General features: G+C 45.4%; 1 protein-coding gene across 1 annotated transcript; it reads left to right on the top strand.

Annotated features, from left to right (window-relative positions):
• The first annotated feature begins 4,676 nt into the window (after nt 1–4,676).
• On the top strand, nt 4,677–47,718 carry LOC144132672 (Na(+)/dicarboxylate cotransporter 3-like). Its single transcript, XM_077665261.1, has 13 exons — nt 4,677–4,879; nt 18,836–18,985; nt 20,391–20,506; nt 24,868–25,034; nt 28,617–28,689; nt 30,927–31,115; nt 33,540–33,662; nt 35,650–35,727; nt 36,196–36,300; nt 40,951–41,131; nt 42,681–42,842; nt 44,029–44,166; nt 45,656–47,718. The coding sequence occupies exons 1-13, from the start codon at nt 4,769–4,771 to the stop codon at nt 45,815–45,817; spliced, it is 1,755 nt and encodes a 584-aa protein (XP_077521387.1). The 5' UTR covers nt 4,677–4,768; the 3' UTR covers nt 45,818–47,718.
• Nucleotides 47,719–57,548: the final 9,830 nt, after the last annotated feature.

Below are 57,548 nucleotides of genomic sequence, written 5' to 3'. Positions count from 1 at the left end.
ACTGTCAACCATCGCCGTGACCTCATGCCCCTTCCTCCTCTCCACCTTTAGGGTAGTAGAGGGACACGCCGCGCGAAGAGTTACTCGGCAAAAAGAAAAATGACTAAGAATAAATTACTTAGACAACAAAAGCCCTACGTGCAAAACATACAGCCTGTGCCAAACTGAAGCTAACAGGAGCTACTCGTTCTGCCACTGCTCGGGAGAGCAACCTGCGTCACACAAGCCCTATCGGTGGCTGTGTTTGAAACAGTCACCTGTCAATGCCGTGATGCACCGCTTAACCGCTGCACCACTGCTCTGTTAGTGGTATTAGGGCTAGCCGCGATTTATGAATGTGCCACATTTTGCCTAGCTGCGCAGTCGAAGTTCGAGTTGAATCAGAATTTGAATATATCGGTTAGTGAAATACAATCAACTTGGAATTAGAATAGAATCACAACTCCATTTGACTGCATAGTGAAAGAAGCATGCTATCGCATTTCCTCCGATCAATCAAATTTATCGACCCTAATATTTGTGTGTGTGTTAGCATGCTTGTATTTGGCTTTCAGGTGTCATCAGACGTTCTAATTACTGTCTTTTTTTTCGTTTGCCTATTCCTTTATTGTAATACTTTTACTTTACGTTGGCTGCATTTAATGTACCCGATGGAAATGCGGAAGTCTCTGTGGCAGGCATTCAGTTTTCTATTGCCGCGTCAATAAATAAACCCAAGAATAGAAGCGACTAGGGCCAGCGTACCGTGCTCGCACATGCTATGGCAGGCTCTAAAGAACTGAAGATTTATACGAAGGCATGAATAAAGATACAAGGCGATGGTGCGGTTAACATTGGAGATGCCAGTCAGACACTGCATTAGTATTCAAGGTGTCACTCCCGGATTCGCGAGCCGATGGGAAAAGAAAGCGCATAATTAGAAAACAGCTAAATGGCGCAAGCTCACTATTTTATACCTCTGATATTGAGCGTCTTTTTTCGAGTTTAAGCAGATTTTTTCGAAGGGGACATTTGACGCAATCCGTAGACCTACAGCGCCATTCCGTCTTTTAGTTCCAAAGAATTGGGCTTTCGGCTTCCCCATAACAATGGCATCACTGTCATATTTATGCCTCACACAAGGATTGCACGGAAGAATGAGGAAATAGTGGAGAGGAATTAGGGTCAAGGGCACAAAGAGCGAGGAGGAGCTGGAAACAGCCCGCAAGTACAACGTCCAAATTGCGTGTACATCACCTGGAACGGAGTCAAATGGCGCGCCTCTCAACTGAGAAATGTATCTCGCGCGGTATCGGTGCGAGCAGTGAAAGGGAAGACTGCATAATTTGAACATATTCATGGTGCCAGGAATGGCGGGTAATTTACCGAGCATCTGCATTTGCTCTTGTTGATCTGTAGAAATGTCGTTCATTCCAAAACAGCGCGAACAGGACACGTACGAAGAAGAAAACGTACAACACGAGCGCTGGCTTACAACTGTGGGTTTATTTCGATACGGCATCTTATAAGCTGCGCAGTAGAGTAAATGGAAAAACGAGAAAACGTAAACATGTGCACAAAACGAGAAGGAGGAAGCCAAAGAACACTTGTCGCCACGAACGTATCTTCTTGCACAAAGGAACGCCATTTCTTTGTCTGATAAAAGCCCGCAAGGTGCACTGACACAGGTGTATTTATTTGGTTTTATGTTAAAGGATTAAATCACTTGCCTGGTTAGTTCATTTGCGTGGCCTCCTATCACTTTGCATTGTTCGCATTCTGCTTGACTTGAGCGACAGTCTTTCATGTGGGCTGCTATATGTCCTTTATCACCCCTTTGCACATCTTTATTAATGTAGATGCAAGCGGTCATTATTGCGCCTGGCCGTCTGCCCCGATGTAATTGTCACCGCATGGTAAAGAAAAAAATATCACGTAGTCACGGCAGTGGATTAGCCATGCCTTGGTACAGTCCAAACCAAGAAGTGCAATTCCAGTGGATAGATAAGTACCAAAACGACAGAAAAGGTGGCTGAAGAGTCTGAGAAAGTTCGTATTATTATTAAAAGACGGTTGAAACTACAGTCAACCAAAACTTTAAAATAACGCAGTTTTATAAGAAATTTTCAATACACATAGAGGAGACTGCCCGTTGTAGTATTTTAAACACGCAGGTACTCACTCGCTGGTTTCACAGCGCGTCCGTTGATGTTTGCACCTAAGCGCACATTTTCCGCGTTCTGCGGTTCGAGCATGCCTTCACACTAAGTTCTTGTTGTGCAAGCTATGTCGAATGGTACTAGAGAATGGGTTTATTGACGAAAATTGACAACTTAAAAACTAACCACGTGAACGGTACAAAAAACGAATGAAAAAAATTCAAAAGGAACATGTTCTTCGCCTAATGCCGCATTCACACTAGAAAATTCAGCATCAAGAGCGGGCTCAATCCAACGTCGAAGATCACGGTCGTCAGAAAAGCCAGCGTGAGTCAAGATGGGACGCAGAGAACGAAAAGACCTTATAGACACGAGCTCCACTTCTGGAATTGAATTAGGAAGCTCCTCTTTCTTTGGGCCTGCGCTTTGTTTTTAATTCGTCGCGCTAGTTCTCGTCATGACTTTCCATTATCATTGCGCAGTCTGGTCGTACGCCGTGTTTCAGGATGACTTGCCAACCATCTACCCCTGAGAACCCTTGAAACTGCCGGCACCACATGCCGTGCCACACGTTTGTCCTTCTTTGTCCTCGCATATTTCGCGCAGCTTTTAAACTCGGATCCATATATGAGGCCCTTCCAGCACGAAAGAACTGTGTACTCACTCTTTGCTCTTAGGCTGCTACTTGCATGCGTTTGCTGCCGGTAAGCCAACTACTCCTGTGCCAAAGTGGCGAGAAGCCAGGACGACATTCGCGGATTGGAGGCCCTGAAGAGCACCACTATAATGGTCACCATCGCTTTCTAGGTGTAGACAGAATTTCACGAAGACGGCGGCAGGCGCAAGCATTTGGGGTGTTGGCTCAGGTCGAGCCTAAAGCCTTATTTGGCTTAGTGTAGAGTAGTTCTTGCGACAGCACTCAGCTCTCTGACAGCTGAGATCTTAACCAGAAGGAGAGCCCCTTGGCAATCGCAACTTTATGCACTATTCTCTAGGAGACGCATATAAGGATGGGGACTATTAATGTGAACAAAAAAAGACGACAAACCTCTACGCGATACGTAGTATGATCTGAAGCGATTCCTGTAGAACTCCTCTGAAGATCTCTGCAGATGGGACTCGTCGTTCATGAATGGTGCCAGCCGCACTCTGAATCAATTCCGGCCAGGCTTTCGTGGAGGCCTTAACCTGTTTTTCCTTCTTCTGTCTTAAGGCTTATCTGCCTCCTTCTCGCCATCGCCACTGCTCGTATAGTGATACTGTTGGCGAGCAGCAAAGCGAATCATTGTTCCAGTGTACAACTCGCGTGGTATTGTGAGTTATTAAGATGCACGCTGGCTCTCAGATTTTCCAGCCGCACTGACCTGCGGCAGCACAACTTTCCCCACGCCCGTACGAACGCAGCTAATGTGCACAATGGTCGGTCATACGCACCTTCGGCAGCGTCGCGCAAATGGCCAAATGTTCTAATGCACCAATTAAATAAGTTCCTGACTCCGCGCCCAGATGTAGGTCGGAATTCCACTCGCAACACACCGAACAATTTTCCCTTTACGTAAAAACCCTCTTTCTCTCTTAATCTTCCTTGAAAGCATAAGTCTGATTCTGTAAGGATTGCCGGTTGTATCGCGTTATTGATACATTGAGACAGCGTGGTTGCGCAATCCTTCCACTTCGAGCGCTAGCAGTTCATTCTCCCGCTGGTTCTCGCCGCGACACCAATGAGGCGCTTCGGTTTCGCCGACAGACAGCTGACGCGTACGTGTGGCCAAGTGTGCACTTCATACATCTGTCTGTTAGCACCGAATTCTTTCTCCAGAATAAAGTATTCATACTCAATTCGGTTCATAAATCTTTTTTAACAACAATCTAGTACATACAACTTGAACTCAAATGCTTTGCTCGAAACTCGCAAATGTATTCCTGAAAATGGCCTGACGTTGTGAAAACAAAACGTTCCATGGGAGCCTGAAGCCCTTGGAAAACAAAAAAAAGCCGATAAAAACTGATCACCACAAGTTATTGTTGTGTTTTAGCATCTCCTTAGAAAAGAAGAGACATCAGCCTGCAATCGCTTTACTGCGTGTTTTGTGCGTGGGTACCATCCGGACGCCTTGCAACTTCCGGTTTTACTAGGACCCCTCGATGCTCATTTTTACACTTTTATGCCGCTGATTGCTACGAAGTTTTCAGTCAAAGACGCAGTCTTGTTGTGCCGAAACAATATTCTTAAATGCAGTCTGCATAAACGAATAGTCACCGTCCTTTTCCCAATAGTCAAATCTCATTTCGCGGAACGGACTGTAAGAAGCGCCAACAGCGTTCACGAGTCGCACCATTCCTCGCACACTGAAGCAGACCGATAAAAGCTACATTAAAAAACAAGCGCGAACACTCGATTCCAGCTCTGCGAAAAGGTGGTGGCTGCTGGCACGCCGCCCACAACTCGTGCATAGCATAATACAGGCTTCCGTCTTCGAGGGGCGTCACCAGCACGCAAACGCAGCCGTGCACCGCCGGCCGGCATTGGGAGTCCGCTCTACCTACGGAGCGGCTCACAAGGCCAGTCAGTCGGGTTCGGTGCATCCGCACGTGCCCGCTGAATATCCCTCCGGACTGGTGGTGCAACCATGGTTACTGGAAAGAAGGTGGTGCTTCATATGCTTGGATACTGGCGGAAAATTCTCATGGTCACGATTCCGTTCATGCTACTGCCGTTGCTGTTCTTCGAAGATGTTCAGGTGAGTGAAGCTAGCATGCAGCTTCAGGTGAGAGGAATGAGTTATCTAGTGTCATGGGTGTGCACAAATTGTACTCGAACACACGCACACGAAACGATTTAACGGATATTGGGTCAATTTTTGTTGCGCCTTACCCAAATGTTCCATAAGAGCCGCGCGTGTGTAGTAGAGTGAATACGAAGCCAATATTGAAGACTAGGCGAAAATCCGTACGCTTCGCATATATTCTTCTCCAGACTTTTTCCATGTACTCACCATATAAGTAGTGAGCGGGTTTATTTAAAATAATAATGAAAAGGAAGGAAGGAAATGGAAAAGGTTTTTGCTAGCCCGGCATATGCCATCGATACTGAAGCACGTGAGCTGGGGCAGCGGAAATAAAAGATTGCAGGCAGAATCGATAAATGAAAAGAAAGACCGTATAATTTTTATTTATTTTTGCATGGTGGCATATGCAGTCTTCAATTGGGGTTTTCGTACATGCTGCCAGTTTATTTCGTATGGACATCTGTTGATATTTAGAGATATGTATGTTCGTGTAGGTTTCTTGTGTATGTGCCTCACGCGAAAGACAAAGTATAATGAAAAATGGAAAATGTGGTACGCAATATTTTAATGCGGGGAACAATATGAGGCGCTTCATGGGGAGCTCAAGGTTTTGTTTGTTTTTTTTGGCTAGAGGCATTGATATAGATGCTGAAAGCCTAACCTTTTTGAATTTCAGCTACGGCTAAGACAAACCATGCCAGCTGAAATGGAACTGGATAAACGCCTATTTATGCACTAGTTTCACTCGTTCTTAATGCACGCTGCATTTTCCTATCAGCTCTAGCAATCAAAACAAGGTTTAGTCTTTCACACCTAAACATTAAGAATGAGGAGAAATATCTCAATGGGATTATGATAAACGGTTAACGATACCAGAGCAGAAAGTCGAAACTTGCGCTTGTTTCACACAAGTGAATTGCTCGGCAGCAATTGTTTGAAGAAAAAACTGAAGCAGCGCTAATCTACGAAAACGTTCCTCGAGCTCGGCGTTTTGAGAAGTGTTTCCCCCAGCACGAACAAGCCACGGGGCGCCGTTCATGTATTTCCTTGTTTATAGTGCCAGTCATTCCAGCGGAGGCATGCTGCCTAAACTGCAAACTGAGATGGAAAGAAAAATAAGGAGTGGCATATTTCTGACTCCTTGGCATAACTGTAGCTCTAGCGCATAAATATTACTCCTTGTTAATATTGACCGTGCACCGCTGCTACAGCCTCTATAGAGGGCTCCCGGTATGTGTGGAAATGGTGGCTCTTCTGTTCATATGCTGCTCTCATCGTAGAGCTTTGCACTACCTGAATGCTCTGTACAAGAATGGGACGCTCTCTGCGCGCAGGAGGGTAGTTGGGACTCCACCCTTATACTGACCACTGTAAATTGCCTTTCCTGATCTTAGGGCAATAGGGTCAGGCAATGGAATGCGGCTCCTGCGCAAACAATTACTTGAGGCAGTTTCGCTTTAGGCTGAAATAAAATTCGCGCTAACAATGTATCGCAGTGAACTTCCCAAATAGTGTAGTAAAATACGTGCTAGTAAACGGCTTAAGTGTAGTGAAGCAGCGGTTCCGAAACCTACTCGAAGCTCGGTTGCCCCCAAATGCTTTTATTTCGTACGTGATCAGGAAACGTATCAACCTAACATCCCGCAGATATTTTTTTTCCCAATTTGAAAGCTATTTATTGAATAGCTATGCCACGTTCTGGAAAATCAGCTGCCCCATCCGCGGCACTTGGTCTACTATACCTAGATTCGTTAGTACCCTTCTGGAAGATGCTTGGGTTTGTTCCGCATTGTAGATAAAATGTGTTACAACGAACACGAGCGAAACCTCCAGACAAGATTCAGACACGACGGATTGGGGCGTCGAAATGCTTGTAATACAGGTGCTTTAAAAAGAGAGGGAAAGGATTGGTCGCATGAAACCATAAGCTGATGAGAAAAAAGAAATATCCAACAAACACAGGACTGGTAGTATAAAGCAGCAAAGCATGTCCCTTCCGAAGCTAAAAAAGTACTAAACAACAATTAAAAGCGCTATCAACTGGCTGAATAAAAAATTCTAAAATGAGCAGAAGCCAAAAAAGTACATCTGTAGCCGACGCAGAAAGAAAGTCTTGATGCTGTTTGCTACGATGTTAAAGCACTACACAAAAGAAACGATAGTTATACCGCAGTAGCACCTCAAAGTACAAAAACACCACACGGCTAAAGCATAACTTGACCACGGGTGAAGCGTACAAAGAGAAAAGAAGGCAAATGCTTCGGTAATATGCCAGAAGAGAACACAGCAGAAAACGGGCTAACGAATGGGAAGAATTTCAAAGGAGTGTACACGAACAAATTTAAAAAAAAGCCGTGTTGACAAGTTATGGGGAAAGATTGTAATACACGAAGCTCAGAAGAGAACGAAAAGCAGCCAGCCAAAAGATTCTTAGCCTATAAGAAGTTATACCAAAGTACTACGGACTAATTCACTGTGCACTTAAGAGAAGAAAAAAACGTTCTTAGACTGAGAAACAAATAGGAAGCTCTCTAGTAGACGTATCACTATAAGACTGCTGGAATATCTTCACTCTCGCCATAACGTCGCGTATGGCACTTAGTTTATTCGCGTGTGTGATTTCAGTGCCCTCCCATTTTAATTACCATCAGTGGATATGAATGCGGTCGACTCAATGCTAGGATTACGTTTGTTATTATTGAGACTTTATTTTTTTGTATTTTTCCACTTCGGGCCGAAATGCGAAACGATCAAATAACAAACCTGTCACCAACGAATCAATTAGCCCCGCTCCTATTGGCCGAAATTCCTGCCAGTCCATGCCGACTTAGAGGAGCGGTGCTTTTAAGACCGTTGTGTGACTGCTTTGAGAATGTGATTTTTGTGTAATTCTGACCCAGGACATCAGCTGGTTTGGAAAGTTTGGGTGACCTATTCAGGCACGCATTCCAGTGGAGTGAAATAAGCAACGACCTGAAAGAATTCTGCGAAATGCCGATGGTGTAGGATGACGCAAGGATTGTCTTTTTCTGTTGGCTAGAATATTCGCAAGCTATCGCCACATCTTTGGTCCTAATGAAGGAGGACCACTTTTCGTGTCTTCTACGTTTCATACTCATTCAAGTTTATGCACATACTGCACAGAAGCCACTCTTTAATATGATTTTTTGCCGTGTAGTCATATCGATTCTTCTTTGACTTTTTTTTTACTTTTGAATTCGTCTTCACGGTTTCCGCCACCGAGACCAGAGGCTTTGGCGAGTGGCCAGCTTCATTCAGCCTAATCGACTCGCTAAAGTAACTGCGGTCCTTCTGGTATGCAAATGAATTTGAACCGAGTTTTATTACGTTAAGTGAACTATATATTCTACTCTAACCTGCACGGAATCAAACGGCAGAATCGGCTTACTGCCGTCAAGTGCAAATGTCGAGCATATATTACAGGACTTGAAGCAAAGCCCAAGTTCTAAAGACCACAAAAAAATGGTTACTCGCCTGGTAACCGAGTAGAACAAGAAGAAGACACTCTCAGAATACAGATGATTTCTGCGAAACTTCTGACAAAACAACGTTTTCTGAGAATTAAAGACATCAAATTTGTTTTCATATCTTTCTGCGCTTTAATGCCAAGAGGAATTGCATCAGGCGCGATATTGTGGAGAAAAAATTAATGTGGATTAGCTCCGCTAATCGAGGATATATAAAGCGAAAGATGTCGGCGTTCACCGTGTTCATTGGCGTTGGCGTTGGCAATGTTCTAGACGGCGATGGCTTTAAAGAAAGGAAGGGTGAAATGGCTCCTTGGATCTACAGACGCCTCATTCGTGCTTTGATACATGTGGCGGTGGTGAGAGAGAGATGTGGCCTGAATGCATTAGCGCTGACAGCGTCGTGGCTGACATGCGGCACTGCAGCAATAGATAGGCAGCAGCGTTCATTTGACGATCAATCGCTCGCGACCAACCATTAACTGCATGCCACCTCCCAGGATGGCAGAGATGGCGCGCTGCCTATCCAGTGCGCGGAATGCAATCAAAGCAGGCTTTTGAAGTTGGACACCAACGCCACGTGCACGAAAGCGAGACTGAGGTCTCCACTGACCCACGGAGCCGGTTGTGCGCCTTTCCTTTCGTGAACATGAACGGCCTTTGCAAAGTTGTCAACGCCAATGAACTCTATGAACGCAATCGGCTCACTTGTTTTGTTTGGTTTTTGAGGAAAGGAAATGTCACAGTAACTGTCTCACATATCTCGGTGGACATCCGAACCGCGCAACAAAGGAAGGGATAAAGGAGGGAGGGAAAGAAGAAAGAGAAAACTGAAACTTGAAAGCTGGATTTTGAGGAAATGCGCGGCGCTGCGCAGCAGCGGAACACCTGTGGCTCGGTGCTACTAATGGCGCATGCGCAATAGTGACTAGGGAGCGAGAGAGAGAAAAATGTCCGCAGCTAGGGGCGCGTTGTGACGTCATGCGCCTCTTCGGAGTACCGCCGCGGCAAAATCGCAAGTTCGCGGCCAGTAAAGCTTTCGCTTGAAAAATCGAAAATTAAAAATCGGTTCTTGAGGAAAGGAAATGGCGCAGTAATTGTCTCACATAACCCAGTGGACACACGAACCACCCCATAAATAAGGGAGGAAGGTGGGAGTGAAAGACAGAGAGAAAGAGGTGCAGTAGTGGAGGGCTCCGGAATAATTTCGACCACCTGGGGATCTTTAACGCACACTGATACCGAGCAGCACACGGCGAACTTTTCCGTTTCGCCTCCTTCGAAACCCAGCCGCCGCGGCCAGGTTCGAACTCGAGTACTCCGTCTCAGTAGCCGAGCGCCCTAACCACTAAGCCACCGCGGTGGGTATCTGATCCCTTTCACAATGACTGTGGAGCTCTTGCTTGCTGCACAGGAGTGTGGGTAATTATCTCCTTATTTATTTATTTGTACATACTGAAGCCTCGTCAGGGGCTATTGCAAGAGTGGGGATATATAACACATATAAAGCGCGCGCGTACTTACATTTATTCGTACACATATAAATTCATATATACAAAAGTGTCCAGAAAAAATGATACTAAATACACATGCAAAAACATCTCTATCCTTCGATGGCATCTAGAGACTGTTGAAATCAAAGTGAACGGATTTCATTAGGCAAAGAGTTTGAACTTATGATGACTCGTGGGAAAAATTTGTATTTATATGCGCTCATGCGTGCGTAAATACAAGAAATATTTAGTTTACGGAGACGCCTTGTTGATAAAGGCTTAGAAAAACTGACATACACGCTCAATGTTTTTGGGTGTAAGCAATTCTGCTTTGGGGGCCAGTTGGTTTTTCATCTTTAAGATTTAGGCGAACTTTACTTAAGAATCTCTAAGCACATTTAGCTCTGGAGGACTAATGAGAGTGAATATGTACTTGAGGCACTCGGTGTATTGGCTTGTCGAAAGAGGTGTTAGCGGCAAAGTGGGAAGGTTATATGTGGGCGAGAAATATTTGCCGAAAGGTCGGCAGATAAAACGAATTGATTTCTTCTGGACAGATTCGATTTTCATGGTATTGGAAGGTTCCTAGAGATTGTATACTATGGAGTCGTACTCAATACGCGGTCGGATTAGTGTTTCGTAAGCAATATGATTTGTATGCTGTGGAGCAACGCGCAATACACGCTGAACTCTTCGAACTGCTTTGTTACATGTTGGGCTGGTGTTTTTCGACCAAGACGTATTATATGTGAGCGCAGTCCGCAGTACTTATATTTCGATACTCTATTTAAAGACGAACCATCAAAACGATTATGTAAATAGGGAAGGAGAGGTCAATTTACCAAAAGACACGAAGAGCGTTTTATTGAAGTTAATTTTCATTAGCCACGTGTCGCACCGCTTGCATAAGCTGTTAAAAGAGTCATTTACAAGATTACTGTCCTGAGTAGAAGTGATGGTATGGCAGAGCGCGCAATCGTCAGCATAGAAGCGAATTTTTGTAGATATGTAAGAAAGCAGGTCATTCATTAAGCCCTTTTGTCTGGGCGAGTTGGTTCATAACAGCAATTAAAGGACTGAACTTGTCAAGGGATGATTTATTACACACGCTCACAGAGTCCCTCGTGCCGGAGTCCCCAATAGTCGTCCGCAGTTCGCGCACCGTATGCAACGCGCACCGAGCTCACACTTGAGCCCACTTCGACCACGCCACTCGGATCACTCCCGCGCTGCCCGCGCACTCCTCACGCACATGCCCTCCATAGCCAACCACGCATCCCCTCTCCCTCCAGTGTTGTCAGCCGTCCCTGTGTGTCCCCTGATGGCGCCACCCGCACTGGCCCTTACAAACTTGCACAAAGGGATATGAAGAAGAAAGAGACGTAAGGACAGGACAGAGCGCTCTGTCCTGTCCTCACGTCTCTTTTTTCTTCAAATTCCTTTGCCCAAGTTTAATCCTTCAATTGAGGTCATTCATATAGAGCAAGAGAAGAAGGGGTCCTAAAACAGACTCTCGTGGAGCACCTGATGACACACCAAGTGCCGAATAAAGGATCTAGTTGAAGCACACGTGCTATGATCAGAGAGAAAGAAAACAAGAAATTGACTTAACAACGGACAGAGGAGGAGGAGGAAAGGCAGGGAGGTTAACCAGACGAATAGCCGGTTTTCTACCCTGCACGGATGGAAAGGGGTGAGGGGATATAAAGATAAAGGACAAAAGAGAGTAGCACGAAATTGTAGCCAGAAATGAGTCAGCAAGCGTTGGGCAAAATCACAGCCTATCATGCAGGCCAGAAATTCTCAATAAGCGGCGCAGTGCCTTGGAGGCCTTCACTGCCCACGATCGCCCCGACCATTTGTGGTCGAGAATCTTCATTTCTGTCAGTGGGCTTAGATCTAGACGCTCCAGCGCACTGCAGAGAGACAGTCTTTTGGCGCTGTAGGCAGGGCATTCACAAAGAATGTGGGCTATAGTCTCATCACACCAGCAGATGGCACATGCAGGGCTATCAGCCATACCGATTAAGGGTACAATATTGAAAAATGTGTACAGGTTTGAATAGGCCGACAAATATGATTATGGCACATTTCGTTTAACATTATAGGATGAAGCTTCCAAAGCGATTCAGACTTTTTAGAGACTCCTTAGTGGAGGGCTCCGTATAACTTTGATTAGCCGTGGTTAATTACCGTGCACTTACATCACACACTGGATGCAAGTTGTGGGTTCGAACTCGCCCGCTACGGTAGCACTTCGATGGAGGAAAAATATGAAAGGTCCGTGTACTGTGCGTTGTTAGTGCTTGCTAAGAACGCCACGTGGTCGAAATTATCCGGAGCCCTCCACTACGGCCTCCCTCATAGACTGAGCCGCTTTGGGACGTCCATCCTATAAAGCCAAACCAGATGTGCCATAATCCTGTTTGCTGACCCATAAAAAACCTATATACAATTTCCAGTAGGGTATTTTTTGGTGAAAGCTGCATCCAACCACAGGCAACACAGCAAAGTTCCTTCACGTCGTGGTAGGCCGGATGGAAGCCGGAGCTTCAGATCTGGGTCCAAGGATTTTAAACGTGAATTGGAAAATTGGCCTGAATTCCATGCGGCAAGCGTGATGTCCCGCGCGAGTGGTCTAAGCATACCCTCTGCGTCGGCTCTCGAGATGGGGTGGACACACAATCGCCCTCATGGTGAGCAGTTCACGCGGCCTCGTCCGCGCAGTGGTTGCCTGCGATACCATTGTGTCCTGGCAACCATTGATACACAATACCGCGCCCTATATTGATGGCGGTGTGGTGGAGCTCTCGGATATCTGCGACCAGAAGTTCATGAGACCTTTGACGAAAAGCAGATCGCAAGGCTTCGAGAGCTGCCTTTGAATCAACATGGAGTAAAGCTTTTGTAAGAGTGTTGTATGAGGAACTGTATCAAATGCTCTTGATGAGTCTGCGGATATAGCGTCAATCTGGCTACCGAGATCGAGAGAATGGGTAACATCTTAATGAATTCGACAAACTTCGAAATGGTGCTGAAGTCACGATGAAACGCGCGCTGAAATTCCCTCAGGATGTTGTTTGTTTCAAGGAAATCAAGATATTATTGTAGATTATGTGTTCAAGAATTTGACAACAATGGTGAATTAGAGAAAGAGTGTGCAAAAACGCCGATGTTTTGGACAGTTGGTATCGAACCGTCTTGAAACACGTTCGCATCAAGAATGAAGCGGGGACAGGAAGAAAACACACACGACAGGACAAATACTGCCCTGTGCTGTCGTGCAATGGAGCATTCGTCCTGTCGTGTGTGTTTTCTTCCTGTCTCCGTTTCATTCTTGATGCGAACGTGTTTCAAGATAGAGAGATATGTCTATGATTTGTTATTTATTGTACGTTAGCATATTTGAGAAAAGAAACAACTTTCGAGAGCTTTCATGACTTTGGAACGGTGGCGCTTGATAAATATCTACCACAAAACTGCTTGCTGCAGCTTCAGTCCGCCATGATTTGGCAGTCGAACCGTCGATAAGCCCATACATCGGCGTCTACAGCGGCCGTTTGTGGAGTCCATGCCCTTTGTTGTGGGAACAGGCACGCACTGCTCTTAAAGACGCGTCCTATGTAGCTTCAGTTTTCCTCCTTGATGCAGTGAGACAAGCACGTTGCAACGCGTTTTCGCAGGGTGCAGTAAACAAGGGAGAGGGCGCCGCAACGCGCCGCTGCACATTGCAACGCGCCGCTGTACATCAGTGAGGAGTGCTGGTTGAGTGCGATAGTATAGAGGCCCTGTGCGACAAAGTGGCAATGCTTCGCATTTTAGCGTAAGTGTCGCCCACATTTTCTGCCTCAATATATCGCAAAATCAAGCTGGTTTAAAATTTCGCATTAGAGAGTCTCGTAATTTTCGGTAATTTTTTTTCGCATATCGATACCTGCATTTTTAATGCTCAGAGAATGTTTCACGCATTTAGAATTTATTTTTCTCCTAACTTTCAATCCATGGAAACCTGCATACATGGCAACCAAACGCATGTCGCATGTATTTATTCGTTAGTTCTTGTAGCTGCATCTCAAAGCAGTAACTGTGTAAATAATGCAACGCAGTACTAAGCTGTAGCCTGCTAAAGAATAGAGTGACATGATATGATGAAAACTGATTCAATGGCCTGCGGGTCTAGCGCGAAGGGTCCGTCCTACACTAATGCCGGCTATGTCATCATCTGGTTCATAACATTACACGGGGCCACCAGGTGGTCGTCCCGATCAGTAGCTTAAGATCTGAGCGAGGTGATGGTGGATATGGTCAGAAATAGAGATTAGAGGACAACATGCTTGCAACCGCAATTAATGAGCTGACCTGATGAATTCTGTTTCCCGGAGACGGATGACGAGGAGTAGCCATCAGATGAAGGCCAAGGTCAATAGATGTTCCTGTTGGAATTGACGGGCATGTCGTCTTCTTTGGTGTCATCATGGTGTCATGGCGGCGATGCTTTGTCTTGAGGTCATCGGGTCTTGTCGTTGGGGTTGAGTCTCGGCCTCGTCTTCGCATCAAGCGGTTGGGGCTGTGGGACCAAGGAGGGAGAGCGGCTGCTCTGATCCGATCAAAATGATTTGGCGTGGAACCATTCGGCTGGATCGAGGAAACCTCAGCAGGCGACGAAGGCAGACGGAAGGCGTCAAGCCGCAAAGCTGGGTGGGGATAAACTACGTCAGCGCCTCCAAAAAAATGTAAGAATATATTGTATCAATCAGTGGCTCATGCGATGTTTTACTGCGCGTTGAGAAGTATGGTACAGAGCGAACTGTTGAAGCAAAACACGGTGATATTGTGCATGGGGGGGTGATGTGCCCGGCCACCGAATTCGATGCTGCTTACTCCATTGACACAAATCAATTGCAACTGTAACAGCCTCCCGAAACGTAGCACGCGCTCCCACGGAGCTCAACCGTGGCGTAGGCGCAGCGCTTTCACCAGCAACAGCTGGCTATTTGTCCTACTCTCACTGAATTCCTCCCGCAGATTTGCAGGGCAAAAACATATACTCCTTTTTTAACTAAACCTAAACACATTACCTAGTCCTTCAGGACTTCAACAGTGCAACTCTCATTTATCGCGGTCCTTCCTAACGTGAACAAGTAGCGCTCAACATACTATGACGGCTGAGGGTAGAAAGCAATTTGTCGTTCGCGTTCTTTTTTCTCGGCATTTAGCGCTAGTTTTTCACGTCCGGAAAAGCGCATCAATTCGCCCATTGTTGTTTTTTTCCTTTAATACCGGGTTTCCGCCTAGTACGAAATTTCACGAAAACAACAAACAACACGCAGCAACAAGGAAAAACCAAAAGAGCACGCAGAACACAATTTCGTCCAATCCTCACGCAAATAGCTCGTCATTCTGCTCCCACTGTCTTGAGCCACATGCTGGCAATAAACACTGCCGATTCACATGCTCGGCTGTCCTGTTCAAGGTGAAGACATTCACTCTTATCAGTGGAGACGCCATTTGTCGAAATCCTTTAACGGCGGAGGCGGTTTTTGGAGTCAAGAAACACTGATACCTCAGACTTGAATGATCTCTAGACCTGGAAATGGAAGGGCGCCTCGAGGAAGTGTTGAGTGCCCCAAGTACTGCCCTGGGAATTAAGTCCTTCCTTTCAAAGCCTTTCCTTTCAATGTTTTTATACCTCACGCACAAGTATCGCTGCATTATCGTTCATTCGCGGCTATCTGATACTCCGTCAGAAGCTCCCAGCTCCCAGTGTTCATATTTCACATAATTTATCATGGCATATGCACGTCGAGCACGTCACTAATAACGATAACCGGGTTCTTGGGTACTTACGTCGAAATTTCTTTGCGGCGTCTCTGCCGATAAAACTAACACTCTACAAAATATTAGTGCGGCCAAAGCTAGAATATGCATGCGCAGTAGCGCAGTATGGGATCGCAGTGAAATCACACTAATAAACACAGTTGAATTCATTCAAAATCGCGCAGCACGTTTCGTCTCATCTGACTATTCCCGTCACGCCGGCATTACTTCCATGAAATGCACCCTTGCCCTGCCGGACCTTTCTTCGCGCCGTAAATGTTTTCGACTTTGTCTTTTCCATAGAATGTATCATCACAACCCTGTATTAATGGATCATCTTTTTGCTCACCCATCATACATATCCTCCCGTTCTGACCACATGTTTAAAGCTGCTGTTCCATTCTTCAGAACAAAAGTGTGTCATAATTCATTTATTCTCAAAACTAGCGCAGACTGGAACGACCCTCCTCCCTGCATCGCTGCCATTTCTGAAATTAACAATTTCAAAGCCACTGTATTTTATGCCGCTTTGTAAAATAATATTGTATAATAGGCACTGGTTATGTTAGGTACCATTACCACTACTTTCTGTAATGCCTTCGGGCCTGGAAAGAGTTTGAAATAAATAAATAAATTTTGCTTTCAGAAAAGGAAATGGCGCAGTAGTTGTCTCACATATCTCGGAGGACACCCGAACCGCGCCGTAAGGGAAGGCAGGAAGGTGGGAGCGAAAGAAGACAGAAAAAGAGGTGCCGTAGTGAAGGGCGCCGGAATAATCTCGACCACCTCCTCGGATCTTTAACGTGCACTAACATCACACAGCTGACGGGCAGCTTAGCGTTTCGCCTCTATCGAAACTCGGCCGCCGCGGTCGGTCTCGAGCCCGGGTACTCCGGATCAGTAGCCGAGCGCCCTAACCACTGAGCCACCGCGCCTGTGTGTTGCTCACCCGCAGCACACAGGCGCCTTCTGCGTTTCGCGTCCGTCGAAACGCGGCATGTGTGTCGCAAAACACGCAAAAAACGCAAAACGGCAAAACGGCTGCGAGACGCAAAAGGCGCGTGTGTGCGGCAGGTGAGCGGCACACAGGCGCGGTGGCTCAGTGGTTAGGCCGCTCGGCTACTGATCCGGAGTTCCCGGGTTCGAGCCAGACGGCGGCGGCTGCGTCTTTATGGAGGAAAAACGCTAAGGCGCCCGTGTGTTGTGCGATATCAGTGCACGTTAAAGATCCCCACGTGGTCGAAATTATTCCGGAACCCTCCACTACGGCACCTCTTTCTTCCTCTCTTCTTTCACGCCCTCCTTTATCCCTTCCCTAACGGCACGTTTCAGGTGTCCGCCGATACGTGAGACAGATACAAAGTGAAAGTCATTTTATTCAGGCAGCAGTAATAGGTGCCTAGGAGGCAGACATAAAGGCAAATTAATGCCTGACTCAGTGTCGGCCCCCTTCCCCCCTTCCCAAACACATCACTCAACAGCAGGCACAGTCACATCGTTGAACAAAGTTTCGATCAGCATAAAAGGAACACATTAATACAGCATAGCATGCAGGGCTAAGTCATACTGCGAGGAAACAAACAGCCAATATAAATCGCATGCAGTAATAGGCAGAGAAAATAAACAAGCGGGAACAATAAAACATTCACAACAAAAACCATCTGGTGTCTACTTGGAACCCAGAAAAAAAAAGAAAAAGGAAATAGTCAAAATTGTGTGCTTAAAAAAAATGTGTTATGTTTCTGTTAAAGGCTAGAGCTGAAGAACTGTCAGTAATAATATTCATAACCATGGCGTGCTTATTCAAGAAGTCAGGAATCTGATATGTTAACTTTTGTGTTCCGTAGTTTGTACGAATCCTGTCTCTGTTATAAATGGTATGCCGGAGATTGTACATGTGTTCTTTATGAAGATATTTCTCTGTGAACGATGATGCATTCTGTTTGATTTGAGTGTATATAGCTACTGCTAGTTTTTTACATAGGATGTTTGTGATAGTCAGGATTCGGTGTTTTTGGAATAACGGTGCTGTATGAGTTCAGCGTGGGACATTTTCTATTTGGCGCAGAAAATGTTTTTGTAGTACATGTAGGTTTTCTAAATTTTTTTTTGTGGTCGTACCCCATACAAGAAGACAGTAGTGCAGACGGGAGTGTATTAGAGCATAATACAATTGCTTTTTTAACCATGGTGGTAGCAAATCCTTTAGTTTATAGGTGAGCCCAATCGTTCTTGAGATATCTGTACGAACTTTTGCGACATGTGCAGACCAGTTTAGGTGTTCCTGAAAGATTACACCTAGAAATTTATGTGATGCAACGCGTTCGATCTGTTCATTGCCGAAGCGCAGAAGAATGCCTGACATACATTTATTTTTTGGTCGAAATACAATATATTTTGTTTTGTTCGTGTTTAGGGCTAGTTTATTTACGTCGAGCCATACCGATAGGTTACACAGCCAGACATTCGCCTGCCTCTCAATATCTACAATATTCGCACCAGAAAAAAGGCGTTAGTGTCATCAGCATACAGGATAATTTGCGGGGTTAGTGGAATATTTACAATATCATTGATATATAGCAGAAACAATAATGGACCAAGTATAGACCCTTGTGGTATCCCATATGCGATAACACCAATATCTGACTGCGCTTTGCCTACCGCTGTGTACTGAAATCTGTTTGACAGGTAACTCTTAATTAAGTTCCTTTCCCCAAAAAACAATTTTCATTTTCCTGTGTGCTGTGCAATGTCAGTGCACGTTAAAGGTGATCAGGTGGTCAAAAATATTCTGGAGACCTCCACAATGGCACCTCTTTCCTCTTTCACTCTCTCCTTTATTCCATCTTTTACGGCGCGCTTCAGGTGTCCACCGAGAGATGAGACAATTACTGTGCCGTTTTGTTTCTTCAAAAACCAACTTTTTCTTATTTTAAGCAAATATTTGCGACAACAAAAAATTCCACTAGATAGGGTATTTTAACCTTCTGCGAAATGAAGACGCTTTACCTCGCATCACCTATTCTCTTCTCTCGTTTCAACTGAGTGGCCGCATTTATATATGCCGTAAAAATTGCTTACTCTCCTGTCTTTTGTCGTTTTCTTTGCAGAAAGGTCGTTGTGCCTACGTCGTCAGCATGGTGTGCCTCTACTGGATCGTGGAACCAATACCACTGGGAGCCACGTGTCTCATTCCCATTGTCCTCTTTCCCATTCTTGGTGTCCTCACTACCGAGAAAACATGCCAGCTCTACATGAACGTACGTGTCCAGCTCCACAGTAACAATTACTCTGAATGGCATCTACAATTCTTTGGCCTGCAAAATGTTTAGGTTACACCTATAGTAAGTGCAGCAAGGAATAAGTTTTGGAGTCGGAAAAACAACTTTTAGTGCACCCATCCGCCATAACTAAATAATTTTTTTTTAATTTAGGGTTGAGGGTTAATTCTGCTTGATTAGTAAAAGAACATCATTCTCACCCTGCTGCATCCGTTTCCAGTCTTTATATGAGGCTAAAGGCTGGTCATGTGATGAAGGTGAGAAAGACAGTGTAGCCTGCGAGAAAGCGAATCGCAGCCAGCCGAGAACATACGCATGTAATTTCTATAAGAAAAGCAGAGCGCTTGTAAACCACACCGGATTTCAACCGTGTCATCATCGCTAGCTTTTGCTTTTAGCCATATTATGAATAACCAGAACTTCAAGTGAAATTAGCGCGTTTCTTATCACAGTACACTAATTTCTCAACCTAGCTTCACGATGCTTCATTTTACTCCGTATTAGAAGTTTTACACCTCCGTTCTGCGCAGTTTAATTGATAAACACATTGCATTAGGGAAGTGTGTTCAGTTATCCCTTTGAATCAGCGCCTATTACGACCACCAAAAGACTGACGTCGAGCTACATGTTATGCCGTTATCATTGTTGCCCGCTCCGCACCCTTCGTTGTTAATGACTTAATACCACACGAAGAGATTGTGCTGGAGAATGGATGTGGTTAAAATATGCAGTGCGATATTCACTGGCGAAAATATTTTTTTCTTTCCTGAAAGGCCCTCTCAAGAGCGTAAAGGTAGCTGTAAACATGCACATTATGCACTGTGCGCCAATGAATTTGAAAGACCAGCTGTAAACGAGCTACGAAGGGAATGCAGTGAGCAATTCGCGGCGAAATACCTGGACCTGAGTCCAACTTTGAAACGGAGCCAGATGACTTTCCAATATACATATATAAGAACTCTTTTGTAAAGACAGCGTTTAAGAATATCAAGCACTCTGCGAGAAAAAAAAATCACGAAAATTCGTCTACTAAAAGGATTAAAAGGAAAACGCACCAAAAGTTCCAACAATATAAACCGCGTTATAAACGACACGAAAAGGAGATGAGGGAAAGCGGGCTCTATTTTCGTCTTTCAAGAACTGCATGGGTACCCAACTGACTCTATATTTGCCTAGTTAAGACCAACCGAAGTCATCAAAGCCACTTTCTATTTTACTTTGATTACGTAATGTTTTGAAAACGTTTTCGTGCTCGCAGATCTCAGTCAACTTCAGCGCTTATTTATTTATATCGCATGGCTCACATTGCATGCCTCCTCAGAAAAAAAAAAAACTACTCACGCTATGGTTTGTTGAAATAACTGTTCACTTCTTCCGATTTCAGGACACAAACATGATGTTTGTGGGCACATTAATAATGGCTATCGCCATTGAACACTCGCATCTGCACCAAAGGATTGCCCTCAAGGTACTATGTCTTTTAGGAACCAGCATCAAAAGGTCAGTCACACTTTTAAAAGTGAAAACTTTTACTGCTTTCATCGGAGCGATTTCGCCGTCGCCACACGTTTGACCTTGAATGTCCTTGCTGCACCGCTGCAATTGCAACGCATCACGTGACTTCACCGTGCCGCCGAGTCGAATCTTCGCTTTCGCTCTGCCCGCTCAGCCCGCTCCGCCGCCTCACCAGCCGCGGCTATCGGGACTCCAATTAATGTGGATCGCCTTCCACAACCATCCGTCCGGCCTCTCCGTTACATCGCCACATAGGTCACATGACCCTGTCACGTGATCACAACCTGCCAACTGGACTGTGAGCAAACTGCCCACTGGCTTTCGCCTTTCCGCAGTTAAGAAATATCTAAGTGCATTCATTTTTTTTAGTAGTCAAACCATTGTAGTGTGTTTTCGCTTGCCTCACGGTGAAAAGATACACTTCTTGGAGGATGCAAAATAGTATACACACTCAAAGGTGCGACGAGCGAAATGAAACAAGGTGAAGCACGAACAAAAATTTTATTTCAATGATGATCGCAGGGAGGTATACAAGAGGCGAAAAGTAAGGAGAGTAAATACAACATCCAAGAGAGAGAGACCATCTGGGGATATTTAAAGTGCGCTGACATCGCACAGCACACGGGCGCCTCAGCGTTTTTTTATGGAGTAAAAATGCTAAGGCACCCGTGTGCTGTGCGATGTCAGTGCACGTTAAAGATAATAATAATAACAATAATAATAATAATAATAATAATAACAATAATAATAATAATAATAATAATAATAATAATAATAATAATAATAATAATTGGTTTTGGGGGAAAGGAAATGGCGCAGTATCGGTCTCATATATATTTGGACACCTGAACCGCGCCGTAATGGAAGGGATAAAGGAGGGAGTGAAAGAAGAAAGGAAGATCCCCAGGTGGTCGAAATTATTCCGGAGCCCTCCACTACGGCAACTCTTTTGTCCTTTCTTCTTTCACTCCCTCCTTTATCCCTTCCCTTGCGGCGCAGTTCAGGTGTCCAACGATATACGAGACAGATACTGCGCCATTTCCTTCCCCAAAAACCAATTATAAGAGAGAGAGAGAGAGAAACAGAAGGACGAAAATGCCGGGAGGTTAACCAGGAGATGGCCAGTAGGCTGCCCTACACGTGGGGAGGGGAGCAAAAGAGAAAAAAAGGAAACAGAGAGCGGCAACATCCAAAAAGCATGAACATCAAAGCATGTGGATGAATTGCATGCGCTTGCAAGTCGAAACGCAGAAAATAAGTATTCTGCTTCAAGCATTCAGTCTCTTTCAAACTGTGTGATGGTGCACTGGAACATGTGTTTTCCTGAACCATGGCGAACGATTTCATTATCTCACATTCCCCTTTGTCCTCAATGCGTGCTATCACGTGCGTGACGCTAAACACAGGTGTGCAACCTGAGTAACAAGTGACTCAGTGGCCTAGATGGTGAGCTTACCTGCTGGCAAGCATGTCTGTGCTCCCTAATTGTTCATTTAGTCGTGTCCGTCCCTTATGTTCTTGAAGCAGCGTGCTTTTTAATTATGTATCAGCACCAAATAGGCTAACTACCTGCGTTGTTACCGTTAGTGCTGTTCTCCACCGCTAACAGCAATGCAAGAAGTGCTCTTTGAAACCCAACCAATTTCTTTCGGCGCACGCCGATGTGTGACCAGCACGCGCCACACATCGGCTCGCCTGTAATGTGCTCTCTAACGAACTGATAGTCGAGTTGGTCAGGAATATTTCTTAGTGAACCAGCGCAACGGTACGAGGCCAAACCTTTATGAAAACGGACTACAGACTTTCTGTACTCTCAATTGCTTTCCAACAGATATCTCCTGTTTTCTATTCGAATGCTATAGACTGTCTATAGAAAAAAATTGCCTGGCTTAGCTAAGGTTAAGCCTAGGATGCGAAGCATAATAGATTTGTGAAAGGGATTCGGTATCGCCTGCCCGTAAGTCAGGCTAGTCTCTTCGTTGTTTAGCAATCTCCTGGAGGAGCGGGAGTTAGCCTTGGTGGTCGCGGTCGCGCGGCGACCGCGCGAGTTGAGCCCCGTTTCTCCACAGCTGGCGTGACGTCAGACCACGTGCTCGGCTGCAGCGCCCCTAGCGGGAGGAGCGGGAGTTAGCCTTGGTGGTCGCGGCCGCGCCAGGCTGGGCTATGGTTGAGCTAAGTAGTGTCCCTATTATGCTTCGCATAAAAGTCTGCTAAAACTGCATGACCATAACTATACAGATCAGGGCGCTGGCTCGTTCCGTCTCTCGGGCCGACCGAAGGAATTTAAAGCGTGTAGAAAGGGGATGTGGGGGGCGCTGAAAGGACAACTTAAACGTGGGGGGCGCTGAAAGGACAACACAAACCGCGCAGAAAAGTTACAGGATCCTGAAAGAGCCTCAAGCCATGAACAAAACAGTCCCCGAGAGCCCCGTGGTCCTATTGCTGTAAACCAGACCCCGCTTCCGACGCGCGGATATCTGACATGTACAGATATCTGCACCCTGCTCGCGCCTGCGCGCGCGTCGCGCTTTGCACATGCGCAGACAGGATCCAACGTACGCCCGTGCGCGTAGGCGCTCTGCCGATACGCTTATGATGGATCCATTGAGTTGGGGCTTTAGTCGTAGGCGTGCCCAGTGCTCTTCCCGGCCAGCGCGATGTCTCTCTCGCGCGTGTGTGGCCCCATTCCTTGCGCTGCAGCGGCGACGGGATTCGGATTTTAGAAATGATAAAAAATGAAATGGATATTCCTTACAGTGACTTACAAGCCTCTGAATAAATAAGGAACCTAACAATAAGAGTTTAAGAAGTTTACTATTGACAGCGGTTCAAGCGTTTCCCTCTCACAATGATATACCGAAACAAAAACCGCTCTTTTAATTCGAAAAGTCTATTTTGAAATATTGATGACAGACTTGGATGAAACACCCTGTATAGCTAGGGTTCTTCGTTTTATGGTTTTATTTTTTCCCGGAAATTTAGGGGCAGTAATTGGGCGGAATTTTAGAACTCAAATTCGAGTTCAAACCGAGTTATTTGGAAAAAAATCCCCGCAGTTCGGGTATTTCCTGGTCATTGTTTTTTTTTAGCACAGAACATTGTAATAGAAAAGTTCATTTTTATGCAAGATATAAATTGCCGTATTTTTGCTCATTATTTATTAGGCAGCAGGAAATCACGGGTTCACTCAAAGATTATTTAAAACGATTTTTTTTCTTTATCTAATACCAATATTTCGTCGCGAACTTTGCCAGTTTACTATAGAGAACTCCCGCATCTGAGCAAGACCGGCTTGCCTTTATTTGTGCACAGCGAAGACAATCAATACCACAGTGATCATTTTAATTGCGCAAGGTCCTTGTATCAGGCTGTCGTTACCGTGGCTAGCACTTAACACAGTGACTTCTAAAAGACGGCTGCTCGGTAGCCATGTTTTAATGCGTGGCACTTCTAACCGCAATCACGGGCTTAGACGATGTTTATCCGAGGGCCCTCTCTCTCCCTCCCTGAAATTGAAGGGCGAAAGAGAAGGCGGCGACGCACGCATTACGGGGTGCAATGAGGGGATGGTGCTGTCGCTCGGCTGCATGCAACAAGGGAGAGACGCGGATCGCAGTTTCGGGGAGCGTTGTACAAGCGCGCCCTCAACTTCGGCCTCTCGCCCCTCCGGTCATTCACCCCTCAACCTTTACGGACAGCGGAGGTGTACGCGAGGTGCTCCCTAGACATCGGCAGCACGCTGCTTACCGCATCGGGTGCATAAGAACTTTTAATATCAAAGCATAACAAAGTGTAAAAATGCACAGAAAAGTACGTATAGCAGGGGTAAGCAGTGCTAAGGCACCTACTTCGCATTTGATTAACTATGAAAATCGGCTGTAATTTTTTTGCTTCTCCGTCCTCAAAGGCCCTTTTCAGATTTATCCTCAAATTCATTCGTGTCATGAACACGACGCTTAAATGGACGTTTCGGATGCCCATTCCATGGAAGACAGCCCTCTACAATAGGCACTAATTGCCCCACAAATAACCTGCGGTGTCATAAGCGTTGTGAATTGGAAAACGAAAATCGTCTAAAAGATCCATTTTTGTAGATTTCGGGAAGAAATAGTGAATAATTGAGTCTCTAAAGAACATGTTCGCAGTGCAAGAATCGGGCAAAATCGAGTTTTACAATAAAAAGAAGAGCCTAGTGAACATAGCGTGTGTCTTTCAGTTAAAACATTCTTTGCCAATAGCGTGTTGTGCCGTGTGTCCCACTTGTGCTCGCCTTGTGGTGCGCTTATGTAAAAATTATAGACAAAGTACCCTGGCAATCCTTTTTTCTTTGGTTTCATATGACGCAGAGTGGTGTTCGGTTTGATGTTCATCTCCATGTTCCTGTCCATCTGGATCAACAATGTGGCCATCACCGCCATGATGATGCCCGTCGTCGATTCGCTCGCGAATGAGCTACTGCAGGAGAGGCGTAGGACCCTCTCTGGGGGCAACATCGACGTCGAAGGAATAATCGGTATCACTGGGTCCATTCCTACTTCTACTTTCACGTCACCCTTAATATTGCAGACTGCAGTGATGCTTTTTGCAACGCATTCGATTTCTAAATTCTTACTCATAGTACCGATGCCAGTTTGAGCCATCATAATAATTGTGGATATAAGGGGCCATTAAATCTTATCTGATCTTGCCCAGTCATCAAACCAAGCAGCTATCACATTGAGTTATCCTGAGTGACGGGTTTTCATACACCTAGCCTTCCGTATAGCCTGCTACAGGCTTTCTAATCATCGATCGATAGGCAAAGTTAAAACGTGTAGATACTTTATCGAAAGCGCTCACCTTAACACGCAGCCAAACGCAATCTTCCAAAATGTCATTGTTTTGCCTTCCTCAATGCAAGCTGGCTGCTCCGAGAAAAAGGAGGGCGCCTTTTCAGTCATCGACTATGGGACCTCCTTCTGCATATCAATCTGCGCTCATAAACTGAATGACAGATAAAAAATTCTGATTGTGATTGCGAACTCAAAAGTTCATTTGATGCTATTAAACAGTGCTTTCGAGACGCAACTTCAAAGAAAACTTGAGAGTTTAAGATACCGGCAAAGAAAATGTGCAATAAAACAACGAGAATCAGTTTCAGTCGTGAATAAAGGCAATGCAGGCATGCACGGAATAGTTGATGGCTGCATCGACGGTGGCGTCATCTTCCGCCTCCAGAAGAATGTACAGCTGCGGGAAGAATAAAAAATTGTAGGCGACACTTAAGCTCCGCCTTAAAGGTATGACGCGCTACCGTAGTGGGTTAGTTTTCATATATGAAGAATGTCATCCTCTACTTACCATGCATAGATCAGCGAGAGTCCTCATACCCCTCCTGGCGCGGTGGTGCAGCGGTTAAGCGATGCGTCACTGCCCTTCGATGGCAGGTGCTCCCAGCGGTAGACCTTGTGCGACCCATGTTGCTCTTCCCGAGCGACCAACCCTTAATATAAATGCCACGGTGGGCAGTTTTCTCACTATCCGTTATCCGGTGGGCAGGACGTGATGAAGCCGTAAGGCTACCTGACCTAGGTTGCCCGCCTGCCACTTAGGTTGCTGTGTGGGCACCCCATGCCTGAGCTATGCTCGTGAGTTTTCGCTCACAACGCCGACATCGGATTTTCTGGTGAACGGCGCCTTTAACTCTGTCGCGCTAAAAAATTAAAGCCGATTCTTCCAACGCGGCTTTTGATTTCGTCGACAATGCGCTGTCACGAGCGTGCATGCTCCGTGACCAACAGCCACATAAATTGGAGTGGGCACTTTAAAATTATTGCCCAGTCTGCACCGCTACGGGCGGAATGCCAGTGAGAAAGAACTGGCCACCTCCTAATGTCACCCGCCGATAACGGACTCTGTAGCCGCGGCCATCCCTGCGGTGATCGAGCATTCTCGTTACGTTTGCGGGCGGCAATACGTTTGTTAAAGCCGCCATTGCAAGTGCTTGCTCCATGGTGTTGAATAAAAAAAAAGACTAAAAAGTTAAAAATTACGTATTTGTTACCTCTGCGTACTCATCACGCTGCAAGTGACGCTTGAGGTAGGATGTTGTGTATTCCCGATGAAAGCACTAGATCAGCATTCAAAATTGACGGATATGACTAAGAATGCTATATATTCCTGGAGCGAGCACTAGAACAGCAGTCTCAATTAACAGATATGATGTAGGAGGTTACGAATTCTTGGTGTGAGCACTTCATTAGCATTCAGAATTAACGGATATGATGATATGATGTGAGATGTTTTGGGTTCCTAGTGCAGGCACCAGATTAGCATTGACTATTAATGGATATGATGCAGGATGTGATGGATTCCTGGTGCGAGCACTAGATTAGGATTCACAATTAACGGATGGGATGTAGGAGGTTATGACTTTCTTTAATGAGCACTAGATAAGCATTCAGATTTAATAGATATGATGTAGGATGTTATGAATTCTTGGTCGAGCACTAGACAAGCACTCACAATTAACGGGTATGACCTAGGCGGTCATGAATTCCTGGTGTGAGCACTAGATCAGCATTCAAAATTAACTGATGTAAGATTTCATGGATTCCTGGTGCGAGCACTAGATTAGTATTCACAATTAACGGATATTACGTAGGATACTATGAATTTCTGGTGCGGGCACTAGATCAGCATTCATAAAAAACGAATATAATGTAGGGTTTTATGGATTCCTGGTGCGAGCACCAGATTAGCATTAACAATTAACGGATATGTTGTAGGATATAATGAATTCCTGATGCGAACACTAGATTAGTATTTACAATTAACGGATATGATGTAAGATACTACGAATTTCTGGTGCGAGCACTAGATCAGCATTCATAATTAACAGATATGAAGTAAAAGGTTGTGAATTCTTGGTGCGAGCACTAGGTCAGCATTGATAATTAACGAATATAATCTATGATGTTATGGATTCCTGGTGCGAGCACTAGATCAGCATTCACAATTAACGGATATGATGCAGGAGATTACGAATTCCTGGTGTGCGCACTTGATCAGCATTCAGAATTAACGGATATGATGTAAGATGTTATGGATTCCTGGTGCGAGCACTATATTAGCATTCACAATTAATGGATATGAAGCACGAAGTGATGGATTCCTGGTGTGAGCACTAGATTAGGATTCACAATTAACGGATGGGACGTAGGAGGTTATGACTTTCTTTAATGAGCACTAGATAAGCATTCAGATTTAATAGATATGATGTAGGATGTTATGAATTCTTGGTGCGAGCTTTAGACTAGCACTCACAATTAACGGGTATGACCTCAGCGGTCATGAATTCCTGGTGTGAGCACTAGATCAGCATTCAAAATTAACTGATGTAAGATTTCATGGATTCCTGGTGCGAGCACTAGATTAGTATTCACAATTAACGGATATTACGTAGGATACTATGAATTTCTGGTGCGGGCACTAGATCAGCATTCATAAAAAACGAATATAATGTAGGGTTTTATGGATTCCTGGTGCGAGCACCAGATTAGCATTAACTATTAACGGATATGTTGTAGGATATAATGAATTCCTGATGCGAACACTAGATTAGTATTTACAATTAACGGATATGATGTAAGATACTACGAATTTCTGGTGCGAGCACTAGATCAGCATTCATAATTAACAGATATGAAGTAAAAGGTTGTGAATTCTTGGTGCGAGCACTAGGTCAGCATTGATAACTAACGAATATAATCTAGAATGTTATGGATTCCTGGTGCGAGCACTAGATCAGCATTCACAATTAACGGATATGATGCAGGAGATTACGAATTCCTGGTGTGCGCACTTGATCAGCATTCAGAATTAACGGATATGATGTAAGATGTTATGGATTCCTGGTGCGAGCACTATATTAGCATTCACAATTAATGGATAAGAAGCACGAAGTGATGGATTCCTGGTGTGAGCACTAGATTAGGATTCACAATTAACGGATGGGACGTAGGAGGTTATGACTTTCTTTAATGAGCACTTTCTGTACAGCCACTGCCAAAGCATGAGTTTACTAGTACCTTTTTTCTCCTTTCCTTGACTGAAGCTTTGAGAGAACGCGCCCAGAAGATTGCTTCTGCTGCCAATGGACACACAAAGGACGCCACGCATAACGAAGGGTGCGTAATAGTGTTTAATTACTTTAATTATTTTGTTATTGTTCTCATATAGCAGCAGTGCAGAGAGCGAACTACGTTACGCTCATTGGCTCAAGAAAAGATTTATGAGAACAATGAATAACTGCGCAAAAAGGGTGGGACAAAAGAGCAGAACCACACAAGACACTTGTCCAGTCTTTCTTGCGCAGTTATTCATTATGCCCATAATGTCGTACCAACTAGCCCCTCACCGCATTCTTCTAGATTTCACGAAAGAGCTTCCGCTTTCTTTTAGTGCACTGAGTTTTGTCTCCAAACAACAACCACGACAGTCATTTCTACATCCATCGGCGAATACAACAAAACACATTACGTTTTATTAAGCACATAATTACGCAGTTCTCGGAAGCGTTAATGCAAATAGTTTGATTGAAGTGATTTTAGTGATTGAATGAAGTGATTTGATTGTTACTCAATAATTCTGGTTTCATCACAAAAAGAAAAACTGGAGGAGCTTATTCAAGGAAGCTTTTTTGCGTGCTTGCGGACTTGCGGACCATTTGCTCATGAGCAATGACAGGTTGTATTGCATTTTTATGATCCGATTGTCTCACAACAGGTATATATTCAACGCTGGACACGGAAAGATAACACAGGCTGAACGAATAACTGATTTGAGACATAAGAGAATATCAACAGCCTTGGTGGTGGCACATGGGTCTGGTGTAGCGCTTTCTTCGTTAGGGCTTGGCTGACGGGCTATAGCATCGGCTCACTGAAAGGCTAGTCCTGTTCCATGGTCACCTCAGTAACCGGGAACATGGAAGCGAGTGGTATTACGATGTTGTTAAAGCTGTCTTGCTTCATAGCAGGAAGCTTGCATGTGCAGTGCGTTTACAATGTGGTTAAATATAACACTGAAAAATTGAAATCGATTAAGTCACAATGGAAATTGACTCGCCGAATTTTGATGGAAATGACCTACAAAAAAGACATCTTCCTGTGCTAATTCATGCACATTAAAAAATTCACGCGGTCGGAATTGATTCGGGGGCATTCAATACGGCGTCTCTCATGTCCCATGTGCAACTTGGAAACGTTTTAACTCTGCATATCATAGCATACGATATTGAACAGCCACATACGGAAGTGAATCACATCACAGCACTATATTTTCCTTAAATACCCCTAACGTAGGTGTTACATAAAGTGTGGGAATTACATGATGCAGGCGTTGACAGCAGTCATAAACGATGATGGGCAAGATATGACAGAGACATGGGGGGGGGGGGGGGGGGAAGGCTGTTCCAGTCAGTTGCTACTCGACAAACATGAGTTGGTAAATACTTTAGTATGGGCACAAGGACGCAGAACTTGAAGGAGGTGATCGTTGCGATGGAATCTGCGTGGTGGTGGTGCGCAGATGTAAGATTCTTGTTTTGGCGGTGAATAAAAACCTTGTGAAACTAGACAAGGCTGGCAGAGCGACAGCTAACAGAAAGATTACACAAACTTGATTGCAATTTTAGTGATGACATGTTAACGTCAGATGAGTACGAAGAGTGAATGAACCTGGTGGCTCTTTTTTGTACATATGCGAGGGCATTTGTTAAATATGCTTGATGAGGGTTCCAGATGGCCGATGCGTATTCCTGTTTAGCTCGGATGAGCTAAATATATGCTTGTAGTCTCATACGTTGAGGGTCATTCCGCAGGTTTCGTTTTAAGAAGCCAAGTTTTTTGTTAGCCGTGATATCCGGTTATCAGGATGATATCACATAAAAAATGCAGCTTTCTCGAATGCAAGCTCTGAGCTAGCTCAGTAGAACTGTAATGGCGGGAATAAAATTGAACAAATTCGCATGTAAGAGCAATACAACTCCTTACCTACAGCTAAATCATATACGTTATCAAGTTTGTGTGTGTTTGCGTGCTGTGCGAATGTGACCCGCGGGACATCGCCGCTCTTCTTAATAGCGCAGACACCTATGCAATGATCCGATGATTATTGATACCAGCATTGATGACTACTACTAGAACCAGCTTAGTACCGATAACAGCCTTGATGACTAGTAGATTTACTAGTACAGTAGCCCTGCTGGATCCATTCCGAGGACCACGATTACCAAGCTAGAAAGTAACCGTACATAGTCGTTAGCTAGTGCGGCCGCACTACGTCAGTCTACCGAGTATATGCCGCCATAGGCCGAACTGAGAACAGCGTGGCTGTTATTCACTTCGAACCGTCCTTTTCACAGGGACAAGGAAGAGCCTGACGTAGTGGCTCCAACGAAAGTGATCGACGAGCAACCTGTCCTCGACAAGGTAACCGAGCACCGCATTCGGGCCATCCTCTACCTCAGCGTCCTCTACGGCACCAATATAGGGACAATCACGACTATCACCAGCGGGGCTTCTAATGTTGTTTTTCAATTCGTTGTCGAAGAGTAAGTGAACTTTGTTACTATAAGAAATATAAATCGTCCTTATTGAGACAGTTACACTGATGTTGTACAGTAGAAACTCGTTATAACGAAGCGGGTTAGAACGAAGTAATGGATATAACGAAGGATTGAAGGTTCCCGTTGGAAGCACGGTCAACAGGGGCTATAACGGCTCTACTAAGCCTATAACCGAGTAATCGTCGGGCCCCTTCAACTTCGTTATAAGGAGATTCATCTGCATTACGTTTTAAACACAGTAAAGCTCAAAGAGTAAAACAAAGCTGGCAGATCATGCAGTTGGAAATCCAATGTAATTACGAATAATGCAGGGTTGAAAAGTATGTGTGCATTCGTCAACAAACGCTACAGCGGCAAGAAGGCGTGCGTGTCCTGTTTTCTTACTATCCGTGTCGTCTGCCATCGGCGCTATAACTTTTTACTATGGTATTTCATGTCGAACGCTAAAGACATGCACCAGAAGGAACTAAGAAACGACAGCACTTGCTCTAGGGCCCTCTCGTGTGTCTGTGCCAATGCCCTCATTGCTTTCGCGCTTTTAAACTCCTTATGATTACATGACTAGCGCACAGAGATATTTCAATCGGTAGCTTTCCATCTTTCTTAAAAAGAATAACTTTCGCAACCAGGTATGCATGGTATGCAAGCTCTTCTGTCTGCATGCAAAAACCTCAGGATCAGAAGAGTTAATCTTTCTTGTTTATACCGCCGTTTAGAAGCGGCTGGACTGTCCTTTTCTCCATGCATGGCAAACGTTGTGATAGAGACGTCCACTACATCTCCGCCTTTTATACTCAATCCTGCGCATGCGACGCGGGGTTCGGGTGAGAGAGCGGCGTGCGGCGAGGCAGCGACGAAGAACGCGGCGCAGCTGTGGGGTCTCTCTGGTTGCCATGGTATCGGCGCGTGCGCACAACTTCTCATTCGCGTGGCGTCAAGCTCAGCTTTGACGGTGTAGAAACTGGAAGGATATGCAGCGCAAGTAACTGGAATATTCAGAAGAATAGCGCTCAAAGGGAGAGGACTCAAAGAAAGGAGCCTAATAAAATTGGTGCAAGCATACATAATCAGTCGACTCAGCTACGCTACACTATACCTTAACATCCGGGCCCCAGAAAGAGATAAGTTGGACTCAATAATAAGAGGCATGCAGCAAAAGCAAGACATCCCGAAGGAGGTCAGGTAACATCTCAGAATAGACCCACTTCCGAGAAACATGCACCCCACCTTTACCAGTGAGAGGAGGGAAAAGAGAGCCGAAGCCCTCATGAGACGCTTCAACGAAATGAATAAGGAGACGGTAGCATACACGGATGCGGCGAGCGGTAGACTGGAAGCAGCTGTAGCCTCAGTGGTGGATGGCAAGGCTACAGCAATATCAGCAGCTACGATACGCAGCCGCAATTCGGAAGTAGCAGAAGAGGTAGCAATAGCGCTTGCTTGCGTGGAAACAGAGGCAAACTATATAATAAGCGACAGTGAAACAGCCATCTACAATTATGGAAGAGGTAGAGTCGCATCAGAAGCGGTGCGGATTCTAACGGGGAAAAATATTCATAGAAAAATTAGCCTAATATGGGCACCAGCTCATACGTCAGTACCAGGCAATGAAGCGGCGCACCTTCTAGCTCGAGATCTTTACCTCCGAGCAGAAGCGGAACCGCCAGATTGCAAGGAACTTGACGAGAGACTACAAACATACACAGAAATCATAGAGAATTACAGACTGCAGAGAAGAACTGTCCCTCCTCCGGACAAGGAGCTCGGGAACAGAGAGGCAGTAACCTGGAGAAGGCTACAGGCCGGAAATTTCAAAAACCCGGTATGGGCGTCACACGTCCTACAAGACGAGGACATAGAAGATAAATGTAAAAATGTGGAGAGAGGGGGACCCTCGACCATATAAATTAGCAGTTTGTACACTCCCCAGGGGCGAGGGAAGGAATAGATAGTAGAGAAGCCTGGGAAACCCTTCTGCAAAGCGCGGACCCCGCGACCCAGAAGAAAGTCATTCATCTGGCGGCAGAGGCCGCGAAGAGCCAACAACTCTTTGCCTGCATCTAGTCGCGGAGGCCCTGGCCTCTGCCCCTAGGCCTGCGCGCCAGGGGTAGGGAGTAGAGGGCCTCCATTTCTGATGTAAATAAAAGTTTTTGGAACTGGAACTGGACGGTGGAGCGGGCGCGCGGCCGCTGTGACGGCGAAGCGCACGCCACACTTCGCTCCTCTTGGGTTGCCATAGTAACGGCGCATGCGCACAACTTTACTCTCCCATGTGCCGCGAAATGCTCGACTGGTAGCCCAGTGTTTCTCCCGCTACAAAAGGATTAATTACAGTCGAGAGCATCTGCGCACTAGCTCTGTGCCTATAGGCGATCAGCCGCTCACTACTCTGCCTGGTTCTTTCTGCAGCCTGTACGGAGGGCGAGCCCCCGTGGACTACGCGCTGTGGCTCTTTTTCGCCCTCCCGATTGCGCTTCTCGGAACGGGCCTTACGTTTGTCGCCGTGGTGCCGTTCTTCTTTCGATGCAAGAGGTATGCTTTCGCCTCCGACAAAAGTTGCACTACTGCGATGCTTACCTAGTTACACTTCCAGTGCTTAGGTTCCTGAGCACCTGTGCATTGTGAGAGACCCTGTTGGTATGCAAGGAGGATTTGACTTGGACTACTAGCAAAGTTAACTGCTGCTGAAAAAGTAGAGCACAACATTTCTGCATTATCTTTAAACGGGAGAGCTAATATTTTGGTTCGGATGCATAGTTATTGAAAAAGCCCCCCCAGGTTGCGCTAGCTTTCGGGCGCTCTTCTATTAAGGGTTTTCTTCTTTTTTTGCACAGACGGTTGATTCTTGTTCTTTTTGCGTGAGTACCTCATCTTTATGCGCCCAAAAGAAAAAAACGTGTTCATTGTGGTTAGAGTTCAATCCGTGGATGCAAAAGTCCCACTAAGTTTTTATGCGTCAGTTCCTCCCTTAAATGAGCATATGTCGATTACTCCGCTTGATGAATTGTCTAATACTGATTACTGTGATAAGAAAGAGATAAATATGACATATGACAAGTCGTTATTGGTGAGCGTTGAAAGTAAGCGAGAAACGCACGCCTAGATTGCTTGGGAGAATTTTGTTATGCTAAACATACTGACAATAATCGTAAGAGAGGTAGCCACGTAGCGGCGAATGTGTAAGAACGATTATTTTTTTTTGTTGCATAGGGGAGTTAATAATTTTAAACAAAAATAATGTTTGATTCGCATAGTTAGGCCAAATATGAATTGGGTGCGCTTTAAGTTCGATTTTTCCTTCAGTTTTGGTGTTCAGATTTAGTGCTCCCGGATGGCAGTTGTTCGGACAGTGATAATGGGTTAATATCCCCGTATACGGAATTGCTGACTCTGTCCATTCCTGGATCCTTGGGACTCTTCCTACCACTCCTGGCGCAGTGGAGCAGCAGTCAAGCGATGCGCCCCGTTGCCCTTCTATGGCAGTGCTGCCATCGGTGGGACTTTGGTTGCTTGGGTTGGGTTGCGACCCAAGTTGCTCTTCCTGAGCAGCTTCTCAAAATTAGATGAGCTGCCACCTGACACGGTGGGCAGGTTGCCCACCCCCGGTGGGCAGGTGAGCAGCCTGCCACAAAGCCGGCTTCAGACAGACCGACAAACACACAGCGGCTAAATGCGAGGAATGGCCACTAAAAGTGCTAGCTCCCTAAAATTCAACATGCTGCCATTCTGGGCCATTTCGATGACCCTGGTGAGTCGCGTGTGGTAAATTGCCAAGAGAGCCAAAGCAGTGGTTTCTTTTTTTCCTATTGTCGCGGCTATGAAGAGGTTATGCAGAACACGTTGAAGACAGAAAATAATGCACAGCTCGCAAACGGATACAGCAGGCGTAAGCAGCCCCTCCTGGTCTGTATGAATTCCAGCTTGCAAAACTTATTTGCGTATATCCTGTCATCAATTCGTTAATTACCATTTACCCCTTTTTATTGTGTTTAAGGGCGCGAAAATCTGTTACCTAATTTCCTATTTCCGAACATTTGGCTTTTTACCGCGTAATCAAGCCTTTTGTTTCATGAGTCGACCAATGTTGAGCGGCCACGGCTATGCCGGTAGAAGAGAAGCAGTGAATCTATTTTCATTTCAATTAAACGTGTTTTCATGCCGCAACGTTTTCAAGCAGCCGCAGCAAAAAAAACAAACGGCGTAATACCCCTCGTGTCGTTTTCTAAGGCCCCATTGTTTGCAATGAACGTGATTCTCCTTAGTTTATTAGATATGGGTGGTAAGTTTTCGAATACAACTCCTTCTTCCAGAATAACCACGCCTCGAGGTTTTTTTCCGCTACGCTTCAGGAACACAGTGCTGTGCAAATTATACTTCCGCTAGGGATATTTTTTGCTATGAGTACCATCTACGCGCATAAGTATTGCCAATCTTGTAATCTCAGAGGGCCACAAATAATGTCAAACCCATCCCTCATTTCAATTATGTTGAAAATTTAACCGCCGGTTCCTTTGCACAGCCCGGACCTTGGGAAGGAAAGAAGTTCCTACGTAATGGCAGCGATCCGCCGGAATTACGCCGCTCTTGGACCTCTCAGGTACGTTCAATCTGTCAATCCCGTGACCACGCCCTGAGCAGCTTAGCACGGCACTGAGCCGTTACTGTTTAGCACTCGTCCATTCTAACATTTTGCTAGGTCTGAAGTGTTTCTCTAAAGTAATCCTCCGTTCGGTCCTCGATAAGAGCGACATGCAAAAGCACTCGTATACTCCCATTTCAAGGCAAGGCAAACAGCTTGAGGTGGTCGAATTGATTACAATTTAATTTGTCTGTTCTTCGTTAGCTTAATAAAGGCTCCGAGAGAATTCTACCTTGGGGTGCCTGACAGCCCGAGCATAGCTTTTTCCATGTAACAAAAAGAGTTTTAATTTTGCGTTGTATATATGACGGAGGAAGTATACGACTCCTTAATTTATTCACATCATTGAGCTCCTGCGTGCTTTCGCCCTTATTTTTTTTTTCAGGGCAAATTGACGGCAACAATGTTACGACTTTGCTTATGCAGGTTTCACGAAGTGGCCGTCCTGCTCCTATTTATTCTCCTGGTTTTTCTCTGGCTGTTCCGGGACCCAATGTTTGCAAGGGGATGGGCCACATATTTCGACCCGGTGTGAGTAACAAAGCACACGTCTCAATCAATCCATAAAACATTGAACTGGTGATGACGATGATGATGATGGTGATAAATTTTTATAGCGCAAGGGCAGTTTTGGTCAAAAATTGCAATGCCACATATTGTTTCGGTCTACTCAAGGTGGGGTCAAAGATCCATTTTCCGAGTATATCACCCGAGGTAAGCCGAGCACCAGGCCATGGAAAAGCTGCTACCTGTTGTATTCTCGGTAGGATCTCGGCGGCAGTAGGAAGAGAACTCCGCACCTTCCACATGCTGGTTGAATGGTCAATCCATAGGGTCACCGCTTCGGTACAATACATACAACTACCCATTTTCTTAATCAGCCTTCAAATCAACGGCGCCATCATCAGTGAGTGTAGAGCTAATATAGTCAGAAAGCTCGAACTATGTTAAGCTCCCTCCGGTGTACATTTTATGAAAGAGTAGATGTGCTTTTTTTTTCTCCTCATGCACTGAGGAACGAGTGGCTTCTAACGATAGTTTCTGGTTGAACTACACACTTTATCGGATAAAGCGCTAGCAGCACTCACACAAATGTCCCTAACGAAAACACAGCAGCCTTTTATTAAGTTTTTTGTTTTTCAGAGTGCAGATCGTTGTCACGAACAGCCAAACATCAGGTTGTTTTACACAACGTGTATAAGACCGAAATAGCGCTGCCAGTGCTTACGCCGCTACGTTGTTACTTTTTCAGCGTAATACGTAAATATTGGAATAATGAATGGGAGTCGGTGCGCTGGTATGACTGCTGAAAAGTGAGAGCGTGGTCCTGTGAGTTAAAAATTTAGGTGGCGATTTAGCATTTCTAAGCACGAAATATTTTGCTTCTTTTTATGGTTTACGGGGGTTTAACGTCCCAAAGCGACTCAGGCTATGAGAGACGCCGTAGTGAAGGTCTCCGGATTTTCGGCCACCTGGGGTTCTTTAATGTCCACTGACATCGCACAGCGCATGGGCTACCAGAATTTCGCCTCCATCTCAATTCGACCGCCACCCGTGTCTTTCAGGTCAGCAGCCGAGCACCGTAACCACTGAGCCAGCGCGGCCGCCTGAAATGCTGTGGGTTTTTTTTTTTTTGAAGGTAGATGCGGTTTTGAAGGCATGGTTTTTTGAAGGTGGACGCGATTGCCGCCTAACGGCCAGCGCAACTGAGGTGTCCACTGACGCAGGGAGCCAGTTATGCGCCTTTCCTTTTCTCAAAAGCAACGGAATCTACAACGTTGTGAACAACAACGCCAATTAATTCCCCAATTAATTCCGGCGGCCTATTGAATGAATGTAAATTGTTTTTAGGGAAAGGAAATGACGCAGTAACTTTCTCACGTATCTCGGTGGACACTCAAACCACGCCGTAAGGGGGAAGGAATAAAGGTTTCTGGTGCATTGACATCGCACCCAGTGCCGTGTTTCTGCCACGGCGTTTTGAATGCCAACCCATTCAGCGCCCATATCTTTGTCGCCACCGCCACGTACCTGGGAATTTTCTGAAATCCTGGGAATTCTCTGATGAATTTAAGCGTGAATGCTGGAATTTCATATTACTGTCTGCATGATTTTTGTAATGCGCGGTCTTGTGATCGTTCTCTTTCTTTTTACTTCTTACTCCCACCCTGAACAGAGCATTCTTTTCACTGATTGCCATAAATTTACTAACCAACTTTTTTTTTACTTTTCTTTTGCTTTTTGCACAGCACCGTTACATTATGTTTTTCATATGTACATTTTGACACACTACAATGTCTGGATAATGTTGCTTGTTCTTGTATAGCTGTTGTTGTGTAGAGTGACTACTGACGCGCCACTGTTGCTGCACCGTCGGTGCCCTCCGAGGCCAGGGCCTAGTCAGGAGGATGTGTTTCCTCCTTTTGCCCTGCCTCAAGGGCAAGAACAATGTATTACCTCAATAAAACATTAAACTCGGTGAAACCGCGGCATTTTGAACACTCCTTTCGAACACTGCCAACTATTAAAATCGCACGGCTCAAAACAACTGGCCTATAGAGTGGGCAGCTTGAACCGCTCCCTCTGTCAAGAGCACCATGGCTCTCCTATAAGCGAAATCTTTTTCCGAGCCCCCCCCCCCCCCCCCCCCCGCTCCAACTGCCCTTGGAAAAAAACACGGCCTAAGTGCTCATACGCCTCAAGAAAATGCTGGCTGTCATTTCGTCAACCAGTCTGAGACGAGCTGTTTTAAGTCAATCACTTGTTTTCCCTCAAAACTGAACTAATAAATGGTACGCCATCATCCTCGACGTTTTTTACCCACGAGCACCGCGCGACCATTCTGAGAAGGCGTCTAAGATGAACGATTTGTCTCTGCAAAATAGTTAAAGGAAAGATAACATTTAGTGCCTCGTCGTCTGCAAGGCAGGCAGCCAACCTAACTGATTCCATATGAGAAAAAAAAGAGAATGTTTATAAACGTACAAACAAAAATCGCACACTAAAACAGAAGCTAACAACAGTGTGCCCCTTAAACGTCATATTAGAAGGTTTGAAACAGCGACTCAGCAGCACAGCGCGAGCATGTAATAAGTTCTATTCACACATATCCATTAAAAAAAAGGAAAAGGCATCAGCTGCCACATCGCCATACATTCATTATAGTTTTGAATTTTTCACCGCTGCAACACCGCTATGCTTGCGCGTTCGCCTAGTGTTGCGGTGCTACGGCATAATAAGCGAATTTACGAGAAGGAACAAGGAACCGGAGACCAAAAGAGAGGTTATTCGGAAGGATAAAAAAGTGAAATTATATTTGCATCTGCTTGCATTACGGAACGGGAATATACAGAATTTGTGTGAGATTCGAAAGGAGAAATCACCGATCAAAAGCTTCGACGGTGTTATACAGGTTTGTCTGGCTTCGTGCTTTTGTAATCAAATCAGCAGGTGTCCTTGTTAGGAACCCCTTTAATCACATTCTCTCGCCTGTGCCGACAGCTACAGTTCCTCTTAAATCTGCTTGTAATGTACAGCACGATCCCCTTTATTCGACTTCAAAGCAAGAGCCGTGATGTCAGCGTCGGCAACGAGCACGAACACGAAGCAGTCTTGCTTGGGGCCATCCACACTGCGACGAATTTATTGCGTGCTTGTTGGACTGAACTTATTTGTTTTCGGCATGAAACGAAACTACCGCGAATCAACGTGAGTTACGTGCTTTGCGCGCTCCCCATAGTTTACTGACCGTCAGGCAGCCGGGTGCTACGCCAACGGGGCAGGGAGAGGGAGAGTGGCGTGCTGTGACAGTAATACTCCTTCCTTGAAGACCAGAGGGGTGCGTCTTCCTGTAGGCCCGGACTGAACAGATATTACGGCACAGCACTGGGTGGCATCCGATTGTCCAAACAGGGGAACCGAACACCAAGCGTCATTGCGTGAACACTGCGGTGGTGCGCTGCAACTCCACTTGGGAAGCGGCACTCGTCGGAGTAAGACGTAGCAACTGCAAAAAGCCTCTGGCTCAAAATTTAGACCTCACTGAATGACCACCTGACTCAACCTTAAACTCACGCGGTAGGTCGAGGTCTGATTTGCTGACCTCGCTCACAAAATTTCGAGCCGTCGCCGACCTCACCTCAACCTCACTTGACGACGTGAGGTTGAGGTCATTTTGAGGTTGAGGTCGACCTCATGAGGTCGAAACCTTATAAGGTTGCCCACCTCTGTTGCCAGCTGATCGAGTGATGGCATATTGACCAATCTCGCAAGTCACGTTGCGGTGCTGATGAAACGCAAAAAAGACGAACTGCGCAACAGGAACACGGACGAAAGGGAGGCAGACACACACTAACGCAGACTTACAACTTTACTAAAGGAAGGAATACAAGGCAAATATATATAGCGATCCCCAACGCACTTCAAATCTGATCAATATGGCACGTGACAATCTGCCCAGGCGATAAACAGACCACACAAGAACCACCCGCTTACAAGATAATCTTATACCGGGCCGGCCCTTTCTATGAAAACAAAAGCAAAGGAACGCTTAGCGACAGTGCACACTTGAGAATTACGCGTTCTGCCAAGTAAGGAAATTCATAACAAAAACCACACCACTGTAGCCATCTGATACCACTGAAGCTCGAACCGCTTACAAGCGCAGGTGGTTCGAGCTTCAGTGGTATCAGATGGCTACAGTGGTGTGGTTTTTGTTATGAATTTCCTTACTTTGCAGAACGCGTAATTCTCAAGTGTGCACTGTCGCTAAGCGTTCCTTTGCTTTTTGTTTTCATAGAAAGGGCCGGCCCGGTATAAGATTATCTTGTAAGCGGGTGGTTCTTGTGTGGTCTGTTTATCGCCTGGGCAGATTGTCACGTGCCATATTGATCAGATTTGAAGTGCGTTGGGGATCGCTATATATATTTGCCTTGTATTCCTTCCTTTAGTAAAGTTGTAAGTCTGCGTTAGTGTGTGTCTGCCTCCCTTTCGTCCGTGTTCCTGTTGCGCAGTTCGTCTTTTTTGCATTATGATCAACCAACTAGCCCGACAAGCCCTGCTGATGAAACAGCTCTTTATATTAAAACAACAGTATAATAAGAATTGGCATTGTTAAGGGGTTCGCTCATTTTATGAATGTATCAGCTGATTCGGGTGCCATTGCCTTCTTTCCAACCGCAGGCGGCCCAAGGATGCCACGGCAGTCATGATACCTGTGATCCTGCTCTTCATGATCCCAGCCAGGCCCTGGGAGGGCGCCAAGAGCCCTTCCCTTATGTCCTGGCAAATAGTGCAGGCCAGGCTTCACTGGAGCGTCATCTTGCTCATTGGCAGTAGTTTTGCCGTCGCCGAAGGGATGAGGGTGAGGGGTATACGATTACTCCAATGAGCTCTACGTGGCTCCCTTCAAGCATGCTTCTTGCTCCATTTATGCCACTGGTGTATAGGTGTTTCCTGTATGAGAAGTATCGCTTATACTTTTAGTACTGAACATTTTAGAATGTAAATAGGGCTGGCAGCATTTTCAATTCAATTTTAAATTAAATTCATTTTCTATGTAACATGTACACTAAAACAGCCGACAATAGCGTCTGGGCCATCAGCAGGTTGCTAGTTAGGCCCATGCAATAAGTGCACAAAATAACGTACCCGGGCGCCAGTGACAAATATTCAATGCGTTCGCACGCCCATTATATATTACGACCAATAGACGTAGTATGCTTTTACTCTTCATATAAAGTTTGTTCCCAGCGTCCAAATTGAGAAAAGTGCTCTACGTGACATGGCAGAAAACATTTGCTGCAGTGGTCCTAACAGTGTTTGCATATAATAGTATCGTTCTGTGTCAAGCTAAGCTGCCAGGCTGTTTGCTTTTTCGTCATAAGTGCTGGACTGTTAGACTGTTCACCCGCTGAGCTAGTGCGTCTCACTTTTTCACTGCTGTCTTTTTGACTTCAGGTTTGAAAGGAGCTTGCGCTGTCTTTGTATCTGGCATGCCAAATTTATCCAGGATATATAACCCGTCTTAGCCAAAAAAGCATTCTAACTGTTATCTGGTCATCAACATTGCCAGTATGTGGCTTATTACAGTGACGTACGAGTTGAGCTAATTTAGCGCAATCCCTCCCCAACAAGTCTTCAACTTTTTACTTACTTCGTTTTCCGCAGTATAGCGCAGTTCTTCAGATCACAGTGACAGGATGGACGTTTATTGCTCTTTAGGTATATCCCTTGTGCTATGCATAGAGGTACGGCATTCCTCAAGAAAACTGGCGTTGGCTCTGTATCCCAAAGTTTTCACAAATTTTTGGCTTCATTTTGCATGCTTTCCATGTTATCATAAACCAATGCACAGTTTTGTACTGTATCAATGGCTGGTAAAAATGCTGAGCGTAACGAGAGCACATCAGGTGCAAAAATTTAGTCCAATCACCAAAACTACCTAAAATTTTTATTTTTTTTATTTGGACCAGGACGCATTCTATAGAGCACTCTGCTCTAGGAGCTTATGACCTTGGTAAAGATAACATTCCTCAGCAAGCCGGTACCTAAAAAAAATAGTATGGGCTGCGTTTCGTATGAATGGAGCAGTCAGATTTAGATTATTGTAGTATTTTCGACTATTGTTGGGTGCAACCTTACAGGAACGTAAAAAACCAAGGCACTGTCTTATCTGAAAATCAGAAAAAAAAAACCTTAACACAGGCGCTGCCCGAGAAGCTGTAACGCCGAATACGTCGCCGGGAAAAGTGTCGCCGGGACAAAATTCTGAGCGCTAAGCACTTCGTGGTAAAATTTACGAGCCATGATCTCTGGCTTCTCGCAAACAACATAAACATTTAATTATTTTACAGCAGCCTCCGAGAGCAGATACTTCCGACAAGATTATCTCCTTTCACATGCATGCGCAGGTGTCCGGGCTGTCCCAACTCCTTGGCCAGGAACTCACCGGCTTGGGTCACCTGCCTCCAATCCCACTCATGATATGCCTCAGCATCGTCTCTACTATCTTTTCCGAATTTATCAGCAACGCTGCAGCCTGCGTCATTCTTCTGCCTGTCTTCGCTTCGCTGGTGAGAAACTCAGTGTGGTGTAAATACTTATGAACCACTGACGTTTGCACTTAATTACAGGTACAAAAAAGTTTACTGCGGGCTGTAACAAGACGTTTAACTAATTCACTTCCGCATACTATGCTTCTTGATTGTTCATTAACTAACTTTAATGATATAAAGTGATACAGCCCCTTCTCGAGTCGATGCAGGTGTAGACAGAAAGATTATGATAAAGTCTAAAACGGAGGCAGTTCATAAATCACGCATAGCAAGTTCATAGCCAACGTTAAAGAAGGCAACGCTGAGGCCACAACAGCGCACATTTCTGTGAATTCGAGGTAGTTAACACATTGCGTGAATGACAGTAATGCTTCGCAGGTCACTATGCCGGAGCGCAGTTTCCTGTGGCGAAACCAGCCGTAACAATTGCAGGCTCCTTGTGCCCAGTTGTGTCCGTCGCGAAGTCGCAGGCCTTTTTCTGGTAGCGTGCTACAGCTATTAAAATTTGCTTTGTTTCACAAGAACTGATGCGCTTTTTCATGTGTGGTGGTGAGCGCCATAAATATTATTCGCGTTTATAGTGCACTTGGTGGCATGACCTTCGGCATATTGTAGTGAGAGATTTTGTACTCCCCAATAGTAAAGCTTTTCAGCGTTTCTAGTGTTTATGCATGTTAAAAAAATTAATCGCCTGATTCTTTTGACATTCATTTCCGATGTCTTGGCGTTTAAATATCCCAATTTTCAATAATTGTGACACTTTCCAAAAAAATTATATGTGGCAGTAACAATAATACCCATCAGTGTATTCCTTTCTAGTCATGCAAGTAGAATTATCTAACTGCGTCTTAATTTTAGTGAGCACAAATTATATTCACATTTATGGCAACAGAACGATAGTCTTCAAACAGAAGACCTGAATCTTCCCCTACGGCACTTCTAGCCGCCACGGTGGCTGAGTGGTTATGGCGCTCGGCTGCTTGCCCGCAAGACGCGGGTTCGATCCCAGCTGCGGGGTCGAATTTCGATGAATGCGAAATTCTAGCGGCCCGTGTGCTGTGAGATGTCAGTGCACGTTAAAGAACCTCAGGTGGACGAAATTTTCGGACCCCTTCACTACAGCGTCTCTCATAGCCTGAGTCGCTTTGGGACGTTAAACCCACCTAAACCAAACCTACTGCACTTCTTGCTTTTTGCTCTTCAGGCTGAAGACCTGGCCGTAAGCCCACTACTGCTCATGATCCCAACCACCCTCGCCAGCAACTATGCGTTCCTGTTGCCCGTGGGCACGCCGGCAAACGCCATGGTTTACGAGCACGGCCGGCTGACATTGATGGAGATGGTATGGCCACTTGAGATTGCCATTGTGGTCACTTATTTCCTGCTCCTCTGTATTTTTTTCTGCTGTATCACGAAGCAACCATTCAAACGGAAAAAAAAGTTATCGAGTAATGCATATTCGTTCTGGGATCAGCGGACACTAAACTATGCACTTGCCAGTTAGCTTCCTCCTTTTCCTTTCTCAGTAGTAATGGAACATATAAAAATGCCCATTTGTGTTGATTTTAGGTTTTTGAGTACGAAAGCTGCATCTGCAGAGTGGAGCATGAAAGGCTGTATATGCATATCGGAGTACCCGTTGTGATTTAGTGGTCACAGAAATACAAGATCAACCTTGTTGTTTCGTTTCACCGACGCCGGAACATATTTGTGAGGAAAATCCGCCAGCGGCTCCATTTTGTGCTCGAAGGCAGAATCGCACAGCCTCTGAGTTACTACAATGGCGTGTTGAGCAAAGTCATATTCAGAGCCCTTGACAATGGAGTCGCTCATAACATATGTAACTACATCAGCATATGCCCCGAATGGCACATAGAATCAAATTAAATACCGAAATCAACATTTTTATCACTTCATAATTCTCTCTTCTTTTTCCTGTCTCAACTTGCTTTCTTCGCCAGTTCTCCATGTCTCCTCCTTCACCTCTACGTACACAGGGAGTCAGGGAGAACGAGTGAGCGCAAAGAGGCGTGTATAGAGTTGCCACTTGAGGAAAATCATCGTGTGAACACGAATTCGCATATTTGCCTATTGCTGAAAACTGCTTCCATATAATGGATGCGTAGAGATTTTCCAGTGACGACTTGCACATGAATTAAATTTTCATCCTACACACTGAATGACAATAGCTGAAAGATGAGGGAATTGCGGTAAACTGTTGTTCCCCCTGAGCTGATCGCTTTCCGTAGCCAACAATTCTGGACAAAAGCGTTTTTGAACGGGAAACAGTTTATCAAAGCAATTTTTCGTATATTGTAAGGTCTAGCTCTAAAAATCAATATACACACAGATCTCCCGTCGGCAGGCCTGCATATTTTTGCTATTAACGTTCTGGCTGTCGTCAAAAGCGTTCCCCACTGGTTTTTTATGGCAGACTTATCTACTGGATGCGTGCGATGGAAGCAATTTAAAAGAAAAATTTTGCCGCACATAAAAAGAATAGACTATCATGTTCAATATTTCCATAAGACTAGGTTACAATTTTCAAATGTTGAAAATTTCTCTCCAAGAATCTTGGACATGTGCTCACTTCTGTGTTTGGTGCGTCCTGTTCTAATCCTCTTGATTACGTGGGTCTCCGTGCGCTTTGTTATCCGGCACATTCACGTGCTGCCATTATAATTAACGTTTGCTAATTGTTCCAGAGCTAACTGCAAACGCAGGTGCGTTAAGCACTGCTATAATATTACGCGACCGAAAACGCCGCCTGTAACTGTTTCGGAGTACGCGAGAGCCTCAGCATGGTATATACCAACTTGTTTATTTTGCAGGTTCTTCCAGGAGCCCTGGTTAAGACGATCTGCATGTTCGTGACAATTCTGGCGACGTGTGTGCTCGGCGATCCGATATTTGGCATGTTCCAAGAGGCCAAATGGACGTCCGCAGTCATCAAGGAGAATCTCAACACTACCGTTATTCCGGACCTAAGTTAGAAGTTTCAGAAATGCTCGTTCGACGCGTGTAAAAGCGCAAGACATTGTGCCAAGTGCCGAGGATCGTTGTTTTTAGCGAAGTGCAGTCAGTCGCTTCTGATTGCCACTGAGTTCCTAAGTAGTTGAAGCAACCAGCATTTGTTATGGAATCTGGTGTTTAAATTTTATAACAAATGCTTGTGCTAGTGAACTATTACACTGGAACCACCACTGGCGAGACAGTGCGAGCTTTTAAGCCGTTCGAAGTGCCTTAACCGATTGTAAATGTCTTCCGTGTGTAATCAATGCTGCACTGCATGCTGCACTGCGTAATCGTTGCTGCACTCACGAACCATCTTTATTCCATTGTGCCATCAGCTTCCACAAAGCTGCGCACAATAAAGCACACAGTAGCTTGTACAGATGGTACATTGATGGCATCAAATTAAAACCGCTAAATTATTTTATGGCCATACTCTAATACAACTAATCTGTAGAGGTGGTCTTTGTGGCTACTTCAGTAGGATTTAAACGGTCTGTGTGGACCCTATAATCCACAAACAATTTTTTTTAAATTGCTGTTCGCATCCGATTAGGACCACACATCAATCCGAGTTCTTAGCCGTACCTCTCCCTCTGACCTATAGTGGCAAATCTGGGCCAGTTTTCTGATTGGGCGTGCCCGAGTGATGTGGGTGGGATGGGGTGCGGTAGGGTGCAGTCCCGACCTGCTTTCTTTATCTTTTCGAGCGCGTCGGCGTAGACGAGTTGAGGGGGTGATGATGAGCATCACTCTAACTCACAGATAGCTTCGGTGTTATTAAGTTAGCTTAAAAATATTTGCGGTGCTTTGAGGAGTGATGGAATACTGATCGCTCGTGCGTTTTTCCTAACTTCAGTGAATGTTGTTTCATGGTCCCTTAAAATTGCACCAAATCGCCTATTGGTCAAAAGCCAAAGCCATGAGACGTGCTCCGAACTTGCTCCTAGTTCAATGTCAAGCAACACATAAGTTAGTTTCGAAAAAAACGTGCTTCAATACAATTTCTATTATTTTTGAGGGGAAGGAAAGCCCTCGAGGGCTCAAAAGATGGTACCCCATTTCCGCACTACTGTTGCAAACACCAGCTCGAGATGCTACCAGGCACATTGGCAGCAAGAGGCACCTGGTATCCATCAAGGGAAGAATCAAACGGCTTGAAGCCAGCATTTAGCAAAACGTTGGCATTGCATTCCAGTCGGTTCGGGATAACCATACTGGTACCAAATAATATGTAGCACCACCAGTGTAAAAGTGTTGCCCGACATCGCAGCAGGAAGAGCCTTTTCTCTAGTCGAAAGGATCATAGCTGGAGCTGTGGATTCGGTATTATCAACAGAACGCAGGCTAGCGTAGGGATACTTTTTCTGTTGAAGCGGTGTGTAGGCGTCTGCTGTCTTGTGCGCCTGTTATTCACAATCACCTGCAGCACGACTAGGTCGTCAGATCTTTTAGGATTGTTACCATCATCGCCTTCAGGTGCAGGTGTCCAAAGAATCGCTTTCGCCACAAACCTGGCAGCGTGTCGACGATTTTCACCCTCCACCACTGAGTTCGAAACTACAGCTACCGTCTGACTGTAAAGCACGAAAGAACAGAGGGTCCACAATGTAAACAATATAAAGCGCTCGTATCTTGACTCTACGCGAAAAGTAGGGGTGTAATAAATTATTTGAATCAAAACGAACCACATTTTGTCCGGTTATATCGTTCCTAATGTCCTGGGCACAGTCAACAGAAAAAACAGCAAAAGTTGAGAATTTTGGCCCATTCTCGTGTATAAAATAGCACTTTGTGTCACCTGAAACCAGTAAAGATATCGTAGCTTAACTCAGAGTCTATGTAGGCACAAAAAAGCAATAAAAGAGCTTAAAAATATGGCTACATTTGCCTCCTTTTTGGTTCTTTTAGCTACTTTTTGGCTTGATTTACGTATTATTCTAGATTCTTTCCCCTCTGTGGCATTTCGGCAACACTGCAGCACAGTTCTTTTTCAACATACGTATCCTAAAAGGATCAAATATCTTAAAATAATAAAAAAGTAAAGATCAAAGGTCAGGGCTACGACCTGCTCACAAATCTGTCACCCGGCTCTGTTCTTTTTTAGTTAAAGTTGGTTCCATTGGAGAATCTGTTCGTGAGTCTGTGGAGGCTCTTTTCGTAAAAATATTGTTGGTTCCAAACGTTATGGGGAATTTGGGAGAGCTCCTAGCTAGCCCCGCAACGCCTTGAGCAGTACGCCGCTTCAATGGGAGAAGCGTTTTTATGCTGCGTCTACTCGTGAAAATAAAGGACTAGGTTTTTCAAGACAATTTCAGTTCTCGATGACCTCCTGCAAACGTCGAAATTACCAACATCTTGGTGCCTCAACCCACGTTCATTCAAAATGATTAAAATATCAAGCAATCGCAGCCCGAAGAAACGACAAAAATTTAGAACATTAAGGGCTGAGAAAGCACGTTTTTCGGCAGCAATTGCTTTTGCTTTTGCAGGGGTTTAAGATAAAGCATGGAGTGTTTTTTTTTTCACTATCCAATCGCGTCTTTGTATAGCCAAGCAGGAAAATTGTCCAGAACTAAAACATTGGCAACACAGTGATGCACGCAGGGCCGTTGTAACGCTTCCCTTCCAGGCTAAAGTCCGCACGTTCCGGCTAGAGGATCCGGGGCAGTTTAAAGAAGGAAGAGCGGAAGGGTTCAGTAGGAGAGACTGTGAGAGGGAGATTAATTCTGCATACTCTAAGCAGAGAACGGAAGCACCCTTAAAATGAGAAGGGCGTAATAAAGGAATATAGTCAAGGGTTCGACGAAAGCTCGTCTGGTCAGGCATTAGTAGAAGCAAAAGATTACAGTCACTGACTTGGTCAGTGACTGTAATCTTTTGCTTCGTAATAAAGGAAGCACGCAAAAATTTTGAGTGCTTAGAAACAGTCCATCTGCTTTGTTGACTAGCGTCCATTGTCTCCAGACCCCTAGCTGGAGAATCAAGTTTGCAGCGTATGGTCCAATCTGGTACCGCTCATTGCAGGATAGATGCTTGCCACCCACAGCAAACGACGTCACCGTACACCCTGGCAGATTTTCATTATAGGGAGCGACGCTGCCAGAAGAAGGCCGCAATCCGGTTCGAAGACTGTACGCTGATCGAAGTCTACGAGAATACATCTTCACCGTTACAACGGTCATTCTCTTCAGGCGTACAGATGGGCTCCGCGGGAGTGCATCAACAACCTCAATTCGACAATGCTGGCCTCCTGCCGAGAAGAAAAGATGAGTCTTTTGAGTCATCGTTGAGGAAAGTTCGCACACAGCACGAAACACTCGCATCACAGCATTGGATACAAATTTCGTGGTCGTTCAACCCGTCTTTGTACTTATCTAGTCGTCGGCAGCTGTAATCAGACCCGTTGACCTTGTCGGGACACGCTACTAAGGATGCCAGTCGCCAAACGGGATACAATGCAAACTGCACTCAATGCAGGCATCCTCCACTTGAGGGGCAGTAGTGAAACACCACCGACTCCTCGGTTGTCACTCTCTTCACCCGTGTTCGCTACTTGGTGAAATGAAGGGAAGTACCTCTATCTTGTTGGCATGTCTGTCTTACCGCACCAGCTTCCTTCATTCGACGACCTCAACATCTCCTTCGAGGACCCGGGAAACCTGAAATGACAGGTGTCCTCATTCACTGTCTATAAAGATATCAGCTTGTCAAAAGATCTATGGTTTTTCTCGATAAAATCAGTCTCCGAAACCGAAATGCCAACCAACGAAAACAGGAGAGCATAGGTGGGACTTTTAAAAAGAGCACGACCCCGAGTGCATGGGTTATCAATTGGCCAAAACCCACCTGACTTTCTTCCAAACAACAAAAAATTATGCTCCTTAATTTTGACCCCTCCATTTTGCCGTAATACTGTGTCGAAGTGATTTCTGCAGATAACCTGCAGATTTCGAACTAAAACCCCATTCACTATAACCAAATATTTCCAATATAGTACCACCCTAATATTGCGAAGCCTGCTCAAAATTTGGCTGACGCTCAGGTTCATCTACGGGCTCTTGTCAAAGAATCTTACGTGCTCAAAGTTTAAAAATAATCCATAACTATCAGGATTCAAACTATACGACTTCGAACCACGCCGTAAGGGAAGGGATTAAGGAGGGGGTGGAACAGAAAGGAAGAGAGAGGTGCTGTAGTGGAGGGCTCCGGAATAGTTTCAACCACCTGGGGATCTTTCACGAGCACGGACATCGCACAGCACACGGCCGCATTAGCGTTTTTCCTCCATAAAAGCGCAGCCGCCGCGGGCGGGTTCTAACCCGGAAACTCCGGATCAGTAGTCGAGCGCCCTAACCTGTCTGAGATGACGATCTCGAAATCGGATCCCCTCTGCCGGTATTACAGATTTAGCCCTCAGTCTCGCCTTGGGCTTGACGCCTTGTTCGCGTTCATCCCAGCCAGCTTCCATCAAAGCAGCCCCCTACGTGTTACACGCCTTTCTCCGCTTCATGCTCTACGCGACATTTTCAACGTCTCGCGGGCAAGCACCAACATCCTCTAGGTGTCGCATGGCCTACTGCTTCTTTCTCGTGGCCTGTTTGTCTTTTCTTTCATCACCTTTTTTTCCACTCCGCGAGTTCTGATTTTCCTCGTAGACCGCTTCATTCTTACGCCCACCTCATCGTCCTCAAGAAAACGCGATTTCGCTGTTCTGGCACGCCACGGTGTTTTTCTGGGCTTGGCACCACATTTTCCTCAAGATGACAGCTTTTTTGCGCTCTTGACAACTCTATCGTCTCAACCATCCTCACGCATTCACACAATCGGTATTTGCGTCCTCGAGTTCTCGATACTAAATGCGGGGGCGTGTCTTTTTTAGCTCGGGGATGGCGTTAATGTCCCAATTAACCGTAGCCAACCCTAACAACATAACCGTAACAAGTAATCCTCTCGACTTAAGATTCTGGCCTTCGATTTGATCCAATTCTGTCATGAATGCACTTTCTCTTTCGCTTTTCTATGACTTCCCCTTCGCCGCATGCGCCACATACACGGCTTTTCAATATACACAGCTTGTACACAGCTCTCTGGGCTCACAAACATTCTACCTGCCATCGCATCTTCATGTCGGCTCCGCACAACCTACAGACGAACTTTAGTGTACGTCCGATTTACGCAACCCGTTACTTTGCTTTGAAAAATCACGGGCGTGGCTCTAGCAGGTGGTCCCCAGACAGCAACTCAGGAGGCAGGTGGCCACCTAGGTCACGCGACCTTGCTGCGCCATCATAATCTGTCCACCGCGGCAGGTGGCAGTTAATTTAATGATTAACCACTCGAGAAAAGCAACCTGGGTCGCATAAGACCCACCACAGAGAGCACCTGCCATCTCAGGACAGCGGCTCATTGCTTAACACCTGCACCACTGTACCAGGAGTGGTACGAAAACTCGCAGGGATCATTGATTATAAAAAAATGACCTTCTGCATAAATGGGAATTAACCCAGAACGCTATCGCGCCATACCCTTAACGCGGAGCTTAAGTGCTGGGGCTTCTCCTTTTCTTGATATGCAATAATTTCCTGCTTTATAACATTTCTTCCATGTCTGCCTCTACGCCGCTGACTTTGCCGTTTACCGATCAATAAACAACACCACCTACAATTTCGCATTACAGCACAACATACCTTACTCGCATACAGGATTGGTGCAACACTTTGCTTATGTCATTGAATGTCTGTATTAATGCCCATCCGCCGTCATCGTAAGTATATTGTGCCTGATGATAGCAATAACAACATCTATATTGCAACAAATGTTTCATTTAAATATTTCGGCGTGCAAAATTCACGTGACCTAACTTGGACATATCATGTTAACCCCATAAAAAATTCTGTTAACCGTTCTGTGGGTTATATATGACGCAACCTTCCTCTCGCTTCTCCCCCTATTACAATACTTGCTTTCCAAACGTTTGTACAGCCCAAGCTGGAGTATCCTAATGCAATTTTGGCCCATGCCCCAATAACCTTACTAAGCCCTCGAGTCAGAACAGGACAGAGCAACTTGATTCATTTTGTCCAATTATTCCTGTGATTCAAGCATCTCGGCCTAATAGCTCATGTCAGCATACCCACTCTAGCCCCACGCCATAAGATAGCGAGTCTTAGCACTGTTCATAAATGTTTGCATTCTTTGCCTGCTGATAAGCAGTACATAAACATAGCCCGCCGCATAGCCCGCTCCAGCTACCCTAATACAGTGTATGCGCCACACGCACACACTACGCCTTTCCAGCAGTCATTTTTTTCTGCCCGCAGCACGGGACAGTAATGGCCTGCCCACCGAAATTGCCACCTTCCTCGGCCCACTATCATTCAAGCGGCTAATCGATAACGGTCCATCATGATTATCTACTCTATTTGTTTGCTTTGTTTGTCCACTACCTCATGTAATGTCTAATCATGAATCTATCGAGGACTCAAGTAAACGAATCAACAACTGTCCCTTCCAATTTTTTCAGTTCTTTACCATTACAGTGCTTCTTCGGTAACAGAGCCATGTTCTGCGTATGTGTGTGAAGCCTCCAACAGCTGCGCCCCTTGCGAATCGGAGCGGATTGGGGCCCCTTCCGAGCCAAGAAGGTATACCTCCTCCGCAGCGCCCTCCGGCGGGTGCACTTTCAGGCACCGACCGGTAAAAATGTACCTTCAACTTGCGAGCCTCCACTCACTTCCATTCACACCAAAAGCTCACGCATCAGCGGAAATTAAAAAGGCCACGGCGAAATCAAAATCATAAATGCAATGGGAAGGCCATCGATGTAAAAGTGAAATATACAGCAAATACTGTTTACGAATATTTTTCGCATCGGATCGCACATGAACTTTTACATCGCTTTTACTTGTTTTTTTTTCAATTACTCCTCCGTCTACTACGTGTTTTTTTTTTCTTGTTTCTATCCTTGCTCTGTATTTCTTTCATTTACCGCCGGCCTTCGTTCATTTGCCCAAACAGAAAGCTGTACTTTGGCCGGCATTCCATTTTTGCCTTCTTTTCGGTAAATAACACAAACCACGGCATTCACCAAGCTCCACGCACATTCCTTACTTCTGCTATCATAGACGAAAGGCAACCACAGTGCTATACGAGAGGACGAATAAAGATAGCGGCAGTAGTATGGTTAACGTCGGCCATGACATATATTAGAAAGGGCGAGAAAAGCAAAGAACAAGAAAAGTGCCCTGCCCGCACAGCTGGTTGGAACAACGGGCAGTCGGAATTAGTGATCTGGCCGTTTTTCCCGGATGCTCGTGTCCTTTGGAAAGGAAGCAAAGGATTTCACTCGCTCCCCGTTTATGCAGAATTCTTCCAGGACGAAACCTCGAGTCAGGGCGCCTTGCCGACGATCGGACGGATTTCGGGGTCTCCGTAATAGCTCGAGCATCGTGGGTTTTGCCGCCTCGCACTAAAAGAGCACGAAGAAATGGCAAACAGACCGATTCTTTTGGAGAGGAGGGATGGCTACGACGCAACTGTGTTGTGACGGCACGTGAATACAGCACAGGCTATATTCCATGCCGTTTGGGAGGAAACGCTGCGCCTCGCAAATGGTAAATATATTTCGAGTCGCTGTGCTCCGCTGCGAATAACAAGGCGAAAACATGCTCAGATCGCTGGCATGGTATGGTATGGTATGGTATGGTATGGTATGGTATATTATGGTGTGGGTATGGTAGATAGCAGTGTATAGCAACCTCAGGTCAATGCAATTCAAATAGACTAACAAGGCATAAATAAACTAATGAGGCGCGGCCTTTTCAGTCTCCCTCCCACTTCAGGACTGCTGCCGGATCGAAGTGAACAAGTACGCCTACTGGCCGAAGGCGCTGCTCTGCTTGCATAAATGCTGCCTCCATCTTGTGTTCCCACATCCCAAGTCCAGCTTTCTCGGGCAAATATTTTGAAAATTGAAAAATTGTGACACCATTATGGAAATATTGAAGGTAAAAATCCATTATTCTGATATGCAGCGAAATCTCCCTCTTAAAGTCTTTCCGTCGATCATATTGAACAGTTAAGACTGCCATAGAAAACCAATGGGGAACGCTTTTGACGATAGCAAAAAACGCGAATAGAAAAAAAAATACAAAAGACTGCCGTCGGGAGATCTGCGGGTACATTGATTGTTAAATTGAAATCTTGCATTATATGAAAAATTATGTTCATAAATAGTTTCCCGCTCAAAAATGCTCCAGAATTACTGGGTGCGGTGAGCATATCTCTAGCAGCCTGTAGAAAAGCTGAAGTATGGTTGATATGCTTAGCACAAACGCTGACTAAAACGCAATCGTGGCTGAAAATGAGCGCAGATCCAGCACATTTTGCAGAATGAGAGCCGGCATGATTGCTTCGTTATGTTGCTCTGTAGGATGTAAGACCACAGTTGTCATTCCGGCGATCCGAATAGGAGAAAGCTGTCTTGCGAAATGTGCATTTTTTTTCAAGTCGCAGCCTGGTCCTGTGCTCTCGAAAACGTTGTAGCTCGAAAGTTCACGTGTCGCAGCCTTCGCGCTCTTTCGCCACCTGCACATCGCCGAATTAAGCTTGTACCCGTAATACACCATGCTACCCGGGCTCTATGCTCCGCTGGAGCGGGAGCGGAAGCTACACCGAAAGGAACCGAAGCTTTAAGGCAACTTTCTTGAGCAGGACATGACATTTCGGTGAAATTTGTTCGATGCCTCGTGGCACGATCGGGCGTTGTTCAAGAGGCAATATCATCCATCTAGTGCGCGCTGGCCTTGGTCTTCTTGCAGTTCTCTTGGTCATGCGATATCGGTACTGGCTCAACAGCCCGAAGGCAAGGCTCCTGGCTAAAATTAGTGCCTTTCTTCAATACTGATATCATACCTTCACGTCTCTCTCCCCTCTCCGAATACCGCTTGGTGTTTCATTTTTGTAGTTCAAAGAGTGCGTTTAAGCTGTATGCAGTTTTGGAAGCGATTCTGATTAAGGACACCAAGCAGGGCCCGGCTCTTATTTTGACCCATCATGCGCCTCAACCGGTTTTTCCATTTTCGCTTATCCTTATGCGCTGCTCTTTCCGGTTATGCAAACTAGGCCAGCGAGACAAACTAATCGAGGCGAGCACGCACCCTGCTCGAGTAACATGTACGGCTCCTCTAAGGCACTGCGAATGAAAGTTGAACTACAACCTCAGGAGTGCACCGCTTTTTTTGGGATGCTGATATTTAGACTAACTGATTAGGCATAATCATTCTAAAAGGTGGTTCCGCTGTATTCAATTAACCGTTATTTAAGATTAAAACAAGAGAATTCCTCTCTAACGTATAGATTACCAAGGTATTAGGAGGCCCAGGACGAAGAAAACTGTCCGGCCCCGCAGCCTGCGTGAAGCTTCCACCTGACTGCCGTGGCATGTGGTGTTTTGGGGGATTTTCCTCTCATCTCCTGCCACCTGTCAGCCTTCTTCACTCCCCCTCTCCACATGTAGGCGAGACGAAGAACCGCTTAGCAGAAATGAAAATGACTAAGCAGAAAATTACTCTGACAACAGCAAGCCTACGTGAAAAATAGACAGCTTCCCGAAGAACCTTGGTATCCCAACGTGGTATCCCAAGCTCCATCGGTGGCTGTGTTCAAAACTGCCACGGCAGTGGCGCATCGCTTAACCACCCCATCATTGCGCCAGAAGTGGTATGAGATCTATGTGCGATCTATCAGCATCACATTTTTTGCGTAGTTAGCACAGCCGAGTTAAAGGAGAGTAAAAAGGAACCGTTAAAATAAAAGACAAATTTCTCATACAACAGCATTGATTGGGGTTGACTGGCAGTGAAAAAAGAATGCTATCGCATTCCCTGTGCTTCAACTCAATTGACGTCCCTGAATATTTCTATTCTGTGGCGCAAATTAATTGTTCATGTCCCAGCATTGGGCTTAAGAGAGCATGCTGTGGCGCCACTTTTCTGAAGCACTACTTTATAAGTTTGATTTTCTTTATATAAGGCGCGAAATATAGTTCTGTGTCTCAAAGTTGACATGCGAAAATAGCTTACTGCCCGCTGACAGATATAGACAGTAATATCAGCCACAATGCCGAAAGCATTCAACAGATTCAGGCTATGCTGCCTAGTAAGAAAGGTTTCAGAGAAACATTTGTGTACGACGTCGCATTTTCGCTGTTCTGTTAGCCTTGAAAGCAAAGTGACTTTTCACGAGTGCCTTTTTTTCTGCCACGTTATGTATTTTGTCACAAGGAAAGGATGCTCATCAAAAACTATATAGCGCAGCAAAGTCTTTAATAATGATAATACTGAAGGCTTGCATCTAAGCCGTGTGACCACTATGTTTAATGTTTTCATTAGCGAAACCACCACTCGAACAAGAAACACAAACCGACGTAATCATAAGTTGTCAGCCCGACGTCGAACTGATCTTCTACATATAGTCAACTGCTGCTGTAGGTGGCCGGAAAAACCAGCAAGGCATGCAGATAGGGTCGAACAAGGCAGTAAATGGCTCTGCTTTCTCAAGTTGTCAAAGTTCTCACTAAAGCTATTCGACCAACCTCAGAAACCGTGGAGTGCGTTGTTAAAAAATGGTTCTTAATTGCACAAAGTTTATTAAGGGTGCTTCGTGCACAGGCTAGCTCAGGGCCGAATGAGCTGCCGATATCAGGGTAGTTGCTTCGCGTTCCAGAGCACCAAATCAACAGTAAAGCACCCACTCGAAGCGAGTCATTTTCCTTACGAAGTGAACCGATGTAAACTGAATATAAGCGATATACTGAGGCGAATATATATACAGTGCTCTTTTTTAACTTTTATGGCGCAAGGAACTGTTAGCAGCACAACGATGTAAATAACAGACCAGCAGAAATGGCGCCATGGCAACCACATGATTCTTCCTAGACCTTAGCAATGAATGAGAGATCGCGACGTTTCTCGGTGCACGTGAGTGGTGACAACCTTGCAACGGGCGACAAGCCGCTCATCTGTCTTGTCCGTCACTGCCTGAAGAGTGCGGAGAGCAATTAGCAGACGAGACAGCAGCGAGAACAACGAACGCTTGCGACGCTGCCAAAGAGTGACGTTAACGTCCGTCGTTAGAGTCGACCCAGTGGATAGTTGCTACCAAACAACTAAGACTCAGTTACCTTTGAGAGTAATAGGAAAGCTGTTTTTTTACTTTGCATTCATGGTGCCAATTTTTGGCAGGATTTACAAGCCCGTCGCTGAAGACACTATAACGCAGTAACTTACGTCAGGAATGCAGATGTAATCGTAGAAGGCATAGACGAAGAATAAACACAATATTCTGCTGTCATCTTGGACTCGGTACACTCCTCGGCCGATCTATTGTCACCTAGACATCGAGATCCGGACTGGAATTTAGTAATCAAGTCAGGTCGTTTATTGTGAGGATACTTCACGTCACGTTTTCAATAATTTTTGGGCCAATTTACTTTTTTTTCCCGAAAGAGCGCTATACTGCTCATGAAGCAAAAACTCTCTGCAGCATATTTCAGGAGTGAACGCCTATTAACGAAATTGTTGCGCGTTATCACATCGGTGTTCACGCAGTGAGATCACGCACGGAGGTCACGAACGGGACCCTTCATCACGACAAATCCGCCAGCGTACGTGGCTAGCATTTATCCTGGGCCGGGAGAGCGTAAAGATT

This window comes from Amblyomma americanum, chromosome 5, assembly GCF_052857255.1.
Source record: "Amblyomma americanum isolate KBUSLIRL-KWMA chromosome 5, ASM5285725v1, whole genome shotgun sequence".
Classification (NCBI taxonomy): domain Eukaryota; kingdom Metazoa; phylum Arthropoda; class Arachnida; order Ixodida; family Ixodidae; genus Amblyomma; species Amblyomma americanum.
This window is presented reverse-complemented; position numbering and strand designations above follow the sequence as displayed.

Bases quoted from the DNA above. Each gene is read 5' to 3' on its own strand.
- LOC144132672 (XM_077665261.1), top strand. From the start codon at position 4,769: ATGGTTACTGGAAAGAAGGTGGTGCTTCATATGCTTGGATACTGGCGG. The intron at 4,880-18,835 runs GTGAGTGAAGCT...TTTTCTTTGCAG, and splicing joins TGTTCTTCGAAGATGTTCAG to AAAGGTCGTTGTGCCTACGT. The intron at 20,507-24,867 runs GTCAGTCACACT...CATATGACGCAG, and splicing joins TTAGGAACCAGCATCAAAAG to AGTGGTGTTCGGTTTGATGT.